We start from the raw sequence: 72,089 nt of genomic DNA on the forward strand, positions 1-72,089 counted from the left end.
CTGTTGGAAATATGCCCTAGAGGCAATAATAAATTAGTTATTATTATATTTCCTTGTTCATGATAATCGTTTATTATCCATGCTAGAATTGTATTGATAGGAAACTCAGATACATGTGTGGATACATAGACAACACCATGTCCCTAGTAAGCCTCTAGTTGACTAGCTCGTTGATCAATAGATGGTTACGGTTTCCTGACCATGGACATTGGATGTCGTTGATAACGGGATCACATCATTAGGAGAATGATGTGATGGACAAGACCCAATCCTAAGCCTAGCACAAAGATCGTGTAGTTTGCTCGCTAAAGCTTTTCTAATGTCAAGTATCATTTCGTTAGACCATGAGATTGTGCAACTCCCGTTTACTGTAGGAGTGCTTTGGGTGTGCCAAACGTCACAACGTAACTGGGTGACTATAAAGGTGCACTACGGGTATCTCCGACAGTGTCTGTTGGGTTGGCACGAATCGAGAATGGGATTTGTCACTCCGTGTGACGAAGAGGTATCTCTGGGCCCACTCGGTAGGACATCATCATAATGTGCACAATGTGATCAAGGAGTTGATCATGGGATGATGTGTTACGGAATGAGAAAAGAGACTTGCCGGTAACGAGATTGAACAAGGTATCGGGATACCGACGATCGAATCTCGGGCAAGCATCGTACCGCTAGACAAAGGGAATTGTATACTGGATTGATTAAGTCCTTGACATCATGGTTCATCCGATGAGATCATCGTGGAACATGTGGGAGCCAACATGGGTATCCAGATCCCGCTGTTGGTTATTGGCCGGAGAGTCGTCTCGGTCATGTCTACGTGTCTCCCGAACCCGTAGGGTCTACACACTTAAGGTTCGGTGATGCTAGGGTTATAGAGATATTAGTATGCGGTAACCCGAATGTTGTTCGGAGTCCCGGATGAGATCCTGGACGTCACGAGGAGTTCCGGAATGGTCCGGAGGTAAAGAATTATATATAGGAAGTGCTATTTCGGCCATCGGGACAAGTTTCGGGGTCACCAGTATTGTACCGGGACCACCGGAAGGGTCCCGGGGGTCCACCGGGTGGGGCCACCTGCCCCGAGGGGCCACATGGGCTGTAGGGGGTGCGCCTTGGCCTACATGGGCCAAGGGCACCAGCCCCTAGTGGCCCATGCGCGAAAGGGACAAGAGGAGGGGAGAGTCCTAAAAGGGGAAGGCACCTCCGAGGTGCCTTGGGGAGGATGGACTCCTCCCCCCCCCCTTGGCCGCACCCTTTCCTTGGAGGAAGGGGCAAGGCTGCGCCCTCCCCCTCTCCCTTGGCACTATATATAGTGGGGGGAAGGGAGGGCAAAGATAACCTAAGCCCTGGCGCCTCCCTCTCCCTCCCATGACACATCTCCCTCCTCCCGCAGCGCTTGGCGAAGCCCTGTTGGAATCCCGCTACTTCCACCACCACGCCGTCGTGCTGTTGGATCTCCATTAACCTCTCCTCCCCCATTGCTGGATCAAGAAGGAGGAGACGTCGCTGCTCCGTACGTGTGTTGAACGCGGAGGTGCCGTCCGTCCGGCGCTAGGATCATCGGTGATTTGGATCACGACGAGTACGACTCCATCAACCTCGTTCTCTTGAACGCTTCCGCGCGCGATCTACAAGGGTATGTAGATCCACTCCTCCCTCGTTGCTAGATGACTCCATAGAAAGATCTTGGTGACACGTAGGAAAATTTTGAATTTATGCTACGTTCCCCAACAGACCCGTTGACTAAAACCTCTCTCACAAGCAACATGATCAAACCCAGAACTCATTGAGTGTTAATCACATAGTGATGTGAACTAGATTATTGACTCTAGTAAACTCTTGAGTGTTGGTCACATGGCGATGTGACCAGTGAGTGTTAATCACATTGTGATGTGAACTAGATTATTGACTCTAGTGCAAGTGGGAGACTGTTGGAAATATGCCCTAGAGGCAATAATAAATAAGTTATTATTATATTTCCTTGTTCATGATAATCGTTTATTATCCATGCTATAATTGTATTGATAGGAAACTCAGATACATGTGTGGATACATAGACAACACCATGTCCCGAGTAAGCCTCTAGTTAACTAGCTCGTTGATCAATAGATGGTTACGGTTTCCTGACCATGGACATTGGATGTCATTGATAACGGGATCACATCATTAGGAGAATGATGTGATGGACAAGACCCAATCCTAAGCCTAGCACAAAGATCTTGTAGTTCATATGCTAAAGCTTTTCTAATGTCAAGTATCATTTCCTTAGACCATGGGATTGTGCAACTCCCGGATACCGTAGGAGTGCTTTGGGTGTGCCAAACGTCACAACGTAACTGGGTGACTATAAAGGTGCACTACGGGTATCTCCGAAAGTGTCTGTTGGGTTGGCGCGAATCGAGACTGGGATTTGTCACTCCGTGTAAACGGAGAGGTATCTCTGGGCCCACTCGGTAGGACATCATCATAATGTGCACAATGTGACCAAGGAGTTGATCACGGGATGATGTGTTACGGAACGAGTAAAGAGACTTGCCGGTAACGAGATTGAACAAGGTATCGGGATACCGACGACCGAATCTCGGGCAAGTATCGTACCGCTAGACAAAGGGAATTGTATACGGGATTGATTAAGTCCTTGACATCGTGGTTCATCCGATGAGATCATCATGGAACATGTGGGAGCCAACATGGGTATCCAGATCCCGCTGTTGGTTATTGATCGGAGAACGTCTCGGTCATGTCTGCATGGTTCCCGAACCCGTAGGGTCTACATACTTAAGGTTCGATGACGCTAGGGTTATAAAGGAAGTTTGTATGTGGTAACCCGAAAGTTGTTCGGAGTCCCGGATGAGATCCCGGACGTCACGAGGAGTTCCGGAATGGTCCGGAGGTAAAGAATTATATATAGGAAGTGCTGTTTCGGCCATCGGGACAAGTTTCGGGGTCACCGGTATTGTACCGGGACCACCGGAAGGGTCCCGGGGGTCCACCGGGTGGGGCCACCTGCCCCGGGGGGCCACATGGGCTGTAGGGGGTGCGCCTTGGCCTATATGGGCCAAGGGCACCAGCCCCAAGAGGCCCATGCGCCAAGAATCAAGGGAGAGGAAGAGTCCTAAAAGGGGAAGGCACCTCCGAGGTGCCTTGGGGAGGAGGGACTCCTCCCTGGCCGCACCCTTCCTTGGAGGAAGGGCCAAGGCTGCGCCTCCCCCCTCTCCCTTGGCCCTATATATAGTGGGGGGAAGGGAGGGCAGCCCAACCTGAGCCCTGGCGCCTCCCTCTCCCTCCCATGACACATCTGCCTCCTCCCGCAGCGCTTGGCGAAGCCCTGTTGGAATCCCGCTGCTTCCACCACCACGCCGTCGTGCTGCTAGATCTCCATCAACCTCTCCTTTCCCCTTGCTAGATCAAGAAGGAGGAGACGTCGCTGCTCCGTACGTGTGCTGAACGCGGAGGTGCCGTCCGTTCGGCGCTAGGATCATCGGTGATTTGGATCACGACGAGTACGACTTCATCAACCCCGTTCTCTTGAACGCTTCCGCGCGCGATCTACAAGGGTATGTAGATCCACTCCTCCCTCGTTGCTAGATGACTCCATAGATAGATCTTGGTGACACGTAGGAAAATTTTGAATTTATGCTACGTTCCCCAACAAGTATATTGTACGTTCAAAAACGAACGAACATTGAATACCCTTTATATATGATTTGCGGATGCTATGATCACCGGTTCAAAATTTTGAATCTGCCTTAGGTATCACACATGCCCCCACTCGTTCTCTCTTGATTTCATCTCAGGGTCCGGAGATCAATTGAAAGAGGACTAGAGTGGGTACAATACGTTCGTTTCGCTTATGAACATACAATATACTCCCTCTGATCCCCACAGACCTCCCCCCCCCCCCCCCCCGCGGGTCATTTCTATCATAGAAATAGACCAAACCTTTATCTCCTTGCACGACACGTAATTGATCTCTGAACATCAATCGATCTCGTCAACATGTGTCGGGGCATTGTGACAGCCTCGTTTTTGCCCTCTCTTATTTGATTGATCTCCATTTGAAAATTTTCGGAAACTTGGAGTTCTTGAGTCTTTTCAAATGGACTTAAACACTTGGGCATCCTTGGCTTTCACCCAAGTGCTCCACCTCCTCCTAAATCATCATTTCTCTTCTGATCCACCCCCAAAATAATCTTTGGAATATTTTTATTAAATGAAAAATGTTTATTTTCTCTCAAAAACCCTAGCCAGACCAGTTTGCTTCAAAGAAACCCTAATTTTTATGGCTCAGAAAAATCTGAGATAATTCACAAATATTTTGTGAACCCTAGGGCACCTCCCTGAGCAAAAATATTTCATCACTTTTTGGAGTATTTTTTCTACAGAAAATATTTTCTATTCTGGACAGAAATGGTGGTTTCTACAGCAACTACCATTTTACTTGCTCCTTTTGACCTGAACTTTCTTGTGCATCTTTACCTTAGTAACTCATGACTAGCCTCCAAAGCATAGCCTATAACTCCTAGCCGTTTGACCACAGTAACTATTCAAAGTTACTGATTAGAAACTTACCTGGCTTGTAAAAACCTCTCTACTGCACCTGGATCCAAACCAAATCGTGGTAACACTCAAAACTACCATGAACAACATGCCAGACATGAAGTTTATGCTTAGATTGGCCTGATGTCATAGTTCACGCGGTGACCACGTTCGTCCAGGGGTGTTGGCATGCGTGTCGACGCGCTCTGAGTGCTGCCGAGCGCTCTGTTCGCGCGTGCTCGCTTCCCTCGCCTGCCCGAGCGTGCCAAACCGCGCCACCATCTTCGTCTAAACGCCATTAACCTCCCTCTGGCGCTCGCCAACGCCGGAGCTCGCCGCAGCAAGCACGGGCAAGGTCCGGCCAGCCCAACAGTGCGGAGCGCACTGTGCTCGTTGCCTTCCCCTCGATCATGTGCTCGTCTCCGTCCGCCCACAGTTGTCGCGTGTCCTGCGTCGCCTTCTCCCCCTCTCACTGACGCCGCTCGTCGCCGGGAGTCGTGGACAGGTGTCCACCTGCAGAGCCCGAACCCCCCCCCCCCTCGCCGCTCGCCTATAAATGGAGCCACCCCCAGCCTCCTCGAGCACCATCCAGCACTCCCACACACTCCACAATCGCGTAGGAAGCCGGAGCCAGGCCAGGCAGGCCTTGGGCCGCCGGCCCTGAGCTCGAGCTTGCCGGTGACCCCCTCTGGTCGCCTCGATAGCTCCAGCCCCTCCCAGGCCTCGGGCCACCGTCCACGAGCTCGAGCTTGCCGGCGATCCCCTCTAGTCGCCCCGGTAGCTCCAGCCCCTCCTAGGCTTGGGCGACCACTCCAGGGCCTCCGCCTCTCTCCGGTGAGGTCGTCTCACCCGCTTGGAGCCCCTGGAGTGGCCTCTGTTCGCCGTCTTCCTCAACTCAGGCAACCACTGTGTTCTGCCTCCGCTTGCGAGCTTGATTCCGACACCGTCCGACCACCCCTAGCCACGCTACGGGTACGGGCAGGTGCGCCACCGTCCCCTCTCTAAATCCCTCCCTCTCGTTTTGGCCAAGAAGCCGTCGTCGCCGACGAGAGCTCCGGCGAAGCCGCGGCCTCCTCTGTTTCCTTCTCCCCCTTCCCCCACCTGACTAGCGGGGCCCGCTAGTCAGCCACTCTGTACGCGCGTGAAGCGGTACGAGTGGTGGCGCCCTAAGGTTTTACGCCTTCGACGTCACCCCCCACTCAGTTGTTTAATTAAATTCAAAATCATTTAAATTCCAGAGAGCTTCAAACAGTTATAACTCTTCAACCATAAGTCCAAATGAATTGATTCTTTTTGCATTCTGTTCTTTGAAAAGAAATCTAGCAGGTCACCAAAGATGAGATTTTTCTGAGCTGTTTAGAATTTCTGGTGATTTTCAGAAGTGTTCTTGATATTTTCTTTTTGTGTTTAAATTTATTTTCAGAGGGTGAGGCTCTTCTTGAGGCTCACCAGAAGGCTTGTGAACCTCATCTGCACTAAGGCAAGCCACAGCAACATTTTCATGGTGTCATTTCAATATTTGTGATTTTCTTACTTGAATTAAATGAGTAATCCATGCCTTTAAATAACTATGGTGTTATTTTTATTCCGTTAAATTTTTGTGAGTTATTATGCTTGATTTACAGAATATTGAAATTAGTTTAGGTTGGGAGAGCCAAGATAAGATTTATTTGGGGTGATGATAGTAATGATTTTGTTATGCATGTTAGTAATTATTTAAAGTTATTCTCTTGCCTTAAATAAAATGATAAAAATTTGCTAAGAAAATATTCTGTTAAGTACTTGTTTAGTCATTTTACTTGACTTGCTGAAGGTTTGAACCTAACTTGGATGGGAAAGAAATTATGAATTGTTTGTGGGAAAATCTTTATTATTCACGTGAGAAATTAATCGGAGTTACGTTCTTGCATGAGAAAATTTTAAAACTTGCTACAAAATATTATGGATAATATGTGAGTTATATTGATCAGCAAAGTAATATGAGTTGTTGATGTTTATGCTTAGTGTGTATACGGATGACAATCAGTATTTTTCAATATTAAGTGATGCATGTATAGTTTTGCATTTTATGGCATGCTATGTCACCGGTCATTTTCATCTTAAGTTGAACCTGATTATAACTCAACTTGAATATAATGTTGACTGGGTCATGATGACGTTGAATCGATTTTTTCCCAGTGCAACCACATTTGCCTTTTTGGGAAGGCCTTGATTCGGTCCATTGACATTGCCTCTGGTCGGTGCCTCCAACTAGGGAAGGTTGTGTCGTGCTCACCCTGGCCCGGTAAGCAGGCATAACCTTGTGTGCCCATTGTTGAGATTATGGTACCGGGTCCCCGAGTGGAATTGTTTTGGCCACGACGGTGGTCGGTGTGTCTTTGGTAGACACGGGGCCACCCAAGACTAGCCCGTTGTGGATTGGGTCGGAGTGGCCGGGAGAGTGTCATGGCAATGGAAGGGTTTTGTCAAAATGCCGTTGGTCCACCCAAATGGGAGTGAGAGGCCATGGGTTCCGTGGTGTGGGTACAGTGTGCTACCTCTGCATAGTGTATAATCTATCGATAGCCGAGTCCACGGTCACGGACACCTCGTAGTAGGTCCCACCATGAGTCAATGTTTAATAAAATTTGCACACTAAGCTATGAACTTTGCATTGTTGAGGATGGCAGAAAGGCCATTGGGATATTCGGGACCAGATATTGGTCATGGTTGTGATCGCTGTAAGGATCACGAGTTCCTCTTGTTAAGACCACGTTGGTGGTTTGTCTGTGATCCAGGAATGATCGTGGTTGGTAAGTTGTCCCGAGGGACGTTTGAGCATGACCACAGCATATTTGACATGTAGTGTTGCATTATTAATACTTGGTTAAGTATCATGATATTGTTTGCCATTATGATTATGCCTGTTGTGAGCTTGCAAGTACATTCAATGTACTGACATGCATGTCATGCCAGATTTCAAGAAAGTCTCGTTGGAGAGGAGCGCTACTCGAGTCTAGATCGTGTCCACATCGGTGTCCCTGTGATATGGAGCTTCCGCTACGACGTTATTCCGCTGCCACGTAGTTGTCCTGATCGAGGCCCCTTTATGTTCACTAAATAATGTACATATTGTTCAGCCGCACCAGGTGTGCCGTTTGGCCTCGACATCTATTGTAATATAAACTCTGTTCCGCTAGCATCAATAAAGCGGTTGTTTTGTGTACCAAGATGTGGTGTGTTGCTAGAAGACATGGTCTCTGGGCTGGCAATGCATGGTAAACCAGTCACTCTGAGCCGGGGTGCCACAATGCTTGGTATCAGAGCCGCGCTGACTGTAGGCCACGCTAGACTGCGATGTGTTAACTGGACGTTAGATACACGTTTAAGTTGAGTGTCAGTAGTAATTTGTGTTGATTGTTGTGTTGCATGCTGTGGTTTATATTTGTTTTATGCTAACTTGCTAATGGTTGTGGGTGTAGATGGCTCCGGTGCCGTATCCGTGCCAGTTGCAGTTGATATCGTACGCGTCACCGCACCTCCTTCGCAACGTGTGGCGTCGGCTGTACCCTCTTGGAGACGACCCAGTCTATCGTGTGTACCGGGAGCATCTAGCTGATTCCGTGTATGAGTATCACGTAGTGGTCACTCTGTGCACTAGTTCCGATTCCAGCTCTTACACTCGTACTTCTCGGAGCGGTTACGCCTCCACTGCTTCTCAGGCTGTCCAGTTTGCTAGATTCGAGGTCCTTGTCGAGCTTCGCTACAACGAGGTCCGAATGCAGAACCACCCAGGTTTCTATTACTACCCATCTCTGCACGACAACGGTCGTGTCTATTTCCCTCTCATTGATCCGGAGTCTGATAGTGTTGCTAGACACCTTGCTCATTATGTCACTGCTAGCTATCTCATGATCCACGAGTTGGCTCGAGAGCTGACTCTTGCCCGTACTGCTTTAGCCGCTACTTTAGTCACTTCTAGATCCTCCACTACTCCATCTTCTCTGGGATTTACCCCTTATATTCCCGTCAGCTCTAGCTCCCCTATTTCGCCGGTTACTCCTCCGAGTAGCACAGGCGTCTCGGCCGTGAACCCTCTCCGTACTCCTGCCGAGTGGGTCTCACTTCTCGCTACTCATGTAGCCCCGATGCTTCATCCTACCCCTGCCCCTGAGGGAGAGCCCTCGAGGAAGCATCGTCGTGTTACCTTTAACCCGGAGGTTTCCGTTAACCACGCCAGTTCAGGATCCGAGACCGCTTCAGGGGAGGACGCTGCAGCACCAACAGAGCAGTAGTATCTTTGAGTATTCACAGTTGTCTGGATGATGTACGGATGTAGTCATACGAGTCATGATGTTTCATTGCATGTATGAGAGTAGTTGAACCAGTCATGTTGTTTATCTTTCATGTATGAGTCTATGTATAATTATGTTGAGACTTTATTCGCCGTATTTTCTTCGCTCTTTTGTTTCTTCCGGGATTGGTCGCTGGCTTTTCCCCAATTTTATTCTTGGATGTTTCTCATCTCGATTGCGTTGTCTTGGGAAAATCCACAATAGGATGACGCGGGGAGGCAGCAGTAGCAACGTTCGTGAGGGAACCCCTGTTCGTCGTTCCGCAAGACAGGTAGGACATTCTCCCGAACCGTACGTTCCGCCACCACCTCCACCACCAAATCCGCCCTCCACCGAGCAAATTCTGCGTATGTTTGAGGAAAGAAGGAACAATGATCTGATTGAAATATTAAGAAGTGTGCAAGCTATGGTTGGACAGAATGGAAATTGGAACAGTCATCACTCAAAGCTGTCAGATTTTCAAAGGACCAAGCCACCCAGTTTCAGTCAGACTGTTGACCCATTGGATGCAGACGATTGGTTGCGCACCATTGAGAAAAAGCTTGAGATTGCTCGTACTGAAGAAAATGATAAAGTTCCATTTGCAACTCATTATCTTGAAGGCGCAGCTGCCATATGGTGGGAAAATACAAAAGCCATGTGGCCAGTTGATGAGGAAATCACTTGGGAAAGGTTTAAAGACCAGTTCCAAAAGTATCATATCCCTGCGGGAGTTATGAAGACCAAGCAACGTGAATTTCTCACACTCGTCCAAGGAAATCAGTCTGTGGCAGAATATTTGCAAAACTCAATCATCTGGCCCGCTACTCTCTTTATGACGTGGCCACCGAAGAAAGGAAGATTGACAGATTTCTTGGAGGCCTAAATCCGCAACTCCAGTGTACTCTCAGTATGCTTGATTTCCCAGATTTCCAAACTCTGGTGAACAAGGCTTTCATTGCTGAACGGGAGCACAAGCTTATAGCAAATAATAGGCCTGTTAACAACGACAACAAGCGTAAGTTTGAGCCAAAGAAGGATGGGCAACCCGCGCAAAAGGCTCGTACCTAGCAGCAGACTCAGGTGGAATATAAGCCAAATTGGCAGCAGAATGTTAACAAGACCACCACTCAAGTCAAGAATGTTGTGACCAAACCAACACATGAGGAGCGTCAGCGCAATAATTCTTGCTTCAATTGTGGGAAGAACGGACATTATGCCAGACAGTGCCCCAAGAACAACAAAATGAATGCCCTAAGCAGGCCACAAGTCAACTTTATGGAGTCCTGGCCAACCCAGCAAAACTTCACTAGGCACGTGCATCATATCTCCGCCGATGAAGCCCAAGAGAAGCCAGAAGTCGTCATTGGTATGTTTTCTGTTAATGACATACCTGCCATAATTTTATTTGACTCTGGGGCTTCCCATTCTTTTATTTCTAGGAGTTTTGCTGCCCAAAACAACTTTCCTTGCACGCTTTTGGGCAAAAACATGCTGGTACAAACCCTGGGATCTATAATCAAGAGCAATCTGGTCTGCCGTGATCTAGAAATCAATATCAACGGAGTCTACTTTCCAACCTCTCTGATCATCATTGTGTCTGAAAAGTTGGATATTATATTGGGTATGAATTGGCTGACCAACTATCAAGTTTGCATAAACTGTGCAACCCGAGAAGTCACTTTGACCAGTCTGAATGGGCAGTCTACCAAATTCTATGCTCGCAAGAATATACCCAAACAAGAATTGGTTTGCACGGTTGTGGCTGAATTGGAATTTATTCCTGTGGTCAGCGAGTACCCTGATGTATTTCCAGAAGAACTGCCAGGCATGCCACCAGATCGGGAATTGGAGTTTGCAATAGATCTTGTGCCCAGAACTGCACCGTTATACAAGATTACCGGATGCCCTCATCAGAATTAGTGGAGCTAAAGAAATAGCTTGATGAATTGCTCCAGAAAGGTTATATTCGTCCCAGCTCTTCACCATGGGGATCACCTGCTATTTTCATGGACAAAAAGGATGGTAGTCTCTGCATGTGCATAGATTACCGCCAGCTGAACGAGGTCACCATCAAAAATAAATATCCACTGCCAAGGATTGATGATCTGTTTGATCACCTCAGTGGGGCTAAGGTATTCTCTAAAATTGATTTACGGACCAGATATCATCAGCTCAAGATTAAAAAGGAGGATATTCCTAAGACCGCATTCACTACTCGGTACGGTCTTTATGAATATACCGTGATGTCCTTTGGTCTCACCAATGCCCCTACTTTCTTCATGCATATGATGAACAAAGTATTCATGGACTTCCTCGACAAATTCATGGTAGTCTTCATCGATGACATCCTCATTTACTCCAAGGGTGAAGAAGAGCACAAGGATCACCTCCGAGCAGTGCTACAACGACTCCGCGACCATCAGCTATACGCCAAATTCAGTAAATGCGAATTTTGGCTCAAGCAAGTTGGGATTTCTCGGACATGTACTATCCGCCAAAGCTATAGCCGTGGACCCGAGCAAAGTAAAGGATGTGCTCGATTGGGTGCCGCCCATGACTGTGACGCAGATCCGGAGTTTTCTCGGATTGGCGGGATATTACCGTCGTTTTATTGAAGGGTTTTCCAAGATTGCTAAACCCATGATGGAACTGCTCAAAAAGGACAAGAAGTTTGAATGGACGGAGGACTGTGAGAAAAGTTTTAATGAGTTAAAGATACGTCTGACAAACGCACCTGTATTGACTCTCCCAGACATTTACCGCAGTTTTGATGTGTATTGTGATGCCTCCAGGCAAGGCATTGGTTGCGTACTTATGCAAGAAAGCAAGGTTGTGGCATATGCATCGCGACAGCTACGACCCCCCGAGGGAAATTACCCTACTCATGATTTGGTATTGGCTGCGGTGGTTCATGCGTTAAAAATTTGGAGACACTATCTCATTGGAAAAAAGTGACAATTTTTTACCGACCACAAGAGTCTCAAATACATCTTTACTCAGCCAGACCTAAATCTTCGTCAATGAAGATGGCTAGAGTTGGTCAAGGATTAATTATGACCTTGGAATAAATTACCACCCGGGTAAGGCCAACGTGGTTGCAGATGCACTCAGTCGAAAGCCCGTCGGCTTAAATGTCATCTTGAGATCATTGCCTCCTGAAGTCCAAGAGGAGATCGCTCAGCTCAGCTTGATCATAGTGGATGCTGGCCTCGCTAATATTTTGGAAGTTACTCCCACACTTGAGATGGAGATCCGGAAGGCCCAGTCCACAGACGCCAAGCTACAAAGATGTGCCAAGAGTCAAATGGCAGATCTGGCCCCTGATTTCTCCAAGGACAAATTCGGTACCCTCTGATTCCGTGGACGAATTTGTGTGCCCAATCAACCGGACTTGAAGAAGAAAATCCTGTCAGAAGCACACGAATCCTCATATTCCATTCACCCGAGAGGTACGAAAATGTATGAGGATCTTAGAAAAATATTCTGGTGGGATGGAATGAAGAAAGACATTGCCTATTTCGTAGCCTGTTGCGACATATGCAACAAGGTGAAGGCAGAGCATTAGAAGCCAGCCGGACTCCTCCAACCGCTGCAGGTTTCACAGTGGAAATGGGATGATGTTTGTATGGATTTCATTACGGGATTTCCTAAGACTCAGCGAGGCAAGGATGCAATCTGGATTATAGTGGATACCCTAACCAAGGTCGCTCACTTCATTCCCATCAGCACCAGATATAGGGAAAATGAACTTGCACAGCTATATGTATCCAGAATAGTCAGTCTGCATGGAGTACCCCAAACTATCACTTCCGACTGAGGTTCCTTGTTTACCTCCGCTTTTTGGTCCCATCTCCATCAAGCCTTGGGGACAGCTCTGAAATATAGTACTGCTTATCACCCTCAGACAGATGGACGAACAGAGCGGGTAAATCAAATACTCGAAGATATGTTGCGAGCATGTGTGCTAGCCAAAGGGGCTAAATGGGAAGATTGCTTGCCATATGCCGAGTTTTCTTATAACAACAGTTTCCAGACTAGCCTAAATATGTCACCATATGAAGCTTTGTATGGCCGTAAGTGCTGCACTCCTTTAAATTGGTCTCAAACTGGAGATAGCCGTATCTTCGGAACGGATCTCATGATGGAAGCTGAGAAACAAGTTAGGGAAATCAGAGACAGATTGCAATTGGCCAAATCTCGACAGAAGAGTTATTATGATGCAAAGCATCCGCAGGTCAGTTTTGAACCCGGAGAACACGTATACCTCCGAGTCACTCCTATGAAAGGAGTCAAGAGATTTTAGACTCGTGGAAAGCTGGCACCCAGATTTATTGGTCCATTCCCGATTATGTCTCGAGTGGGTACTATTGCATATCAACTGGAACTACCCCCTGAATTGGCAGACGTGCACAACGTGTTCCATGTTTCGCAATTGAGACGATGCATATCCCTGCCTGAGAAAAGGACTGCTATGGCTGAGATAGAGTTGACAAAAGATTTAAGTTATGAAGAGAGGCCGTTTAAAATTTTGAATCAGATGGAAAGGGTCACTCGCAGTAAAGTCAGAAAATTTTACAAGGTTCAGTGGGAGCATCACACAGAATCAGAAGCGACTTGGGAGCGGGAAGAATTCCTTAGGGATCAGTATCCAGAGTGGTTTTCCCAAGCAACCGAATCTCGAGGACGAGATTCATTCTAAGTGGGGGAGGTTTGTGACAGCCTGGTTCTTGCCCTCTCTTATTTGATTAATCTCCATTTGAAAATTTTCGGAAACTTGGAGTTCTTGAATCTTTTCATATGGACTTAAACACTTGGGCATCCTTGGCTTTCACCCAAGTGCTCCACTTCCCTCCTAAATTATAATTTCTCTTCTGATCCACCCCCAAAATAATCTTTGGAATATTTTTATTAAATGAAAAATATTCATTTTCTCTCAAAAACCCTAGCCAGATCAGTTTGCTTCAAAGCAACCCTAATTTTTATGGCTCAGAAAAATCTGAGATAATTCACAAATATTCTGGCCTAGGGCACCTCGCTGAGCAAAAATATTTCATCACTTTTTGGAATATTTTTGCTACAGAAAATATTTTCTATTCTGGATAGAAATGGTGGTTTCTACAGCAACTACTATTTTACTTGCTCCTTTTGACCTGAACTTTCTTGTGCATCTTTACCTTAGTAACTCATGACTAGCCTCAAAAGCGTAGCCTCTAACTCCAAGCCGTTTGACCATCGTAACTGTTCAAAGTTACTGATCAGAAACTTACCTGGCTTGTAAAAACCTCTCTACTGCACCTGGATCCAAACCAAATCGTGGTAACACTCAAAACTACCAAGAACAGCATGCCAGACATGAATTTTATGCTTAGATCGGCATGATGTCATAGTTCACGCGGTAACCACGTTCGTCCAGGGGTGTTGGCATGCGTGTCGACGCGCTCTGAGTGCCCCCGAGCGCTCTGTTCGCGCGTGCTCGCTTCCCTCGCCTGCCCGAGCGTGCCAAACCATGCCACCATCTTCGTCTCAACGCCATTAACCTCCCTCTGGCGCTCGTCGACGCCGGAGCTCGCCGCAGCAAGCACAGGCAAGGTCCGGCCAGCCCAACAGTGCGGAGCGCATTGTGCTCGTCACCTTCCCCTCGATCATGTGCTCGTCTCCGTCCGCCCATAGTTGCCGCGTGACCTACGTTGCCTTCTCCCCCTCTCACTGACGCCGCTCGTCGCCGGGCGCCGTGGACAGGTGTCCACCGGCGGAGCTCGAAACCCCCCCTCGTCGCTCGCCTATAAATGGAGCCACCCCCAGCCTCCTCGAGCACCATCCAGCACTCCCACACACTCCACAATCGCGTAGGAAGCCGGAGCCCGGCCGGGCAGGCCTCGGGCTGCCGTCCCCGAGCTTGAGCTTGCCGGCGATCCCCTCTGGTCGCCTCGGTAGCTCCAGCCCCTCCCAGGCCTGGGCGACCCCTCGAGGGCCTCCGCCTCTCTCCGGTGAGGCCATCTCGCCCGCTTGGAGCCCCTGGAGTGGCCTCCGTTCGCCGTCTTCCTCAACACCGGCAACCACTGTGTTCTGCCTCCGCTTACGAGCTTGATTCCGACGCCGTCCGACCACCCCTAGCCATGCTACGGGTACGGGCAGGTGCGCCACCGTCCCCTCTCTAAATCCCTCCCTCTCATTTTGGCCAAGAAGCCCTCGTCGCCGGCGAGAGCTCCGGCAAAGCCACGGCCTCCTCTGTTTCCTTCTCCCCCTTCGCCCACCTGACTAGCGGGGCCCGCTAGTCAGCCACTCTGTACGCGCGCGAAGCGGTACGAGTGGTGGCGCCCTGAGGTTTTACGCCTTCGACGTCACCCCCCCCCCCCTCAGCTGTTTAATTAAATTCAAAATCATTTAAATTCCAGAGAGCTTCAAACAGTTATAACTCTTTAACCATAAGTCCAAATGAATTGATTCTTTTTGCATTGTGTTTTTTGAAAAGAAATCTAGCAGCTCACCAAAGATGAGATTTTTCTGAGCTGTTTAAAATTTCTGGTGATTTTCAAAAGTGTTCTTGATATTTTCTTTTTGTGTTTAAATTTATTTTCAGAGGGTGAGGCTTGTCTTGAGGATCACCAGAAGGCTTGTGAACCTCATCTGCACTAAGGCAAGCTACAACAACATTTTCATGGTGTCATTTCAATATTTGTGATTTTCTTACTTGAATTAAATGATTAATCCATGCATTTAAATAGCTACGGTGTTATTTTTATTCCATTAAATGTTTGTGAGTTATTATGCTTGATTTATAGAATGTTGAAATTAGTTTAAGTTGGGAGAGCCAAGATAAGGTTTATTTGGGGCGATGACAGTAATGATTTTGTTATGCATGTTAGTAATTATTTAAAGTTATTCTCTTGCCTTAAATAAAATGATAAAAAATTGCTAAAAAATATTCTATTAAGTACTTGTTTAGTCATTTTACTTGACTTGCAGAAGGTTTGAACCTAACTTGGATGGGAAAGAAATTAGGAATTGTTTGTGGGAAAATCTTTATTATTCACGTGAGAAATTAATCGGAGCTACGTTCTTGCATGAGAAAATTTTAAAACTTGCTACAAAATATTATGGATAATATGTGAGTTATATTGATCAGGAACGTAATATGAGTTGTTGATGTTTGTGCTTAGTGTGTATACGGATGACAATCGGTCTTTTTCAATATTAAGTGATGCATGTATAGTTTTGCATTTCATGGCATGCTATGACACCGGTCATTTTCATCTTAAGTTGAACCTGATTGTAACTCAACTTGAATATAATGTTGACTGGGTCATGGTGCCGCTGAATCGAGTTTTTCCCAGTGCAGCCACATTTGCCTTTTTGGGAAGGCCTTGATTGGTCCATTGACATTGCCTCTGGTCGGTGCCTCCCACTAGGGAAGGTTGTGTCGTGCTCACCCTGGCCCGGTAAGCAGGCATAACCTTGTGTGCCCATTGTTGAGATTATGGTACCGGGTCCCCGAGTGGGATTGTTTTGGCCACGACGGTGGTCGGTGTGTCTTTGGTAGACACGGGGCCACCCAAGACTAGCCCGTTGGGGATTGGGTCAGAGTGGCCGGGAGAGTATCATGGCAATGGAAGGGTTTTGTCAAAATGCCGTTGGTCCACCCGAATGGGAGTGCGAGGCCATGGGTTCCGTGGTGTGGGTACAGTGTGCTACCTCTGCAGAGTGTATAATCTATCGATAGCCGAGTCCACGGTCACGGACACCTCATAGTAGGTCCCACCATGAGTCAATGTTTAATAAAATTTGCACACTAAGCTATGAACTTTGCATTGTTGAGGATGGTAGAAAGGCCATCGGGATATTCGGGACCAGATATTAGTCGTGGTTGTGATCGCCGTAAGGATCACGAGTTACTCTTGTTAAGACCACGTTGGTGGTTTGTCTGTGATCCAGGAATGATCATGGTTGGTAAGTTGTCCCGAGGGACGTTCGAGCATGACCACAGCATGTTTGACATGTAGTGTTGCATTACTAATACTTGGTTAAGTATCATGATATTGTTTGCCATTATGATTATGCCTGTTGTGAGCTTGCAAGTACATTCAATGTACTGACATGCGTGTCATGCCAGATTTCAGGCAAGTCTCGTTGGAGAGGAGCGCTGCTCGAGTCTAGATCGTGTCCACATCGGTGTCCCTGTGATATGGAGCTTCCGCTACGACGTTATTCCGCTGCCACGTAGTTGTCCTGATCGAGGCCCCTTTATGTTCACTAAATAATGTACATATTGTTCAGCCGCACTGGGTGTGCCGCTTGGCCTCGACATCTGTTGTAATATAAACTCTGTTCCGCTAGCATCAATAAAGCGGTTTTTTTCTGTACCAAGATGTTGTGTGTTGCCAGAAGACATGGTCTCTGGGCTGGCAATGCATGGTAAACCGGTCACTCTTAGCCGGGGTGCCACAGGCATGAACCGAATGGGATGTCAAAACTAAGACGCAAAGCGACACGTAGTGGAGGCAAAGTGAAACTTCAAACAAACCGTTTGTTTGTATGCATGTCGGACAAATTACAAATAAACATTGGAAATTCAAGCATGGTCTAGGCCCACATGCGAATGATACTCGGTGGAATGTTCAAATGAGGCATGCAGGAGGATGGACTCGACCGGAGGGCGACATGATCAATGGAGAAGAGGGTTGGGGAGGAATGAGAAATAAGCAAACGCCATATGATTATACTTGAACGGCTCAAATAAACAATAAGTTGTCTCGCTTGGCCTACATATTGAAAGGCCTAATGCGCAACGCGGAGCACTGACGCTCAAATATGGCCGGGAAAACAGGGAAACCGGCATGTGGGGCACACCTGTCGGGACGATGTAGCGCAAACTAGTCCAATGGAGGAGCTGACCCACGACCTCCTCTCCACCGGCAACCATTCATGTGGGTCGTGGGGGCCAACAACGTGGCGCAGCTCCAGCACCGCCTCTGGACACGGTGACCATGGTGAGCGACATGCTCGTCATCGCTAGACATGGTCGATTTCAGTGTGCCGAGGGTGGCGTTAGTGTTGTGGCACAACCAACAGTATGTTTGGTTTGTGCCCAAGGTTGCCCCATCAAATCATTGGGTAGCCAAAATTTTGGTTGAGGTTTTGGTTTCCCATGATTTGGCCGACATCGGCAGGAAAAATGAACTAGAGTTGGCTAGAGTTCATTGGCATGCCAAAAAATGGCAACCATCCATTTTTGGGTCATGACCAAAACCTCAAAAAATGGCAACCATCCAAACAAAGACCAATCTTTGGGTCATGACCAAAATTTTGGTAAGGTGCACTTTGGCCACAATCCAAACACCAACACCCGGCTCGTCGAGGAAGCACGGGGCGCCGGGACGCATCCGCGGAGTGGTGTAGCGCGGCCAACTGCATCCTCAGGACCTGAGACCATGCCGGGTCGTCTTGCTTTTTCAATGACATGCGTCGATCGCATGTGAGCAAAGGGCATCTCCAATGTTGCCATGACTGCAGCTAACTACCCTGGCACACCAAAAACCCTCGTCCCTCACAACATCGTGCAGTCCGTTCCCAGCCAGCGCCAGCTGCCCGCATTCATGTCGTCCGTTCGTATGCCGTCGTTAAGAGGCTCGGTGCCCGAGGAACCAACTCCAGCGACTTAATGACGCACCAGGACGCTTGGCCTCACTGGAATGCGCTACTTAAAGCAGCAACGCACAGCTAACCTCCACACCATAGCGCATCGTCCTCCTACCTGGCACCACATCTGCCATGAACGCAAGCGCGAACGCTCTACGGGAGAGCTTGTCTTCGTGGATGGAGCTCGAGGTCGCCGCCATCGCTCAAGTCGCCACACAAGTGGTGGCCACGCTGGAGGCCGACGATGGGAGCACCATCAGCCACACGTCCTACTTGCCGTCGTCCAACGTCCGGCACCGCCGAGGTCGGGGACTCCTCCGAGGATGAGTAGGGCATGGGAGGCGGCAGGTCATGGTGTGCCAACTTGCCGGTCCGTCTCCCGTGTTCTACTTTTCCTCGCCGGAGACCGCACCTTCACTTCACGGGTATTGAACCTCGCCCCCGTACATGGAGATCGCAGATGGAGGACGTCAGTCGCCACCGTAGAATAGGTTTAGGGTCGGGTTTCTTTTATTTTTCTGTCCTATAGAAGTTTGAAATGTAATGAAAATCTGTCGTGTGTGCATTAATCTCGGCCGGTGTATATGAACTTTCACAATAATATAGTATATTGTAGGAGTACTAGCAAGATGCCCGTGCGTTGCACGGAAGATCAAGATCTTGTGGGAGAAAAGGATGAATGAGGGAAGGCCTTATCTGCAAATGCACATTCACGCATTTCACATTTTTCTACATCTAAGGGAACCTATGAAAGGGTTAACATAAATTGCCTCTCTCTCCGCCCCTGATTTTCATGGTGGTGGGCCCCTCCCTCCCCCCAATCTATAATCAACAGCTCACATGTTTCACATTATGTTAATTACGTAACTGGGACTAGTAGGTGTAGCATCACTCGTCCTAAAAAACCCAACTAAGCCAACCTCCCAGCATATCGTGCGGGAAAAGACCCGGACGCGCCGTTTTAGTCGGGATTACCGGATTACTAGTAGTAGTATCGATGGATCGCGCGAAGCAACAAGTTTTTTTAGGGGGCTAAGCAGCTAGTTTAAAATGAAAAAAGGTGGTACACTCACAGCACCCCTGTCGCGGTCACATTGCACCCCACACACGTTCGGTCCTGCACACGGCTCACGCAAACGGAACGCGCTTCGGCTTGCCTCTTCACTGACACGTGGGACTGCACTTGGAGAAACCGACCATGCGCCAAACTCCCCCTGCCCCACCATGCGAAAATCCTCCCCCACCCAAAAATTCCCCCCAAATCCTAGATTCAACCGCTCTTCAGCCAACTAGCCAATAATATTCCCCAAACCCCCCTCCCCCCGTCCCCCTCCACTCCATTCGCTCCGCTAAAGCCGCCCTCCCCGCCACGCCGATACGTCGGCGCCGCGGTTCGTCGAGGGGATGCACGGCGATCCTCTCGCTCCCACAGTACGCTCTCGTAGACTGCCGTCCTCTAGCCGCGCCGCCACCGCTGGCGACGTTCTTGTGGAGGCGCACGGCGGTCAGCATCGCCACCGCTAGCAACGTTCGTGTGGAGACGCATGGCGGTGAGCTTCTCCCACGGTACACGCATTCTAGAGTGAGGCCCCGTGCATGTCGGTGTAGCGCTGAATGTTAGCTGATAGACGCTGTTAATCTCACTGTTTGCCGAAGTAGTTTACAGTCAATATGCTCTGCTTAAGAAGCTTCCTTGCCCTGTTCTACACTCAATCTGCTTAGCTGAGATGGCATGCCAAGGCCGATTAGTTGCTAAAATATCCTGCCATATATTTATTGTGACGTAGATTGCCATGGTCTGGTAGCCAATCTGTTAGGTGAAATAGCTCTACACTGTTTTATACTCGATCTTTGTTGCTGCGATGGCCTTCGATAGTTCGATGGATGTGTGCTCAGCCTCATTGACTGCTGAAACAGCCTGCCATAATTTAGCACTCAAATTTGTTTGCTGAATTAGCTTTACATATATTTCATTACTTAGATCCGCTCGTCCAAATATCTTGCCATAGCTTTAGACATCGACCTAGGTATTTTCTTCTGGACTTCATAAAAAAGCATATATGTTTTTCCTGTAATATCTAGTAGAAGAACTAATTTGTATGTCTAACAGATGGACAGGACTTGGATAACTTCTGCTCGAAGATTCTCTGCTTCATATGTCGAGGGGGTTGAAAACTTCATGAACTTTATCAGAGCTAAGTACAGTGGTCCGAAATCAGATGTGCCCTGCCCGTGTAGCAGTTGTATGAATTCAGTTACAAGACCCCGGTCAACTGTGCAAAATCATCTACACTTGTATGGGATGTCAGTCACATATACTAGGTGGGTTCATCATGGTGAAGCTGTGAACGTCAATGTTATTGACTACGTGGAAGCAGCAGATCACCATCTTGATCTGCCTGATGCTCAGGTGGAAGAGGAGGAGGAGGAGGTGGTGGTCGAGCCAGTGAGTTTGACCAACATTGAAACAATGCTATGAAATGCTCGTGCATTCCGTGAATTTCACCTACAGAAGAAAAACGGTAGGCCTGCATGTTGGAACAATGCAACGTGGCTGTCACCCCAGGAAATAAGCTGTCAGTATTCTCAGCTATGGTCATCTTTCTTCAGGTGAAGACATCTGAGCGGATGACCAACAAATCATTTGATGCGATGTTGGCTGCTTTCCGCAAAGCTTTCCTAGATGCGTCTGAGCTGCCACACACCTACAGTAAAATGAAGAATTTCCTTCGTGCAGTTGGAATTGGATATGATATGATCCATGTTTGTAAGAATAATTGTGTTCTGTTCCGGAAGGATTATGCTAACTTAAGTGAATGCCCGAAATGCAAATCATCAAGATGGAAAGATGGCGATGCTGTGAAGAGAATTCTTCATAATGTTCTGAGAAATTTTCCAATTACACCAAGATTGCATAGGTTGTTTCATGATGCTGAAACAAGGGAGGATGTACTGTGGCATTCTAGGGACCAGGAGTACAGAGATCAGAATGTAATGAGCCATCCATCACATGGTGGTGAGTGGAAAAGATTCAATCAGAAGCACGAAAAGTTTGCTACTGACTCGAGAAACATTAGACTTGGCTTAGCTTCAGATGGATTTAACCCATTTGGCCACCAGAGCGCCACATATAGCATGTGGCCAGTGCTTGTTATCCCTTACAACATGCCTCCAAATGTCTGCACCAAAGAATCAAACTACATGATGGCTTTGCTCATCCCGGGTCCAAAAAGTCCTGGAAAGGATTTTGATTTGTTCATGGAGCCTCTTGTGGAGGAACTTCAACAGCTATGGAGGGGTGTTCTCACTCGAGACCTATATAGCAGCCCACCAGCTAATTTCTTTCTGTGTGCTGTTATAATTTGGTGCATCCATGATTATCCTGCTTTGGGCACTATGTCAGGGCGAACGACACATGGTTATAATGCATGTGTTTGCTGTGACAGGAATCCGCTATCATACGCAATACTTAGCAAGATCTCTTACATTGGACACTGTTGTTTCCTTGCCAGGGACAAGCCGCATCCTAGAAAATACCGAAGACATGTGTTCAATGCAAAGCATGAAAACCGTGATGCGCCAAAGAGGCTCACCGCCGATGAGTTGCAAGTAGAATTATAGAAGGTCGGGCATATTACACCAGGAAACCATCCTGATAATGGTAGCGGGAAAAGGAAGCATGGCAGGGCAGAAGAGAGATTATTGTTTACCCGCAAGTCCACTTTGTGGGACTTGGAGTATTGGAAAGATTTGGATCTGCGGCATAATCTTGATGTGATGCACATGGAGAAAAATATATGTGACAGCATTATCGGTACACTTCTTAATATTGAAGGCAAGACGAAAGATACCTTAAAATATAGGATTGATTTGACACAGCTGGGTATCAGATAGGATTTGCAGGTGCAAGATGAAGGTAAACCACGGGATATGGCACCAGTTGTGTACGTCTTGGACAAGGTAAAAAGAAAAGCATTCTGCAAGGTCCTGTCACGTGTGAGATTCCCACATGGATTTTCTTCCAACCCTGAAAGGAGAGTCAGTGCAGATGGAGACAAGGTACAAGGGTTGAAAACTCATGACTGCCACATCCTACTTCAAAGGGTTTTACCTGTTATCCTTAGAGGATTGGGCCACCCTGACTTATACAGAGCAGTTGCAGAGTTGGGACAATTCTTCAGGGAACTCTGCAGTAGAAATATTAGGATAGATGCTTTGGAGCGTCTTAGAGACAAGATACCAACTATCCTATGCGACCTTGAGAAGATATATCCTCCGGCCTTCTTTGATGTGATGGTGCATTTGGCTGCTCATCTACCTGATGAGGCACTACTTAGAGGTCCAATATAGTATGGCTGGATGTACCCTATTGAAAGGCGGCTAGTCACTTTCAAGGGCTATGTTAGGAACAGATCTAGACCCAAGGGTTCCATTGCAGAGGCCTACATTGCTACAGAAGCGTTGACATTCTGCTCAAAATACATTGAAACAGCTGATCAGCTTAGCAAAGACGTCGATGAAGACAATCCCGGGCTCAATGTTTTCGATTATTCTGTTTGAGTTACAGGGAAGAGTCGACAAGAGGACAAACCTAAAGATTTGGACAAAATGGTTTGGTATGTATTGAATAACTATCCTGAGATACTACCTTATATCAAGTAAGTGCTAAGTACTGCAGCTTATACATCATAATCTACTAAATTTGCAGCACATTGTTATATATTTAGATGTTTGACGCGATCACTATGTTGTGCAGCATCTACAAAAAGGAGTTACTGCCGCAAAATCCAAGAAACGTTGACAAAGTGGTTATGACAGGATTTGCAAAATGGTTCAAGAGCCATGTAAGCTTTTGAATTGCACTATCAGTTTTTTTAATATATTGAGTACATAACATGATCAGCTTTTCTATTTTCTAACCATAGGTTAAGAAGATGCGAGAGGATGGGCAGGCAGTTGATGATGCCCTTTACTCACTAGCAATGGGTCCTGATACTCGGGTAAGACATTATGAATCTTGCGTTGTTGGAGATGTGCGCTACAACACCCTTGCACGAGACCAAGGCAGGAAGACACAAAATAGTGCCATCATGAGCACGGATACGTATGACAAAGAGACAAATGAAATGTATGCTAACATAACAGACATTGTTCAGTTGCAGTATATCTCCAGTTTCGAGGATCATTGGTGTGTGGTTCTGTTGTGCTGTCATTGGTATAACCTGTTTTCTAGGATCGAAAACCCAGACCTGATGATTATTTCAAATCCATCAATGTCAAGGCGGCGTACCAGACCAACGAGCCTTTTATTTTGGCAAATCAAGCAACATAGATATTTTTCTTGGAAGACACATTTGCATGTAGCGATGACTGGAGAGTAGTGCAAAGGTTGGAGCAGAGGAATTCATTTAATGAAGTTGGACAACAAGATGATGCTTACACTGCTCCTAATGTACAAGATAACACAAATGTTCCTAATATCTTTGAGAACCATCACGTCAATGATGCCGGCGAAAAGATTGCCTGTCATGCTGTGGACATACAAGAGTTGATCAAGAAGAAGACAACATTCGAGGACATTGAGGACGAAGAAGAAGATGACACTGTGGGGAATTACGATTCAGACTGATACACATGACGAAGATGTTGACGCTGCTGATGTGGACGATGATTACATTGCTTTTGTCGTATTTGCCTGTCAGAAGACGTTCGTTTATCTACTATGTGAAATTGTGTTTGCTATGACAACTGAAACCTGATGAACATGTTTTTTAGTATTTTCCTGTGAGAACATCACTTGTTATGTATGCTGATTTGTGTTTGGTGATTGTATGATGACTAAAACATGATGACATTGTTGTTTAGTTGTGCTCATATTTGGCTGTGAAACTTGAATTTGATGACATAGTTTGCCGTTGGACTGCAATTTGCTCGACATCTTCGAATGAGAACAAAGCTGACCCGACAGGTCCTCTGCTAATTTATTTATTTATTACCAAAAGGGCCTCTGCTATTTATTTATTTATTTATTTATGAGCAGAAGGGGATACCCCCTGATTTCCGTTAATAGAAATCATTAGATGTTCACAACACTACGCCCAGCCTGCTACACAGGTTTCATTCATTACTAGTTTCAGCAAAGTGCTCATGTCATAGCCACTGAATACATCACGAGTGCTACATACACTGCAAATAAAGAGACAATCATCCTACAGATCACATCAATTTTGCCCATTATCTTCACAAGCTCTTTCATCTCCTCATTGCTGTCAAGGCCGTTTAGCAGCTGTTGCTTGGCCATGATCAGAGGAACTGCATCTTTAACCTTCTGCTCTGCATCTTCCTCTTTTGCCGTTCCTTCAGTTATTTGTCCAACACCCCAACCTGCTGGTATTGGGATTCCTCGGCTAACCAAATAATCAGCATAGTTGGAATCCCCCACATCAGCAACTTCCCAGAAATACAAATCACACAAATCTTCCCTTTTCTGCATGATTCAAATTGGAAGATCATCAACCAAACTATTAAAAAATCAGCAACCGAAAGCAGCAGAACAACACTTAAACATATTATTACCCCATTATTTGGGCATTTTTAGAAGACTCGGCCAGGGTTGAAGATTGTGGTTGAGACGTGACGGATGACTCTGCATGATTTGCAGTAGTGGCACCACACCAACTGCAGCGGGTTGCGATGAGCAACCGGCTGCTGTGTGCGTGCCAGTGGGGGTGTGATGAGACCCACAGGCGATGGTATGGGTGGCGACTTGGCGCATATTTGGTTGTTGCCTGCTGAAGAGCAGGTGGACGAGCAGCCAGCTGACATGGTTGCTGCGGCCAGAGCTTCTGATGCTAGGCAGAGTAAGTAGAGAAGAGGAGAAGCAAACGTTGGATATGTCAGTTTCATTACTTGCATAGTAGCATAGCACCATATATAGTCATAGTCTAGGTTTGTATTCGAACCAGCTACAGGAGCACGTCTCTCTTTTTTCTAAAACTCAGCAACGTCTCTTTACTGGTACACTAGCTTGTTCTGTATGCCTTTTCAAGTCTTTGATTCCTCCACCTGACATCTGGGACCCACCGGAAGGGCCTTGGTATTTTGCGAAAAAAACGTGCCCCCCACTGACAGGTCGGACCCACCAGCTATCTTCGCACGCAAGGAAGTGCCTCCATATTACGCACAAAAAAATGAATACTCCCCCTGCCAGCTGGAACCCAGCATCATGGGAGGCTGACTTGTGGGCCTACCAAGTTGACGGGGATGGAGGGCTTTGTCAACTTAGTCAATATGAACGATTCTAGCTCCAGTTACCATACGATGTTCATCCAATGGCAGTAGTGCTTCTTCAACCTCTGGTCATCTTGCTCCAGCCGCCCAAACCAGCGCCGGTCGTGCCGCGTGCTCCTGCCTCCCATGGCCGGCTGTGATGTCGCGGAGGCCTCACCGCCCCCTACTACTCTCACTATTGGCCAGGCCATCCCTCTACTCACCCACACCCCCCTGTTATTCTGCGGCGACGGCAGCCTCACACCGCAGCCAAACCAGTGAACCCTCGTACTCCTCTCCGCGTGGGCATCCACTGCCGCATCTTCCCCGGCTTCGCGTTGTCCCCTTCCTAGGCCTCGCCATCGTCCACCGCCTTGGTGCTCTCGGTGCGGCGTGGTCAATGTTGTCAATGACCGACTTCCATCAGAAGAGTACTGTACGTGGAGAGGCTGACAGCTGGGTCCACGGCCACAGTCCAGTTTTTTGTGATTTGCCAAGTAAGTCGCTTTGTCAGGCCTGTTGGGCTGCAAATCTTTCAAGACAAGGACAGCTTCATTCGGCTGGCCGAGAAAATGGCCTATCGGTAATGAGAAATGGGTTGTACATTTTTAAAACACATCAAACCGGCAATTAGTTTCAAATTTCTTTTTTTTCATTTCGAGATTTTAAATTGCATTGATTTTTATGCGTGGACAATTTTTTGGATTTTATATTGATATACATTTATTTTTAAAATCAGTTTGAATGTGACTCGAAATTTCAGGATTAAAAACAGTTCGGACCGCACCGAAATACGCAAAATTTCGTATAATTTTTTAACCATGGCCACAATATGGGCTGTAATGCTAACAAAAAGAATACAGGCTCCAAAAAACCTTAAGAATTAGCAAATGGGTTGTAAATTATTAGAAATAATGGCATATGGGTTGTATGATGTTTTCCACAGATTTGAGGCTTTCCTAAAAAAAGGTTGATGCACAAGCAGTGACTATTGGATGTCCATCCAACGGCCGTCGTGCTTCTTCAATCTCTACTCTTCCTGCTCCAGCTGCTCAAACAAGCGCCGGCGGGACTACCTCCTCTCTCCTCCCCGCGGCCGGCTGTGCTGCCGCGCAGACCTCACCGCCCCACCGTACTCCCATCGCTGACCTAGCCATCCCTCTACTCACCCACACCTGCTATTATTCTCCGGCGATGGCAGATGAACCAGTAAACCCTCGTACAGTCGTACTCCCCTCCGCGTGGGAAACAACTGTCGAGGCTTCCCTGCCTCCGTGTCGTTCCCTTCCTAGGCCTCGCCGTCGTCCACCGCCCTGGTGCTCTCGGCGCGGCCTGGTCAACATGGTCAACGACTGACATGCATCCGAAGTGGACTGTACGTGGAGAGGCTGATAGCTGGGTCCACGGCCGCACGCAAGGAAATGCCTCCTTATTAAACGCAAAACAATGATTCCTCCACCTGACATCTGGGACCCACCGAAAGGGCCTCTGTATTTTGCGAAAAAAATGTTACCGTCGCTGACAGCTTGGACCCACCAGCTATATCTTCGCACGCAAGGAAGTGCCTCCTTATTATGCACAAAAAATGAATACTCCCCCTACTAGCTGGGACCCAGTATAGTGGCAGGTTGACTTGTGGGCCTACTAAGTTGACGGGGACGAAGGGCTTTGTCAACTTAGTCAATATGCACGATTCTATCTCTAGTGACCGTACGATGTCCATCCAACGGCCGTAGTGCTTCTTCAACCTCTGGTCTTCTTGCTCCAGCCGCCCAAACCAGCGCCGGTCGTGCCTCATGCTCCTGCCTCCCGTGGCCGGCTGCGATGCGGCGGAGGCCTCACCGCCCCCTACTACTCCCACCGCTGGCCAGGCCATCCCTCTATTCACCCACACCCCCTGTTATTCTGCGGCGACGACAGCCTCACACCGCAGCGAACCAGTGAGCCCTCGTACTCCTCTTCGCGTGGGCATCCACTGCCGTGTCTTCCCCGGCTCCGCGTCGTCCCCTTCCTAGGCCTCGTCGTTGTCCACTGCCCTGGTGCTCTCGGCGTGGCGTGGTCAACATGGTCAAGGAACGACTTCCATCGAAAGAGTATTGTACGTGGAGAGGCTGATAGCTGGGTCCACGGCAGCCGCAAGTGCCTCCTTATTACGCGGAAAATAATTATTCCTCCACCTGACAGCAGGGACCCACCGAACGGGCCACCGTATTTGGCGAAAAAAATGTTTCCCCCCGACAGCTGAGACCACCGGACGGGCCAACGTATTTCCCGAAAAAAACATTCCCCCCGCTGTCAGCTCGGAACCACTAGAGGTGCCTCCTTATTACGCACAAAAAAAATGAATACTCCCCCTGCTAGTTGGGACCCACCTTGGTGGGAGGCTGACTTGTGGGCCTACTAAGTTGACGGGGACGAAGTGCTTTGTCAACTTAGTCAATATGAACGATTCTAGCTCTAGTGACCGTACGATGTCCATCTGACGGTCGTTGTGCTTCTTAAACCTCTGGTATTCTTGCTTCGGCCGCCCAAAGCAACGCCAGTTGTGCCACATGCTCCTACCTCTCGTGGCTGGTTGTGCTCCCGCGGAGGCCTCACTGCCCCTACTATTCCCACCGCTGGCCAGGCCCTGCGGCAATGGCAGCCTCACACCACATCTGAACCAGTGAGCCCTCGTACTCCTCTTCGCGCGAGCTTCCACTGTCGCGTCTTCCCCGACTCCGTGTCGTCCCCTTCCTAGGCCTCGCCGTCGTCCACTGCCCTGGTACTCTCGGCGCGGCGTAGTCAACGTGGTCAAGGAACGGCTCCCATCGGACATGGACTGTACATGGAGAGGCTGACAGCTAGGTCCACGGCCGCAGCAAGGAAGTGCCTCCTTATTACGCGCAAAATAATTATTCCTCCACCTGACAGCGGGGACCCACCGGACGGGCCACCGTATTTCGTGAAAAATATGTTTCCCCCTGACTGCTGGGACCCACCAGCTACATCTTCGTACGCAAGGAAGTGCGTCCGGGCAAAAAACGATTTGCCCCCTGACTGCTGGGACCCACCAGCTACATTTTCGCATGCAAGGAAGTGCCTAATAGTCGGGACCCACCTGGTCGAAGCGTACGTAGCGTTGTCATTCTGGTCGCGAACTTTTACGTACATATTGGTCGATGTAGAGGCGTGCACGTGTCGTAGTAGAGGCGCGCACGTAGCATGTACACGTACGTACAGCGGCCAGTGTGCAAGAAAGGAAATACGCCACATACATACATAAGGGCAGGGTCTCGAACGCGTACTCGCGCATACGTACGGCCAGGGATCGTGTACATGGCTGGGTCGGAACGGAGAAACAGCGTCTTCGTCGTGTTCATGGAGAGCCAACCGGCTGGGTCGGAATGGAATGCGTCGTCGTGTTCATCGGGAGGGCTTGGACGGAACAGCCGATGGAAACGAGGCCTGGCGTACCGCAGAACGGAGGAAACGGCCTTCTGTTCGACCGGCCACGTTCAAAACGGGATCATGTTCATCGGGAGGGGTCTGGCGTACCGCAAAACGGAGGAAACGGACCTCCTACGGTCGAAACGGGGGTCCTGTTGATCAGGAGGGGTGTGGCGTACCGCAAAAGAGAGGAAACGGACTTGTGTTGGAGTGCTACGGTCGAAACGGGGCTCCTGTTCATCGGGAGGGGTGTGGCGCACCGCAAAACGGGACTCCACGGGATACTGTTCGTCTCCACCGTCGACCCCGTCTAGCCCCCACGGGCTACTTTTCATCCACCGTCGACCTCCTACAGCCTCCACCTGCGACTGTTCATCCACGGGCTCCTGTTCATCCAGCCTCCACCGCGTGCTACTCCACCGGCTAATGTTCAACCAGCCCTCTCCACGGGCTCCTGTTCAACCACCCCTCCACGGGCTACTGTTCATCTTGCCCTCCACCGTCTACTGTTCATCCTGCCCTCCACGGGGTGGTCCTATTCATCCTGCCCTCCACGGGGTGGTCCTATTCATCCTGCCCTCCACGGGGTCCTGTTCATCCAACCCCAGCCGGCTCGATCGATCGCGGTACTGTTCATCAGAGGCAACACCACGGGATCATGTTCATCCACCCCCACCGGGAACTGTTCATCCAACCCCCTCCCCCCCCCCCCCCCCCCGCAACGCTCACTGTTCATCTAGAGGCAGCATCGATCGGCTTCAGTTAGCAGCAGTAGCGAAGGAATCGCTCGATCGGGTTCAGTTAACAGCCATCGATCGATCGCTCGGCTTCTGTAATGCGTAGCCTGCAGTGCAATCTCTCGGGTTCAGTTAGAGCCCAACGCCTCGCTCGGATTCAGTTACAGCCCAATGCCTCGCACACACGCGCATACGTATGAGAGAAACATGCATCGCTTGGCCCCCGACCACCCACCGTAACTGGGGACTCCCCGATATTTTCCGCGCCTTGGCTTCTACCACGGTTTTTTCCGTCATGGACGGCCCAAAGAATGTCATGCAGCTGCGTCTCCAGCCCGCCCAGGACAAAAATCCTATTTTATGTCATGATTTTTTGTCATGGAAGTAGGACCCCACCACATCTATGATGATACTGGGTTTTGTCACAGTTATCGTCATAGAGGTGTCATAAGTATAACAGGAAAAAAATTCGTTCGTCCCAAAATATCACGGATGTGTCTTTTTTTGTAGTGCTAGTTGATGTGAGACTATCTCCTTCTTTTTGTCTTCTCCACAACCACCTTCTATTCCACCTATAGTGCCATGTCCATGGCTCACACTCATGTATTGTGTGAAAGTTGAAAAAGTTTGAGAACATCAAAAGTATGAAACAATTGCTTGGCTTGTCATCGGGGTTGCGCATGAATTGAATATTTTGTGTGATGAAGATGGAGCATAGCCAGCCTATATGATTTTGTAGGGATAGCTTTCTTCGGCCATGTTATTTCGAGAAGACATGATTGCTTTATTAGTATGCTTGAAGTATTATTGTTTTTATGTCAAAATTAAACTTTTGTTTTGAATCTTATGGATCTGAACATTCATGCCACAACAAAGAAAATTACATGGATAAATATGTTAGGTAGCATTCCACATCGAAATTCTGTTTTTATCATTTACCTAATTGAGGACGAGCAGGAATTAAGCTTGGGGATGCTTGATACGTCTCCAACATATCTATAATTTTTTATTGTTCCATGCTATTATATTGTCTATCTTGGATGTTTTATATGCATTTTTATGCTATTTTATATGATTTTTGGGATTAACCTATTAACCTAGAGCCCAGTGCAAGTTTCTGTTTTTTCCTTGTTTTTGTGTTTCGCAGAAAAGGAATATCAAACGGAGTCCAATTGACCTGAAAATTTACGAAGAATATTTTTGGAAAATATAAAAAATACTGGAACAAAAAGATATCAGAGAAGAGTCCCGAGGCCACCACAAGGGTGGAGGGCACCCCCCCCCTAGGGCGCCCCCCCCATCCTTGTCGTCGCCTCGTGGGCCCCCCTGACTTGTTCCCGACGCCAACACCTCTTATAAATATCAAAAAACCCAGAACAGAACCTAGATCGGGAGTTCCACCACCGCTAGCCTCTGTAGCGACCAAAAACCAATCGGGACCCTGTCCTGGCGCACTGACGGAGGGGGAAACCATCATCGGTGGCCATCTTCATCATCCCGGTGCTCTCCATGACGAGGAGGGAGTAGTTCACCCTCGGGGCTGATGGTATGTACCAGTAGCCATGTGTTTGATCTCTCTCTCTCTCACTCGTGTTCTTGATATGGCACGATCTTGATGTACCATGAGCTTTGCTATTTTAGTTGGATCTTATGATGTTTCTCCCCCTCTACCTTCTTGTAATGGATTGGGTTTTCCCTTTGAAGTTATCTTATCAGATTGAGTCTTTAAGGATTTGAGAACACTTGATGTATGTCTTGCATGTGCTTATCTGTGGTGACAATGGGATATTCACGTGATCTACTTGATGTATGTTTTGGTGATCAACTTGTGGGTTATGTGACCTTGTGAACTTATGCATAGGGGTTGGCACACGTTTTCGTCTTGGCTCTCCGGTAGAAACTTTGGGGCACTCTTTGAAGTTATTTTTGTTGGTTTGAATAGATGAATCTGAGATTGTGTGATGCATATCGTATAATCAAATCCGCGGATACTTGTGGTGACATTGGAGTATCTAGGTGACATTAGGGTTTTGGTTGATGTGTGTCTTAAGGTGTTATTTTAGTACGAACTCTAGGGCTGTTTGTGACACTTATAGGAATAGCCCAATCGATCGATCAGAAAGAATAACTTTGAGGTGGTTTCGTACCCTACAATAGTCTCTTTGTTTATTCTCCGCTATTAGTGACTTTGGAGTGACTTTTCTCGCATGTTGAGGGATTGCCATATGATCTAATTATATTATCATTGTCGAGAGAACTTGCACTAGTGAACATATGAACCCTAGGCCTTGTTTCCAAGCATTGCAATACCATTTTCGCTCACTTTTACCACTTGCTACCTTGCTGTTTTTATATTTTCAGATTACTAAAAACCTATATCTACCATCCATATTGCACTTGTATAACCCTCTATTCGCCGAACTAGTGCACCTATACAATTTACCATTGTATTGGGTATGTTGGGGACACAAGAGACTCTTTATTATTTGGTTGCAGGGTTGTTTGATAGAGACCATCTTCATCCTACGCCTCCCACGTCTTGATAAACCTTAGGTCATCCACTTGAGAGAAAATTGCTAATGTCCTACAAAACTCTGTGCTTGGAGGCCCAACACGAGTCTACAAGAAGAAGGTTGCATAGTAGACATCAGTGACCAACGCCAGCGGGCTCCCTACTCGCCTGATTCCTTCCAGAACCCACCACCTCCCTCAATGCCTCTGTCACCGGCACAATTCACTAGTTGAGGAGCTCTATAGAGGCGCCATGGCATGTATTGATTGCTTTGTTTGATTAGTTGTTGGTGCTTGCTCGCCTTTTGGTTGATTACGAAGATTAGGTGCTCGTTGTTGTCGTTGTTGGTTGGCTCTATGTTAGGGTCCCTAACATAAAGGCCCCACTGGGCAGCGAACCAGCCACCACTCACGCTGCCCAGCAACCAGCAAGGCCAAGGAGACCCAACCACGAATTGCTGGGCCAGACTTGGTCCAGTGAGAGGCCCGGCTTGCGGCTCTACTTCTACCAGCCACTCACCACAGGAGGGAGTATCTAGAGGATCACGGCACGGCGGCGGCACCGGCTACTTTCCCTTTTCCTTTCTCTTAGAACCCTAGCCACCAACTTGTAATTCGTCCTGTAATTGCCATCTATACTCATGCATGAGAGAATTCACCACTTCTAATTGATTTCCCTAGTTCGTACTTATCATTTGGTATCACAGACCATACCACTACCCTTCCAATTTGTCTTGTCGCATCTAGTGGAGACGAGAGCGCTGCGTCAAGGCCGCGAGCTCCTGGAGGGGATGGATCCAAGCATCAAGGCCTTCCTTGATAGGTTCGAAGCCAAGTTCGAGAGTGCGTTCGACAACAACACCAAAGCCGAACAAGCTGCTACTACGAAGATCGATGATCTCCTCACCTGGTGCCACGATCTCAAGAGATGCGTTGCGGATCTCAGTGATGCAGTGGCGGCGCTGCAGTTGACGCAATCGCAACCCCTCAAGTATAGTGTAGAGGCTCAAGCCCCCCAGGCGCAACTTCACCAACCGCCAGTGACAGTCGGTGTCAATTTCGGACTCGCGATTGGCACGGTGACACAACCTCAAGGGCCCATTGGCCATGGCATCTTCAACTTACCACGGGGGCTGTCAGTGGCATTATCCTTCCAAACGCCACTGCCGCTCCCGGCAAGCAGTCAGTCTGATTCCCTTGTGTCTCCCTCCATACTGTCTCCCTTTGCCCATGCCAATCAAATGCTTGCTGGTCTGGGGAAAGCACACCCATCGATTTCCTTTCCACAATTCACGGGCGAGAACCCGAATGTGTGGAAGACACTATGTGAGCAGTATTTCACCATGTTTGGAATTCATGCCATTTTTGGGTCCCGATGGCCGCACTCAATTTTACTGGAGCTGCATCCATTTGGTTGCAAATGATCCAGAAAATGGCTATTGGAATTTGATCGGATTCTTTCACCTCCTTGTTGTGCACCCGTTTCAGTCGGGATCGCCATCAGATGTTGATACGCCAATTTTACATTGTCCATCAAACTACATCAGTAGCTGATTATATCGAGAAATTCGAGTTGATTATCGATCATTTGAGTTCCTACTCTGATTCCATCCATCCTTATTATTTTCTCACTCATTTTGTGGAGGGCTTGCGGAAGGATATTCGAGCAGTGGTGTTTGTTCAACGGTCGCCGGATTTGGATACAGCATGCGCACTCGCACTGCTCCAAGAGGAGGTGGCGGATGCCATGTTCTGCGTTCCACCGAAGTCACTAGAGGTCATGTTGCATGCTGCTACTCCTCTACCACTACCACCACCTCCTCCGCGGCTAGTGGCACTAATGGGCGCTATTGATCGTCGTGGCACGGATGCCGTGAGGGCGGACTCGGCGAAACTGAAGACACCACGAGACTACCGCCGTGCCCGCGGCCTCTGCTTCAACTGTGGCGAGAGGTGGGGACACGACCATGTGTGCCCCATGTTCGTCCAATTACATGTCGTCGAAGAACTACTCGACCTCTTCGGCCTCGACAACACCTTCGACCCACCAGTCCAACAAGTCCAAGATACGGTCATGGCCATCTCTCGTTCAGCAGTGTCCGAAGGGGTTTCAGCTCAAGCATTCCAGCTTCATGCATGGATACAAGGCAGAGAGGTGCTCATGCTAGTTGATTCCAGCAATACTACATCCTTCATCAACCAAGCCTTGGCGGAAAGAATTGTTGGCACCCAACCATTACCATGCCAATACCGTGTGCCCCAGCTATCATTGGTTCTCTCAATGCCATGAGTTCGTCACAGATTTGCGTGTGCTATCTTTGGGAGTGTATGACGCAATCCTTGGAATGGACTGGCTTGAAACCCACAGCACAATGACTGTTGATTGGCGTGCTAAATATCTCCAGTTTTTGGTCCCTCACGGCATTGTCTTGTTGCGAGGCCATGATGCAGAATCTACCCAGTGCCACCTTATCAACACTATTCAGTTATTTGGTATGTGCAGAAACAATGCGATTACCCACTGTTTGCAGTTCTATGTGGTTGCTGAGGACTGTAGGCAGAATCACAGCCCAACACCTGAGTGCTTGCAGGAAGTTTTAGCTGAATTTGCAGATGTCTTTGGCGAGCCAGTTGGTCTTCCACCATGGCGATCTTGCGATCACTGTATACCTCTGATTCCTGGGGCTCAACCATTCAGTATCAAACCTCACAGACACAAACCATACCGCAAAGATGAAATTGAGCGTCAGGTTCAAGAACTACTAAAGACAGGCATCATTCAGTTAAGCACGAGTCCCTCCTCCTCACATGTCATCTTGGTCAAGAAGAAAGATGGCACTTGGCGTCTTTGCATTGACTACCGCAACTTGAATGCTCTGACTTGTATCGTGAAGTTTCCTATCCCAGTCATAGAAGAACTTTTGGATGAGCTACAAGGCGCCCAATGGTTTTCTAAATTGGACCTACGCGTCGATTATCACCAGATTCGTTTGGCCGAAGGGAAGAATACAAGACAGTGTTCCAAACTCACTCTGGACACTATGAGTTTAAAGTGATACCCTTTGGAGCACCAGGAGGACCAGCTACCTTCAACGGAGCTATGCATACCACACTGAAACCTGTGAATTGTCACTGTGTCTTGCTCTTCTTTGATGATATACTTGTTTTCAGCAAGACCCTCTCTGACCATAAAGACCACCCACGACAAGTGCTAACATTGTTGTGTCAAGAACAATGGAAAGCGAAGCTGAGTAAGTGTCTTTTTGGCCAACAGCAAATCTCTTATCTTGGTCATGTGGTGAGCTCTTGTGGGGTAGCAACCGACCCGGAGAAGATCACAGCAGTGTCCACATGGCAAACACCAACAGATGTCAAGAGTGTTCGTAGTTTCCTGAGGCTTCCCGGGTATTACAGGCGCTTTGTGCGCAACTTCAGAGTGATTACGCGCCCACTCTTCAATCTGCTCAAGAAAGGTTCCCCTTTCCATTGGACAACAGTTACTGAAACAGCATTCCAGACACTGAAGGAACACCTCATCTCTGCAACAGTCTTGGCATTCCCGAACTTTGCTCAGCCATTTATCGTGGAGACTGACGTCAGTGACAAAGGGGTGGGGGCAGTGCTCCAATAGGGTGGTCACCTGATCGCATTCATGAGCAAGTCCTTATGTCCACGTTATCAAGGTCTCTCTACTTATGAGAAGGAGTATTTGGCCATCATTGTAGCGGTTGACCAATGGCGTCCTTATTTGTAGCACGCTGAATTCTTCATCTTCACAGACCAAAAAAGTTTGGTGCATCTGGAGCAGCAAAGATTGACAACTCCCTGACAACAAAAAGCCTTCGCCAAGCTCTTGGGTTTGCGCTACATCATCAGGTATAAGAAAGGGACAGAGAATTCTGCAGCCGACACCTTATCTCATCGCAAACCATTGGAGGTACTCTTAGCAATTACATCCTACCAGCCAGCTTGGCTCGAAGATGTATTAACCAGTTACAACAGTAACCCCCAAGCGCAACGTCTGCTGGAGCGGTTGGCTGTTCGAGAGGACCAGAAAAGTGATTCAGTCTCCATCAAGGTATCATCAGATTTCGCGATAGCATATGGTTAGGGGGCTCAACATCTCTACAACAGAAGATTATCTCGGCCTTCCATGATAGTCCGATGGGGGGTCACTCTAGATTCCCTGTTACATACAAACGCATCCGTCGGCTGTTTGCTTGGCCGAAGATGAAGATCCATATCAAGCAGTATGTGCAGTGCTGCCAAACATGCCAACAAGCCAAGCCAGATCATGTAGCAACTCCCAGGTTACGTGTTCCCTTACTAATTCCCAATCACCCTTGGGATCTCATCACAATGGATTTTATCGATGGGTTACCATAGTCAGGCACGTTCAACTGCTTATGGATTGTGGTGGACAAACGCACCCGCTTTGCTCACTTCATACCACTGGCCCACCCATATACGGCTGCCAAGGTAGCACAACTCTAGATGTCTCAGTTGTACAAGATTCATGGTTTGCCGGGAGCTATCATTTCTAATCGAGACCCGGTGTTTATGGCGTGAGATGTTCAAGCAAGTAGGGATTGAACTACGGTTGAGCACAGCTAATCATCCATAGACCGACAGCCAAACAGAGAGAGTCAACCAATGTTTGGAAACTTTTCTTAGATACTTCACACTGGCGTGTTGGAAGAAGTGGAGTTACTGGATACCGATGGCTCAATTCTGGTACAACTCATCTCACCATTTAGCGATTGGCATGTCACATTTCAAAGATCTTTTTGGTCACGAGCCTCGTCACTGGGGGATTGTTCCTGCAGCAACAACGACCACAGTACCATCACTCCAGGCTTGGCTTGAGGAATGACAAGTAACACAATAGCTCATCCAGCAACACTTGAACCGAGCTCACCAATGTATGAAATCCCAGGCAGAAAAAAATGGTCTTTCTGAGAGTTTCAAGTGGGACATCAAGTCTTTTTGAAGCTTCAGCCATACATACAAACATCAGTTGCCCCTCGAGCAAACCACAAGCTCTTGTTCAAGTATTTTGGACCTTTTCCTGTCATCCCTAAGATCAATGAGGTTGCATATGAGCTGCAATTGCCACCATCATCATCGGTGCATCTAGTGTTTCATGTGTCCCAATTACGCCAAGCCTTGTTGTCAGGTACATCTGTAGCTCCTGGTCTTCCAATATGCACTAATGAATTCGCTATTCCTATGGAGATCCTTCAGACAAGATGGCAAAAGAGGTGTGGTTCTGTCATCGAGCAAGTACAAGTGAGATGGTCTGATAGAGCGACTCCGGGCATCACCTGGGAAGACAAGGAACACCTTCGTGCCAGATTTCCCTTTGTAGCGGCTTGGGGGCAAGCCGCTTCACAAGGAGGGGGTGTCAGGGTCCCTAACATAAAGGCCCCACTGGGCAGCGACCCAGACATCACTCACGCTGCCCAGCGACCAGCAAGGCTACGGAGACCCAACCCATGAATTGCTGGGCCGGATTGGGTCCAGTGAGAGGCCCGGCTTGCTGCTCTACTTCTACCAGCCACTCACCATAGGAGGGAGTATCCAGAGGATCACAGCACGGTGGCGGCACCTACTAGTTTCCCCTCTCCTTTCTCTTAGAACCCTAGCCACCAACTTGTAATTCGGCCTGTAATTGCCATCTATACTCATGCCTGAGAGAATTCGCCACTTCTAATTGATTTCCCTAGTTCGTACTTATCACTCTGTCATTTTGTCCGCTTGTGGACTGGCCGGATTAGGTGCAAGATTAGTTTCTGGGCTGACCAAGCTATCCCCGCTCTCGCTTGTGCGAGCGGACGATAAGCGGCGGGCGCCGGCGGCGTCGGTGGTGCTGAAGGTGCAGGACAAATCGGTGGCTGAGGCGTACGAGCAGCACCTATGGGCTGTGGCCGCCGGAGTGTATGAGCAGTACCTACGGCTGGAGGCGCTAAAGATCACCTTCCATTTCATTTTCATCGCGCTCTCTGGCCAGGCGGGCCACGCCAGCCATCGCGAGCTCACGTGGCCGATCGAGTCGCTCGCGGTATGGGAGGTGGAGGTGGTGGCCGCGCTCTACAACGGGGACCTCGGTGCGCTACTGGCTGAGCAAGCGAGGTAGATGGTGGCGCGTCACCGAATACGATGGTGGCCCGGCGTCGAGTCCGACGGCAATGGGCGAATTAGTTGTTGGCGTTGTCACCACCATCCATCATAGTTGCATGTGGCGCTGGTGGCAGCACCGCCCACTGCCTGGTAGAAGGTGTCGAGGGAGGAGCGTGTTTGACGATGGTCGCGGCGAACTAGTCCAACGGCGCGTGGCGAACTAGTCCTGGTAACTATGTGTTACGTGTAGATGTTAACTCTTAATTATATCCCATGTAAACAACCAAACACCATGTAGTTTCATCTGCTGAGCCAACGCAAGGCAACAAACATCATGCCAAAATTGATCTCCCAATGCAGGCAGCCTCGATGCGGACAACTAAACTAGGTGCAGATGTTGGTTTTTTGCATGTTTTTGCTCAGCCAGGCTGAAGTGGGACAAGTATGCAATGCAGACACTTTCAGAGATTTCAACCAAACGCGTCCTTAGTTTACGTCGCATGACATGGTATGTATTTAAGAATTTGTTAATGAGGTATCCAGTTGTGGACGCTGACATTTGAGAGATATTTGACAACGTATGTATTTGAGAATTTGCTAATGAGGTACCCATTTATGAACTGGACATTTGGGAGATGACCAGTCTGTCCTCGGACATCCTAGGGCGGATTTGTTAGGCTTTCTCCAACGCGCGACCCCAAATGGTCCGGCCGCGTCCGTTTGGGGGTAAATGGACGGAATAGGCCGCCCACGCACGGGAGCAAACGGACCGTTGTCTGTTTTTGGTCCGCTTTTGACCCATTCCCGGCCCAAAGTTGGGCCGCGTTTGATGCCGAACGGACACGTGCGGATGGGTGGGATGTGTGCCCTAGTCCTCCTGGCCTGCCCGTCGAGGAGACAACCACTTTTCTCTTCCCCTTCTCTTCCCTCCGGCCTCCGGCCTCCGCCCCCACCATCGCCATCGTGACCCCCATTCCCGGCCGCGTCGCCTCCCATCAAGGTCGTCCACCCCACAACCACGCCATGTCATAGCCGCCCCATGCCCGTGTTTCAGTAGAGCTTTTTTGCTAGCGTTCGTGGTTCCTTGTTGCCGGTGGGGGAGAAGCTACGGCCGTCGGCGCCGACCGTCGACCCCAACAACTTCTGGCAGTGGCTACATCTACGACAATATGTGTCTCCTCCCTCCTCTCCTCTCCTCTCCACCTGCATCCACCTCTAGCTATGGACCTCTCTAGGATTTTCAACCATGGATGGACTTCTCCATTGGGATTTCAACCCTGGCATTGCATTTGCCGATCAAGTACAATGAAGGTATGGATCCACGGTGCATTTCTCCCCCTCTCGAGACACTTTGGAGTTCTATTTGGTGGCGTCATTCTCTTCGGCTTCTTTCTCCCTTGCTGAAGAATCAGTTGCTTTGGCTCTACAATGCTGTCTTGGGGGTCATCCGAAAGGATTTCGTGTTCTTAAGCTCAACAATCGATCGTTCCGTTTCTCCGTGGCCAATAATAAAGTGGGTCACTTTATTCATGCTCTCAAGGATAGAGTCTGGCCAAATTTCATTTGCCATTTTCATCTTTACAATGGTCATTTTGCTAAGCTCATCAAGTAAGAATCGGGTTGGCATGCTGATAAGGAGTTACAAGAAATCTCTGCCCGCTCGCCATTGGCCGTCAAATGTAATTTGGGTTTTCTTAAGGAAAACAGGTTCACGGATCCCCATGCTGCAAAAGAGTTGAGCAAATTCTCTATTGTCCCAATCAAAACCATGGATTTCAAGAACACTCATGCGGCTGAAGCTTCTTCCTCAAAGGCTCAAAATTCAAACCAGATGCAACCAATGCCTGATTCGCCCCGTGATTATTGTCAGCCGTCATTACAGGAATCTATCAAGGTGAACGGAATCAACGATCAGGGGATTATGGGCATTAATGACAAGGACTTTAATGAGGAAGGTATTACGGTTGGTTCTTTCCATTTTCCGATCAAAGCCTGGTATCCGTCACCTCCTCTTCGTTTCCTGACTTCTGCGCTAAGGTATGCTCCCCCAGCTACAACATGGCCCCCAATTCTTTCTCACATTCATCAATAGGATCTTCAACATGCGGGATATGCTTTGGATGAAATTATTACCTTGGCGAAATTTTGGGGTGCCCTGTGCGCAAAATGTCTTCAGTGGGGTCATAATAAGCTTACTTGCCAGAACAATATAATCTGCCTTAAATGTTCTCACCCTGGTCACAAATGGGAAGCTTGTGTCAACACTTTGGGTAAGAATAATGAGACGGGGGCATGTAAGGATCTCTTACCATCCAACAATCAATCAGATCCCTTGACTGCTGTTAACTGCCAACGAAGACGGAAACGGCACAGGCCAAAGACCACCGTCAGATGCAGCTCTTGTGGGCATTATGGACACGTGGATGCATCCTGCCTTCGGCAAAAGTGGGCCCGCAAATGGCAATGGGTGCCTAAGGGCATTACTATCCCTTCCGCTTCGCATTCGCGCGCTCCACTTCCCAAAGCAGGGACAGATACCTCCTCTGCTCCGCCCATAGCCGCTCCGCCACGCGATGCCTCGCTCATCGTCCCTAACCCCACCGCTGCGCCGCCCACCAGCGCCATGGCCAACTTTCCGGTGAACCCCCTCCTTGTCCTCCCCGGTGGCTGGTCGATCATGTTGGAAATATGCCCTAGAGGCAATAATAAAATGGTTATTATTATATTTCCTTGTTCATGATAATTGTCTATTGTTCATGCTATAATTGTGTTATCCGGAAATTGAAATACATGTGTGAATACATAGACCACGACATGTCCCAAGTGAGCCTCTAGTTGACTAGCTCGTTGATCAATAGATGGTTACGGTTTCCTGACCATGGACATTGGATGTCATTGATAACGGGATCACATCATTAGGAGAATGATGTGATGGACAAGACACAATCCTAATCATAGCGCAAGATCGTGTAGTTCGTCTGCTAAAGCTTTTCTAATGTCAAGTATCTTTTCCTTAGACCATGAGATTGTGCAACTCCCGGATACTGTAGGAATACTTTGGGTGTGCCAAACGTCACAACGTAACTGGGTGACTATAAAGGTGCACTACGGGTATCTCCGAAAGTGTCTGTTGGGTTGGCATGAATCGAGACTGGGATTTGTCACTCCGTATGACGGAGAGGTATCTCTGGGCCCACTAGGTAAGACATCATCATAATGAGCTCAATGTGACTAAGGGTTGGTCACGGGATGATGTGTTACGGAATGAGTAAAGTGACTTGCCGGTACCGAGAATGAACGAGGTATTGGGATACCGACGATCGAATCTCAGGCAAGTAACGTACCGATCGACAAAGGGAATTGTACACGAGATTGCTTGAATCCTCGACATCGTGGTTCATCCAATGAGATCATGGTCGAACATGTGGGAGCCAACATGGGTATCCAGATCCCATTGTTGGTTATTGCCCGGAGAGTTGTCTCGGTCATGTCTGCATGGTTCCCGAACCCGTAGGATCTACACACTTCAGGTTCGATGACGCTAGGGTTATTAGGAAGACTTGTATGTGATTACCGAATGTTGTTCGGAGTCCCGGATGAGATCCCGGACGTCACGAGGAGTTCCGGAATGGTCCGGAGGTGAAGATTTATATGTGGGAAGTTGTCATACGGTCATCGGAAAAGTTTGGGGGCATATCGGTATTATACCGGGGCCACCAGAGGGGTTCCGGGGGTCCACCGGGAGGGGCCACCTCTCTCGGAGGGCCTCATGGGCCGTAGAGGAAAGGGAACCAGCCCTTGGAGGGCTGGGCGCATCCCCCCTTGGGCCCATGCGCCTAGGGTTGGGGGGGAAACCCTAGAGGGGGCGTCCCCCTTGCTTGGGGGGCAAGCCCCTCCCCTTGGCCCCCCCCCTCTAGATCTCATCTAGAGGGGGTCGGGCCCCTTCCCCTTTCCCCTATAAATAGAGGGGCAAGGGGAGGGCTGCACACCACATCAAAGGCGCAGCCCCTCCCCTCCCCAACACCTCTCCTCCTCCGTTAAGAGCTTGGCGAAGCCCTGCCGGAGTACTGCTGCTCCACCACCACCACGCCATCGTGCTGCTGTTGGAGCTCTCTTCCTCAAACTCTCCCTCCTCCTTGCTGGATCAAGGCGCGGGAGACATCTCCGCTCCGTACGTGTGTTGAACGTGGAGGTGCCATCCGTTCGGCGCTAGGATCATCGGTGATTTGGATCACGACGAGTACGACTCCATCAACCCTGTTCTCTTGAACGCTTCCGCTCGCGATCTACAAGGGTATGTAGATGTACTCCTCTCCCTGTCGTTGCTAGATGTCTCCATAGATTGATCTTGGTGATGCGTAGAAAATTTTAAATTTCTGCTATGATCCCCAACAGTGGCATCATGAGCTAGGTCTATGCGTAGTTTCTATGCACGAGTAGAACACAAGTTGTTGTGGGAGTCGATTTTGTCAATTTACTTGCCGTTACTAGTCTTATCTTGATTCAGCGGCATCGTGGGATGAAGCGGCCCGGACCGACCTTACACGTACGCTTACGTGAGACTGGTTCCACCGACTGACATGCACTAGTTGCATAAGGTGGCTAGCGGGTGTCTGTCTCTCCCACTTTAGTCGGATCGGATTCGATGAAAAGGGTCCTTATGAAGGGTAAATAGAAATTGGCATATCACGTTGTGGTTTTGGCGTAGGTAAGAAACGTTCTTGCTAGAAACCTATAGCAGCCACGTAAAAACTTGCAACAACAATTAGAGAACGTCTAACTTGTTTTTCAGCATATGTCATGTGATGTGATATGGCAAAAAGGATGTGATGAATGATATATGTGATGTATGAGATTGATCATGTTCTTGTAATAGGAATCACGACTTGCATGTGGATGAGTATGACAACGGGCAAGAGCCATAGGAGTTGTCTTAATTTATTTATGACCTGCGTGTCAACATAAATGTCATGTAATTACTTTACTTTATCGCTAACCGTTAGCCATAGTAGTAGAAGTAATAGTTGGCGAGACAACTTCATGAAGACACGATGATGGAGGTCATGGTGTCATGCCGGTGACGATGATGATCATGGCGCCCCGAAGATGGAGATCAAAAGGAGCAAAATGATATTGGCCATATCATGTCACTATTTGATTGCATGTGATGTTTATCATGTTTTACATCCTATTTGCTTAGAACGATGGTAGCATAAATAAGATGATCCCTCGCAATAATTTCAAGAAAGTGTTCCCCCTAACTGTGCACCGTTGCTAAGGTCCGTTGTTCCGAAGCACCGCGTGATGATCGGGTGTGATAGGTTCTAACGTTCGCATACAACAGGTGTAAGCCAGATTTACACACGCAATACACTTAGGTTGACTTGATGAGCCTAGCATGTACAGACATGGTCTCGGAACACGGAAGACCGAAAGGTCGAACATGAGTCGTATAGAAGATATGATCAACATGAAAATGTTCACCGATGATGACCAGTCCGTCTCACGTGATGATCGGACACGGCCTAGTTGACTCGGATCATGTATCACTTAGATGACTAGAGGGATGTCTATCTGAGTGGGAGTTCATTAATTCATTTGATTAGATGAACTTAATTATCATGAACATAGTCTAAAAATCTTTGCAATATGTCTTGTAGATCAAATGGCCCATGCTAATGTTGCCCTCAACTTCAACATGTTCCTAGATAAAACCAAGCTGAAAGACGATGGCAGCAACTACATGGACTGGGTCCGTAACCTAAGGATTATCCTCATAGCTGCCAGGAAAGCATATGTCCTTGATGCACCGCTAGGTGAAGCACCTGTTTTCCCAGCAGAACAAGACGTTATGAATGCTTGGCAGACGTGTAGTGATGATTACTCCCTGGTTCAGTGCGGCATGCTTTACAGCTTAGAACCGGGGCTCCAAAAGCGTTTTGAGCAACACGGAGCATATGAGATGTTCCAAGAGCTGAAAATGGTTTTCCAAGATCATGCCTGGGTCGAGAGATATGAAGTCTCCGACAATTTCTACAGTTGTAAGATGGAGGAGAATAGTTCCGTCAGCGAGCACATACTCAAAATGTCTGGGTTGCACAACCGCTTGTCTCAGCTGGGAGTTAATCTCCCGGATGATGCGGTCGTTGACAGAATCCTTCAGTCGCTCCCACCTAGCTACAAGAGCTTTGTGATGAACTTCAATATGTAGGGGATGGAAAAGACCATTTCTGAGGTATATTCAATGCTGAAATCAGTGGAGGTGGAAATCAAAAAGGAACATCAAGTGTTGATGTTGAATAAAACCACTAAGTTCAAGAAAGGCAAGGGTAAAAAGAACTTTAAGAAGGACGGCAAGGGAGTTGCCGCGCCCGGTAAGCAAGTTACCGGGAAGAAGCCAAAGAATGGACCCAAGCCTGAGACTGAGTGCTTTTATTGCAAGGGAAACGGTCACTCGAAGCGGAACTGCCCCAAGTACTTAGCGGATAAGAAGGCCGGCAATGCCAAAGGTATATGTGATATACATGTTATTGATGTGTACCTAACCAGCGCTCGTAGTAGCTCCTGGGTATTTGATACCGGTGCAGTTGCTCATATTTGTAACTCAAAACAGGAACTGCGGAATAAACGGAGACTGGCGAAGGACGAGGTGACGATGCGCGTCGGGAATGGTTCCAAGGTCGATGTGATCGCCGTCGGCATGCTACCTCTACATTTACCTACGGGATTAGTTTTAAACCTCAATAATTGTTATTTAGTACCAGCTTTGAGCATGAACATTGTATCTGGATCTTGTTTAATGCGAGATGGCTACTCATTTAAATCTGAGAATAATGGTTGTTCTATTTATATGAGAGACATGTTTTATGGTCATGCCCCGCTGGTCAATGGTTTATTCTTATTTAATCTCGAACATGATGTTACACATATTCATAGTGTGAATACCAAAAGATGTAAGGTTGATAATGATAGTCCCACATACTTGTGGCACTGCCGCCTTGGTCACATTGGTGTCAAACGCATGAAGAAACTCCATGCAGATGGACTTTTGGAGTCTCTTGATTATGAATCATTTGACACGTGCGAACCATGCCTCATGGGCAAAATGACCAAGACTCCGTTCTCCGGAACAATGGAGCGAGCAACCAACTTATTGGAAGTGCGGTCCAATGAGTGTTGAGGCTCGCGGTGGCTATCATTATGTTCTCACCCTCACTGATGACTTGAGTAGATACGGGTATGTCTACTTAATGAAACACAAGTTTGAGACCTTTGAAAAGTTCAAGGAATTTCAGAGTGAGGTTGAGAATCAATGTGACAGGAAAATCAAGTTCTTACGATCAGATCGTGGGGGAGAATATTTGAGTCACGAATTTGGCACACACTTAAGGAAATGTGGAATAGTTTCACAACTCACGCCGCCTGGAACACCTCAGCGTAATGGTGTGTCCGAACGTCGTAATCGCACCCTATTGGATATGGTGCGATCTATGATGTCTCTTACCGGTCTACCGCTATCATTTTGGGGTTATGCTATAGAGACTGCCACATTCACTTTAAATAGGGCTCCGTCGAAATCCGTTGAGACGACACCATATGAATTGTGGTTTGGTAAGAAACCTAAGCTGTCGTTTCTGAAAGTTTGGGGATGCGATGCTTATGTCAAGAAACTTCAACCTCAAAAGCTCGAACCCAAATCAGAAAGATGCGTCTTCATAGGATACCCTTAAGAAACTATTGGGTATACCTTCTACCTCAGATCCGAAGGCAAGATCTTTGTTGCCAAGAATGGATCCTTTCTAGAGAAAGAGTTTCTCTCGAAAGAAGTAAGTGGGAGGAATGTAGAACTTGATGAAGTATTGCCTCTTGAACCGGAGAGTGGCGCAGCTCAAGAAAATGTTTCTGAGGTGCCTGCACCAACTAGAGAGGAAGTTAATGATGATGATCATGAAACTTCAGATCAAGTTGCTACTGAACTTCATAGGTCCACAAGGACATGTTTCGCACCAGAGTGGTACGGCAACCCTGTCCTGGAAATCATGTTGTTAGACAATGGTGAACCTTCGAACTATGAAGAAGCAATGGCGGGCCCAGATTCCAACAAATGGCTGGAAGCCATGAAATCCGAGATAGGATCCATGTATGAAAATGAAGTATGGACTTTGACTGACTTGCCCGATGATCGGGAGCCATAGAAAATAAATGGATCTTTAAGAAGAAGACAGACGCGGATGGTAATGTGACCATCTATAAGGCTCGGCTTGTCGCTAAGGGTTATCGACAAGTTCAAGGGGTTGACTACGATGAGACTTTCTCACCCGTAGCGAAGCTGAAGTCCGTCCGAATCATGTTAGCAATTTCCGCATTCTATGATTATGAGATATGTCAAATGGACGTCAAAACAGCATTCCTTAATGGTTTCCTTAAGGAAGAATTGTATATGATGCAGACGGAAGGTTTTGTCGATCCTAAGAATGCTGACAAGGTGTGCAAGCTCCAACGCTCAATCTATGGGCTAGTACAAGCATCTCGTAGTTGGAACATTCGATTTGATGAGATGATCAAAGCGTTTGGGTTTACGCAGACTTATGGAGAAGCCTGTGTTTACAAGAAAGTGAGTGGGAGCTCTGTATTATATGTGGATGACATACTATTGATGGGAAATGATATAGAATTCTTGGAAAGCATAAAGGCCTACTTGAACAAGTGTTTTTCAATGAAGGACCTTGGATAATCTGCTTATATATTAGGCATCAAGATCTATAGAGATAGATCGAGATGCCTCATTGGTCTTTCACAAAGTATGTACCTTGACAAGATATTGAAGAAGTTCAATATGGATCAGTCCAAGAAGGGGTTCTTGCCTGTATTGCAAGGTATGAGATTGAGCACAGCTCAATGCCCGACCACGGCAGAAGATAGAGAAAAGATGAGTGTCGTCCCCTATGCCTCGGCCATAGGGTCTATTATGTATGACATGTTGTGTACCAGACCTGATGTAAACCTTGCCGTAAGTTTGGTAGGAAGGTACCAAAGTAATCCTGGCATGGAACACTGGACAGCGGTCAAGAATATCCTAAAGTACCTAAAGAGGACTAAGGATATGTTTCTCGTTTATGGAGGTACGAAGAGCTCGTCGTAAAGGGTTACGTCGATGCTAGCTTCGACACAGATATGGATGACTCTAAGTCACAAACCAGATACGTGTATATTTTGAATGGTGGGGCAGTTAGCTGGTGCAGTTTCAAGCAAAGCGTCGTGGCAGGATCTACATGTGAAGCGGAGTACATGGCAGCCTCGGAGGCAGCACAAGAAGCAATCTGGATAAAGGAGTTAATTACCGACCTAGAAGTTATTCCCAATGCGTCGGGCCCGATGACTCTCTTCTGTGACAACACTGGAGCTATTGCCCTTGCCAAGGAGCCCAGGTTTCACACGAAGACCAGGCATATCAAGCGTCCCTTCAACTCCATTCGTGAAAATGTTCAAAATGGAGACATAGATATTTGTAAAGTGCATATGGACCTGAATGTCGCAGATCCGTTGACTAAACCTCTTCCTCGAGCAAAACATGATCAACACCAGAACTCTATGGGTGCTCGATTCATCACAATGTAACTAGATTATTGACTCTAGTGCAAGTGGGAGACTGTTGGAAATATGCCCTAGAGGCAATAATAAAATGGTTATTATTATATTTCCTTGTTCATGATAATTGTCTATTGTTCATGCTATAATTGTGTTATCCGGAAATCGTAATACATGTGTGAATACATAGACCACGACATGTACCTAGTGAGCCTCTAGTTGACTAGCTCGTTGATCAATAGATGGTTACGGTTTCCTGACCATGGACATTGGATGTCATTGATAACGGGATCACATCATTAGGAGAATGATGTGATGGACAAGACCCAATCCTAAGCATAGCGCAAGATCGTGTAGTTCGTCTGCTAAAGCTTTTCTAATGTCAAGTATCTTTTCCTTAGACCATGAGATTGTGCAACTCCCGGATACTGTAGGAATACTTCGGGTGTGCCAAACGTCACAACGTAACTGGGTGACTATAAAGGTGCACTACGGGTATCTCCGAAAGTGTCTGTTGGGTTGGCACGAATCGAGACTGGGATTTGTCACTCCGTATGACGGAGAGGTATCTCTGGGCCCACTCGGTAAGACATCATCGTAATGAGCTCAATGTGACTAAGGGTTGGTCACGGGATGATGTGTTACGGAACGAGTAAAGTGACTTGCCGGTAACGAGATTGAACGAGGTATTGGGATACCGATGATCGAATCTCGGGCAAGTAACGTACCGATTGACAAAGGGAATTGTATACGGGATTGCTTGAATCCTTGACATCGTGGTTCATCCGATGAGATCATCGTGGAACATGTGGGAGCCAACATGGGTATCCAGATCCCGCTATTGGTTATTGGCCGGAGAGTTGTCTCAGTCATGTCTGCATGGTTCCCGAACCCGTAGGGTCTACACACTTAAGGTTCGATGATGCTAGGGTCATTAGGAAGACTTGTATGTGATTACCGAATGTTGTTCGGAGTCCCAGATGAGATCCTGGACGTCACGAGGAGTTCCGGAATGGTCCGGAGGTGAAGATTTATATGTGGGAAGTTGTCATACAGTCACCGGAAAAGTTCGGGGGCATATCGGTATTATATCGGGGCCACCAGAGGGGTTCCGGGGGTCCACCGGAAGGGGCCACCTCTCTCAGAGAGCCTCATGGACCGTAGAGGAAAGGGAAACAGCCCTTGGAGGGCTGGGCGCATCCCCCCCTTGGGCCCATGCGCCTAGGGTTGGGGGGAAAACCCTAGAGGGGGCGCCCCCCTTGCTTGGGGGGCAAGCCCCTCCCCTTGCCCCCCCCCTCTAGATCTCATCTAGAGGGGGCCAGCCCCCTTCCCCCTTCCCCTGTAAATAGAGGGGCAAGGGGAGGGCTGCACACCACATCAAAGGCGCAGCCCCTCCCCTCCCCAACACCTCTCCTCCTCCATTAAGAGCTTGGTGAAGCCCTGCCAGAGTACTGCCGCTCTACCACCACCACGCCATCGTGCTGTTGTTGGAGCTCTCTTCCTCAACCTATCCCTCCTCCTTGCTGATCAAGACGTGGGAGACGTCTCCGCTCCGTAGGTGTGTTGAACGCGGAGGTGCCGTCCGTTCGGCGCTAGGATCATCGGTGATTTGGATCACGACGAGTACAACTCCATCAACCCCGTTCTCTTGGACGCTTCCGCTCGCGATCTACAAGGGTATGTAGATGTACTCCTCTCCCTCTCGTTGCTAGATGACTCCATAGATTGATCTTGGTGATGCGTAGAAAATTTTAAATTTCTGCTACGATCCCCAACAGATCGAGCCTGGCCCGCCGGATCGCAAGGTGCGGGGGGATATGACAGTCAATCCCATCCCGCCGCTCACCAACAACCATCTCGCCATCGCCGAAACCAGCAGGTACATCCCCATCCAGCTCCGGGAGGATATGAGGAACCAGATCACTGGTCTACTGCATGAGGCGGAGTTGCCACCTATTGAGGTTTCAGACCATCCTTTGGGTATCGGTATGTTTGCTTTTGCGGATTCTTTCATCAGAGATACTGTAGTCAATACCACCTTTGAGCTTGATGATGAAGAAGTTGTGATCTCATTTGTCCGCCACAATGCTGCACTTAACATGCGTAGAACTTCTTATGGTCCACAAGTTTGGCTTATGTACATTGGCTTTCCTGAAGATTATCAAACTGATTTGTATCTGCAACGCTCGGTTGATGGATTTGGACGTTTGGTCACTTGGAATAATCGTCGCATGGATCATAGATTTGTTCTTATTAAAGTTCAGATCATTCATATGCGCCTGATCCCAAAGAGCATGGTCATGAGGCAGCTTGGCGGGGATAGGGATTGCTGGACCTACTCTGTTCATATCCTGAGAGGACAGGACTGGAACGCTCATATTCCAGATGTTCCGCCTACTGATGAGGAGCCTCCACCTGAGAATGGTAATCCACACCCCATGTTTGGAGATGGATTGAATGCCGAGCAGATATATCAACAGCAGCTTGAAAACTGGTTTGCGCAGAATGGCGCAGGAAATGCTCCAGCTCAGCACAATGGGCAGAATCATGATCACCAACCTACGCAATGGATGCCCTGTCCAGTCCCTCTAGCACCTCCGGCGCCCCCGGCCCTGGTTAACTATCAGGCCTGGCTCGCCAATGAGGGTCTTCAGGTTCAGTTTGGTGTGGCTCCGGATGACAACTTATCTGACAGCTTGGCGACAGTCTAGGCTGATTCTGGCTCTCAACATAATAGCTCTGGGTCCTCTGCTCCTTTGTCTGAACCTGGTACCTTATAGCTTGTTCCACCTGGTGAGGTCGAGTCTACGCCCAGCCCGAGTACCTTGCATGTCTTTGTTGATATCTCCAATGACAACCTGTAGATTTCCCTCTCGTTGCATGGCAATGCGGTCTCTACTGTTGATTTGGCCACTCCTTTATACAGGAGCATTATTCTTCAAGGCCTCTCTCAGTCTATCAGGCAAGCTGTCAACAGTTATGGACCTTGGAGGAATGCCTACGGTTTTCACAGTGATGCTACCATGACTATCAATTACGCTCCTATGGCCGTGTCTGTGGATGATGCTAATCTTATTATTCAGACAACAACTAACACCACTGCAACACCATCCTCTGTGGTCATAACTGAGATTGGTGAGACTAACGGCTCTGAATCTATCCTGCCTTCGGGGGCTGATGTGGATACTGGGAGTTTTATAGATGATAGCTACAGTGATGGGATCGTCGAAGATGGAACGAACCTTACTGCAAATACCAACCTGCCGGCTGACTCACATGCTGCTGCTGGCATCTTAGTGGCCCTGCAAGATGACCATAACTTGGCTGATGTTGCACCTAGTCAGTCATCCCCACCTAGCCAAGCTCATGTGCTCACTCATGGACGTCGAAATAAGCAACTGGTCCCCATCACAACGACTGAAGTCAGGCGCAGTTCTCGAATCAACAAATATAATGGGTTTAAGGCCTCTCAGATCTCTGACACCAAGGCAACTACTTCCAAAGTGCTCCCACGAGTGACTCCTGCTGCTGCTCCCTTACAGTTACGCACCTCTGCAGATCCAGCTCACGCAGACAATGTTCCACCTCCTACTCCACTCGCTGTCATGCAGGCAATTGGAACCCAACGTTGTGCGGTACCGACGGAAGAATTGACTGAAGAAGCTCTTTTGGCGGCCTCCGTCGACAACATCTGCAGCAACACTGCTACTCGTCAAGATGAAGTGGGCATGGATGATGTTTCATCCTCTGCATAATTTGCTGCTTTAGCTTTTATGTCTCTTTTGCGTAGTTGGAATTTCCTTTGCTGGAACATTCGGGGTTTAAATTCGGATGTGAAACAATTAGCGCTCTCCAACGCTATTGCTACTAGTAGTTGTGCTATCGTCTATTTGCAAGAAACTAAAATGCCTAGCATTGATCTTACTTTTATTAAGTCATGTTGTCCAAGACGCTTTGATAAATTTGCTTACAGCCCCTCTCCTGGTGCCTCGGGTGGTATTCTCACGATTTGGAACTCAGCTTTATTTACTGGCACGGTTGTATCTACCGAAGAATTTGCACTCACAATTAAATTTCAGTCCACTCAATCAGCACAGTACTGGACTTTAATCAATATTTATGGGCCTTGTTCGGGGGATGAACGAAATAATTACACTGATTGGCTCTATAATGTTCATATTCCTACTGATGAAGATTGGTTACTTCTTGGGGACTTCAATTACATTAGGGCTCCAGATAATAGAAATAAACCAGGAGGTGACATTAATGATATGGCAACTTTCAATGACATCATTCGTAAACAGAATCTTATTGAAATTCCCATCAAAGGACGCTCCTACACTTGGAGCAATATGCAGAAGGAGCCGTTATTGGAACAACTTGACTAGTTTCTTACCTCCATCCATTGGACATCTGCCTACCCTAATACCCTGGTAAAACCACAAGGAAAACCAACATCTGACCATACACCTTGTGTTGCTACCATTGAAACCAAAATACCCAGGTCCAAACTGTTCTGCTTTGAAGCATATTGGGTTTTACACCCGGGTTTCATGGAAATCTTTCAAAAAGCATGGGCAAAGCCAGTAAAGTCCTCCAATGCAGCAACAACTCTATGTAGAAAATTTAAACACTTGCGGCATGAGCTCAAGATCTGGAGTAAGAATATTTTTAAATTGTTCGTTGCCATTGCAAACTCAAACAAGACACTTAAGGAACTTGATGATATTGAAGACTAAAGGAACCTCACCTTGCCGGAGACAAACTTCAGGACTATTATTAAGAAGCATCTTCTTCGACTTCTTGATTACCAACGACAGTATTGGAAGAAACGTTGCACCATTAGATGGCTCAAATTCGGTGAAGAAAACTCGAAGTTTTTCCAATCTCTTGCCACAGAAAGATTCAGAAAGAACAATGTTTCCTCACTGTTGGCACCTGATGGTACATGTGTTGAAGATCACAATGGCAAAGAATCTCTACTTTTTAACGCTTATAAGGAGAGACTAGGAACTGCTGCACCACCACAGATGAGGTTTGATCTTCCCACTCTCATTGAATCCACCCCTGGCCTTGATTCACTTACGGTGCCATTTACCCCTGAAGAAGTTGACGCAGTGATCAAAGACATGCCAATTGATCGTGCGCCCGGCCCGGATAGTTTTTGCAGTATTTTCCTCAAGACTTGTTGGCACATAATCAAACATGATATGTATGAGCCATGCAATCAGTTTTATGAAGGCACCCTCAACCTGGAAAGTATCAATGAAGGCCTCATTACCCTAATTCCAAAAATCAACTCGCCTTCAACAGTGTACGATTACCGTCCGATCACATTACTTAACTGTTGTCTTAAAATGATCACCAAGCTTCTCGCAAATCGTCTTCAGAAAATAGTGTTACAAGTGGTTCACCGCAACCAATATGGCTTCATGAAGGGTCGCTCTATACAGGACTGTCTCGCTTGGGCATTCCAATATATACATCTTTGTCAAAAATCAAAGCGTGAGATCGTGCTGCTAAAGCTCGACTTTGCTAAGGCCTTCGACACCATTGAGCACACGGCCATGCTTGACATTATGAAGTACATGGGATTCAACGACCGTTGGCTTTCCTGGATTAGATGTCTGTTCTCCTCGGGCAAATCTTCCATATTACTCATTGGGGTACCAGGACGTACATTTCATTGTAAGAAGGGGGTGCGCCAGGGCGACCCACTTTCACCACTCATTTTTGTCCTGGTTGTGGATCTACTTCAGGCGGCAATCAACAAAGCATTTTGGCAAGGCCTTCTCCGTCTGCCTTTCCCGTGCCCCGGACAGACGGACTATCCAGTGATACAATACGCCGATGACACGATTGTTCTCCTCCCTGCTTGTGCCATGCAAGCACAAACACTCAAGTCCATCCTGAATGATTATGCAAGCTCCATTGGACTCACAATCAACTTTCACAAATCAACCTTGATCCCCATCAACATGAGCTTGGAGCAAAGTAAAGTCATCGTTGATATTTTTGGCTGCTTAATTGGGACAATGCCATTTACGTACTTGGGATTACCGCTTGGTACCACTAAACCCACCATACATGATCTCATGCCACTTGTTTGTCGTGTTGAAAGAAGTCTCACCTCCACAATGTCCATGATGTCTTATGGTGGGAAGTTATCTTTGCTCAACTCTACGGTCACCTCTCTACTTATCTATGCAATGTGCACTCTCAAGTTTACACCCAAGCTTATAGAGATGCTGGATCGAATCCGTAGAAGATGCCTTTGGAGGAAACAAACTGATGAGGGCGAACGTTCAAACTCTCTTGCCGCATGGAGCATGGTTTGCATGCCTAAGCAAAGTGGTGGTCTAGGTGTTCTGGACCTCAAGACACAGAATGAATCCCTGTTACTCAAGTTTCTCCACAAATTCTATAATAAGAAGGATATACCTTGGGTTCAACTCACTTGGGACACGCTCTATGATAAAAAAAATACCACATGCTTCCAACTCTGAAGGATCGTTCTAGGGGCGTGACATACTTAAACTCACACCGATCTTCAGAGGGATCACCAAAGTTAATGTGGTTTGTGGCACGACTACTCTGTTCTGGAAAGACTTGTGGCTGGATGATTTACTGATCCATACATACCCAAGAGCTTTTTCCTTCGCCACCTGTGAAGACATCTCGGTTCGAAATTTCTTGACCTGCAATAGCCTACAAGAAACGTTCCACCTACCGCTGTCACCCCAAGCTTTCGAAGAAATCAAGGCATTACAACTTCACACCACACACATGCAACCCATGTCCACTGTTCATGATGTCTGGCATTATCTTTGGGGAGACCTAGAATACACTTCCAAGCAGTTTTACAACTTTGTCTTCCGTGAGACTCGAGCGCACAAGGCTTTTACTTGGCTCTGGAAATCGAAGAATACCATGAAGATAAAAGTGTTCGGCTGGCTTTTGATGCATGACAGACTAAACACCCGTAATATGCTCAAGAGGAGACATTACAACGTGGGATATGATGATCATGATTGTCCACTATGTGACTCACATGTTGAGGAAACCATTAATCACATGATCTTTGATTGCTCCTCTAGCGCTCAATGTTGGAATATCTTGTCTATTTCATGGACGTTGGACAACTGCCGACTCCACAAGATTGAAATTGCAAAACGGACATGGGATGGACCAATGTTCATGGAGGTATTTCTAGTTGCTGCATGGAGCATTTGTAAGGAGAGGAACAACAAGGTTTTCAGACGTATTGCACCGACTATCTCCTCATGGAAGAATAGATTTACTACTGATTTCTCTCTCCTCATCCATAGAGTGAGGGATAGCCACAAGGAGTTCATTATCTCCTTCCTTGACAATCTGTAATTTTCTTTTGGACTTATCCCTAGGTTCACCCTCTTGGAGCTTTAGCTTTGTAACATGCTTGTACAGTTGAAACACTGATTCTTTAATTTATTCACACAGTAGGAGCCTCTCCTACTGTTTTCAAGGTTCAAAAAAACTTCTGGCAGCCGCTGCATTCCGCAGGCTGCCCAACCCACCAACATTGTGTTGGGAATGGTTGCATGGAAAACAAAAAAAATTCTACGCACATGCAATGATCTATCCATGAAGATGCCTACCTATGAGAGGGGAGAGCATCTTCGTACCCTTGAAGATCGCTAAGCGAAAGAGATTATAACGCGGTTGATGTAGTTGTACACCTTCACGATCCGTCCCGATCAAGTACCAAATGCACGGCACCTCCGCAACTCGATGACGTCCTTGCCTTCTTGATCCAGCAAGAGGGGCGGAGTGGTAGATGAGTTCTGGCAGCACGACGGTATGGTGACAGTTGGTGATGCAGAGCAATCTCCGCAGGGCTTCGCCAAGCACTACAGAAACTAGGCGGAGGATAAACTAGAGGGGACGGGGTTGCCGGCACATGGCTTGGTGAATCTTGATGTGTCTTGGGTGCTAGCCCTGCCCCTCCATTTATACGTTGAGTCTTGGGGTCGAAACTTGGAGTAAAAGCCTCCTCAAAGTCGGTTTTGCCCACAAGGAAGAGTCCTTCTCGGACTTCCAGGACCAAATGCCACAATCCTTGGCGTCTGGCCTAGACGTCATGGGCCTCGGCGTCTGGCCCAGGGCCAGATGCCAGGGTCTCCAGCGTTTGGCCCCCTGGCCTCCGCAAAACTCCTTTTGCACCGACCTAAATCCCCGTGGGCTTTACCCCTTGACCGAACCATGTCATCCTATATATAAATATTTACCTCCGGAGCTCCTCGTCATGTCCATGATCTCATCGGGGACTCCGAACAACATTCGGTCACCAACATACATAACTCATATAGTATTATATCGTCAACGAACGTTAAGCATGCGGACCCTACGGGTTCGAGAACTATGTAGACATGACCGACACACCTCTCTGGTCAATAACCAATAGCGGAACCTGGATGCCCATATTGGCTCCTACATATTCTATGAAAATATTTATCGGTCGAACCTTATGACAACATACGTAATTCCCTTTATCTATCGGTATGTTACTTGCCCGAGATTCGATCGTCGGTATCTTCATACCTAGTTCAATCTCGTTACCGGCAAGTCTCTTTACTCATTCCGTAATACATCACCTCATGACTAACTCCTTAGTCGTTTGCTTGCAAGCTTATGATGTGTATTACCGAGAGGGCCCAGAGATATCTCTCCGATACTCGGAGTGACAAATCCTAATCTCGATCTATGCCAACCCAACAAACACCTTCGGAGATACCTGTAGAGCATCTTTATAATCACTCAGTTACGTTGTGACGTTTGATAGCACACAAGGCATTCCTCCGGTATCCGGGAGTTGCATAATCTCATAGTCAAAGGAATGTGTATTTGACATGAAGAAAGCAATAGCAACAAAACTGAATGATCATTATGCTAAGATAACGGATGGGTCCTGTCCATCACATCATTCTCCTAATGATGTGATCCCATTATCAAATGACAACTCATGTCCATGGTTAGGAAACCTTGACCATCTTTGATCAACGAGCTAGTCAAGTAGAGGCTCACTTGGGACATGGTGTTTGTTTATGTATTCACACATGTATTTAGGTTTCTGATCAATACAATTCTAGCATGAATAATAAACCTTTATCATGAATAAGGAAATATAAAATAACAAATTTATTATTGCCTCTAGGGCATATTTCCTTCACACTGACCTTGCTTCGCTTCATCGACTTGCTCTGTCCGACCGCGTCTCCACCACGACCGCAAGGTGTTCAACACGCTGCTCACAAGGTATCATGGATAGCGGGGATGAGTTTTTCTTTCACGACTTCATTTGTTCATTGGATGATTCGTCCTCACATGATGAAGAGCTTGTGGCGGTTGCATTGGTCGTCCACGACCACATTAATAGAAGCGGCCTCGGTTCAGGGGATCAATCCCAGGCCATGTTCCGGCCTTGAACCGCAATAGGGAGAAAGGCCACACCCTTCTCTATGCCAACTACTTTGAGAATAGTGCACTCTTCAAATCACACAGATTTCGCCGCCACTTCCGTATGGCGAGACATGTGTTCAATCGTATTCAGGAGGGAGTGGTAGCATATGACCCATACTTTGAGTGCAAAGAGGATGCCCTTGGCAAGCTTGGGTTCTCTTCTTACCGAAAATGCACTGCGGCTATCCGCATGCTTGCGTATGGAATTCCTGGTGATCTTGTGGATGAGTATGTTCGTATGAGTGAGTCCACATGTCTCCTCTCAATCTATAGTTTCTGCAAGGCCATGGTGGCAGTGTTCGGCCGAGAGAGAGCAAACTGCCGCTGATACAGAGAGGTTATTGGCGATCAATGCTGAGAAGGGCTTTCCAGATATGCTTGGAAGTATTGATTATATGCACTGGAAACGGAAGAATGGCTCATCTGCGTCTGGTGAATAGTAAATAAAAAATTGGGAAGCTTCTAGTTCGAAATGCCGCGGATGAGGTCTCTGGGAGGCGTGAGCTCCATCGCCGGCTGCTAGTCTGGCACCAGCGACCACCATCACCGCTGCTACCCGCGTGGGGGCGGCGTCCACTCGCCTACCGTGTGCCACTCTGGGCACGGTATCCACCTCCATTGGAGCTCCACCGTGCATTTAGAGGTTCTTCCACGGCCATCGAGGCTTTCATCGGTCCACCACGCCGTGTCGCCGCTGCTCGTCTCAGGTTGGTCTCTTTCTTGGTGCGAGTCGAGTCACAACCCGTTGATGCATTCCTGCGGTTTAGCCCTTGATGCATTAAACCCCTTCCTTGCATGCCGCCGCCGCCTCCATTTCACCTTCTGCAGTAGGCTGTCTGGCTCTCCGGCTGCGTGGCTCCATGGCCACGGCCGGCTCTGGTCTCATAGATGGCTGTCGTTTTGAGAATGCTATGTTGGCCAAGTACGGGTGCGGTTCCGTTGTTGCCGTAGCTGGTCATAGCCACCCTGCGGGCGTTCTCGTCCTCGTTCTCAACAACGGCATCCTGCTTTCCCCTAGGGCCTTCGCTTCCCTGCTGGTCAGCTGGTTCGGTGGCCTTGCCAACGGTTACCATGTCAGACCTTGCCAGCCTGGCGTTTTCCTTTTTCAGGTAGCTCATGAGTGCATTGCTAAGGAGATCGTGCTCCGCGATCCCTGGAGATTCGATGTCATACGGGTCAGTATGTCGCTTTCCAGCTTATCCGCATCTGCATGTCCTGACGTGTTAAGTTTACCTCGCGCGTTGCGATCTGATGTACGTCGTAGTACATGGTTGGATAACTCTCTCAAGCCGTCGCTCCTTGGCCCTGGTCCGCGCTCTCCTGTTCTGACCCCTGATAACGGCCACTCGATTGCCCCTCCGCATGCCCAGGTTTCCGGGGGTGCTGGTGTCGGTTTGCTTGCAGGGTGCACCGCCGCACCCGAGGGCAATCAAGTACCTGCTAGCTTTCCCCCCTTAAACGCTCTCGCTCTGCATGCGCCGCCACCTCCTGGCCAATCGCGGGCCGTTCTAAGCCCCATCAACGTTGGGGCTGCTAGCAACGCTTTGGCTGACCCCATCCCTGCCTCCTTATCTGTGCATGGATATGCCCCCTACAAGGATGCGTTGCTCTCTAACATAGATACGCGGCCCCCTTTTCCTGCCTCGCGTGCTGCGCCAAATCCACTTTTTAGATACGGGAAGCCTAAAGATTTGCATAAATGTTGCTTCCGTTGCCTTTCCTATAGTCACCGCCGACGGGATTGCCGGGAACCGGCTGTTTGCTGGCTGTGTCATTTGGTTGGTCACCTTTGCTTCCAATGCCCCTTGTGGTACGTGCGTCCTCCCTCCAAGTGCTGCCCCGTGGCCTTAAATACACCTGCCCGCTCGGGCCTCGCTCTATCACTCACCTCTGCCTCCCTCGCCTGTCTCAGTGTGCCCGCCCCTCCCTCCAGCTCCCTTCCCTCACTGTTCGCTGCCATGGAGACGGTTGTGCACGGCCGCCCCACCTCCCTAGACGTCCACTACCCCATGGTTGAGGACCCAAACTCGCTCGTCTGCCTCGTCAACATCACCCCCTAGACCTGCTTTCCTGCCATGGCTCAAGCGCGTCCTTTGTCACTACATGGGCATCACGGCTGTCTGGTTCGCTGGCAGTGCGGTGGGCACCATTTTTGTGGTGTTCCAGCGGGAATCCGAGCAAGTAGCTGCTATGAGGGCTAGCCCTATTTGCTTGGACAACCACTCGATCTGGATCCTTCCGCACAATGCGGGGGACAATGCCTTCTCCTTCTCCTGTCGCCATGTGGTGAGCCTTTCCTTAGAGAAGATGCTGCTGGAGCTGTGGAACGGGCGGGGAGTGGCGGCCAGCGTGGCCGGCTTCGCCAATCTGTTTAGGCTTGAGCACGCCTGCCTCCATGCCAGCGAGTTCTTATGCATCTTCGTGCTCGTCAAAGTCGAAGCGCTGCACCACATCCCACACCGCCTCACTTTCCACCGCATCGACGACAATGGCATCTACGCCGATGTCATCATCAATGAGATTTGGGACGTCGCCCGCTCGCTTGGTGCTCCCACTGCTCCCCACATCCGGCCGGCCAGGTCGGGAGGAGGGTGCCAGCGGGTCTCGCCATCTTATGATGCCGCGGCATGGCCATGCTCATCCGCGCTCCTCTCTGGATTTTGTGGAAGGAGGGAAGGGCATGGCGGACCGGGCGTTTCGGGCTTTCCTCCACCCGCACATGGCATCTGTGGGTGACAGCCTTGCCATGCTCAAGCTCGCCGTCAAGCCCAAGCTCATCAAGCACGCCACCTTCGTCATCCCAACCATGGCGCAGCTCGAGCATGAGGATGAGGTGCGCCTTTTCCTTCATTCCTCGCTGCTGGCGGCTGATGTGCGCACTCCGTGCGCCATGGTCTCCTTCGACACTGAAGAGCTGCACTTCTCCTTCATGCTCGAGCTCAACAACCGTCGGGTGGTCCGCGGCTCCATTCCGGTGCGGCCAGTGGTGGTGGATGATGGTTATTTTCCCTGCTTCAACTACCTCTCTGAGTAGTTGGCGTGAGAAAGTTGCAGGTCGCTTCTTTTCAAATTCCTGCCTAAACTTTTCGATGGCAGCTTGTGTTCCCGCACGCTACCTCTGCTCCCTTCTGTGGAGTGCAAATATCCACCTAAGCCCAATGTGCCTTTCGGCCTGCTGCCTACGATTGGCCCACTGCTCTCCTCCAGGGACGAGCTCTTTCTCCCAGTCACAGCCCACTTCCCTGCCCAAGCCCATCTGAAAGCCCACCAGATCCTCACCAGAAGGCCCATTTTCTCTCAGCCTGCCAACCGCATCCCACGACCAGATCCTGGCATCCTTCCCTGTGGGCAAACCTCCCCAGTGGCAGTGACCGACCTCAAGCACGGTGCATGTGCCGCCCTCCCTCCACATGTCGCCACGGTCTTTTGCAGCTGCCGTGACCCGCCGCTCGCGCCCCTGCCGGTGACCTTTGCGCCTCTCCACCCACTCTGTAGCTGCTTGCCGCCCCTCGGGCCGCTATCCCACCCGCCTGCGCTGCGACTAGGGGATTCCCGATTTGAATCTGATGCTGGCCACCCTGGCGGAGTCGGGAGGAGAGCATGGGGGCTCGGATCCTGTGGAGCACGATCTGGCTGACCCAGCCTTGCTACGATCTGCTCAGCAGGAGGATGCCCCAACCCCTCGCCGCAGTCCGCGCGTAGGACGGCGTCTGTATGGGCTCTGTCGAGCGTGCATCCAAGCGGAAGGCAGCGGCGTCTGACTCTGGTTCTGGCTCGGGTAGTGGCGCCGCCCGCTGCTCCAGTCCTTCTGTTGCGCGCCGCAAGAAGGCGAAGGCAGTGGTTGGGCTCCTAGAGCTGCCGCTGGCGGCGACTCCGGCGCCGCTAACTAGGAGAAAGCTGAAGCAGATCGCTGAGCAATGCGATCTCAATGCAACTGCCATCTTCGACCAGGTCGAGGCCTGAGCTGCATCTTCTGAGGTGGCGGCCTCCTCTGCTACCTCCAGCTCCTCTGCATCGTCAGTGCATGTCCTCAACAATCCCTATGAGTAGTTTCGCTGCTGCTGCAAGTCGCCTTTGGGCATGTCCTTTTAGATGTCTCTCTAGCTTGTGTAAGATGTTGCTAAGCAGCTATGTCAGTCAGTCAGTTATTTCTTTGCATTTAGTCCACTGCTTTGTACCGGGTTGTGCCAGTTTTAGTGTTCTAGAGTTTGTTTCGAGTCTGTATCGTGTCTGTACCCAGACCTATCAATCACCTTCTATGTCAAGCCTGCTATGCTTTATGATAATCATGCATGTGTGTCTTTCTTTCTCCTACATGGGTTGTGCTCTCGTCTTTCCCCCATGAAGATTCTAAACTGGAATGTGCGCGGTCTTGGTGACGATGACAAGTGTTTGTTGGTTCGTGATTCTATAACCTCTTGCTGCCCCAGTGTTGTCTGTCTACAGGAAACGAAGCTATCAACTCTCCCCCTCTTCAAGTTGCGGTCCTTTCTGCCTGCAACTTTCAGAGAATACACTTTCACATCATCAGATGGAACTGCTGGGGGTATCTTGGTCGCTTGGGACACTAATTGTTTTCATGGGCAAGTTGTTGCAACACATCAATACCATGTGACTGTCAAGCTGTCTTCTACATCTTCAGCTACCTCTTTTCTGCTTACAATTGTTTATGCACCGTGTGCGTGCAATGAGAGGGCTCAGTTTTTTGAGGCTGTTACCAGCATTGCAGCAGAGGCAGACACTCTGTGGATTGTTCTGGGTGATTTCAATATGTATCGCTTCGCGCATGAAAAATCATGTGGCCGCATCAACTGGAACCTCATGGAGATGTTCAATGCTTATATTAGGGAGCAAGGGCTTGACAACGTTCAGGTCGACAATAGGATGTTCACCTGGTCCAACCAGAGATATTCCCCCACCCTGGTTAAGTTGGATCGCGTGTTGGTTAATGCGGCCTGGGGTTTGTGTTTTCTGCAGACTTCTGATTCTGCTGTGCCTGCCACTACCTCAGACCACACCCCCATCCTGGTCCAGTTCCAAGCTGATGCGATCAAGAGTCGCTTGTTCAGAATGGAAAACCATTGGCTTCATATGGAGGAGACCAAGAACATCATACATAACTGCTGGTCTAGGGGCTGTCGAGCTCTCCCTTCTTCTGCATCGCTCATTAACTTCAAAATGAGACGGGTTCGGGCTGCTCTGCGGCAATGGTGTAGGCGTCGGCCTAACCTTAAGATTCTCATCGATAACAACAAGCATGGCGTCAGCTTCTTTAATGCGGTTGAGGAAAGACGATCTTTGTGAGTGATGGAAGTAGTTCTCAGGGAGTTTGCCACTGCCAAGGCCGAGCAGCTGATCTTGTGGCAGACTGCTATGTGGAGATGTAGAGCCAAGCTAAGATGGTGTGTGTCCGGCGATGAAAATTGCAAGTTCTTCCATGTGGTGGCCAATTGCCAGGCAAGTCGTAACAAAGTTAAAGTTCTTGTTGATAATGGTGTGCAATATTACCAAACTTGCCACAAACTTAACCTGGCAGCTGCATACTTCGCCAATATCTTGGGACAGCCTGCTCCATCTTTGCCAATAGTGCAACTCTCTGCTTTGTACAACCCTGTGGATCTGTCTGAGCTGGTAGATGCTTTCTCATGGGCTGAGCTAGTTCGGGCTATTGATATGTCGCCAAACAATAGAAGCCCGGGGCCGGATGGGTTCACAAATGAGTTCTACAAAGTCTTCAAGCACTTGATCAAGGATGATTTGCTCAAGTTCTTTGGGGATTTCAACCAGGTTGCTCTGGATGGCATCAACATTGCTTATATCACTTTGCTGCCCAAGATTGACACACCTATGGAGCTGAGGGATTTCAGGTCAATTTCTTTGGTGCATAGTGCTCCTAAGCTAGTGTCCAAGGTTCTGACATGTAGATTGCAACGGCGTATCCCGAACTTAGTGCACCCCTTGCAGTCTGGGTTCTTGAGAGGGCGCTCCATTGTGGAAAACTTTGCTTTGGCTGCTGAGATGATACAGGCCGCGCACAAAAGGAGTTTACCTGTGATTGCCTTGAAGCTGGACTTTCATAAAGCTTTTGATTCTGTTAGTTGGGATTGCCTCACTCGGGTTTTAGAAGCCAGGGGCTTCCCCTCGTGGTGGACACAGTGGATACATGCACTCCTCTCCACTGGACGCTCCAGGGTGCTCATTAATGGAGAACCAGGCGATCCCATTTTGGCAAAGAGAGGGTTTTGGCAGGGCGACTCCTTGTCATCATATCTTTTCATCCTTGTTGTCGGTGTGCTTCAACGTTTATGCTGCTGGCACTTTCAGAATGGTATCTTGGTGCACCCCCTTGGCTCAAATGGTTTTTTCCCAGTACTGCAGTACGCGGATGACACTCTGATTATTTTCCGGGGCGAGGTGGAGCAAGCTAGAGCTATCAAGAGCATCCTCGCTGCTTTCTCTGAGTTCTCGGGGCTGACTATTAATTTCCAAAAAAGCACCTTGGTGCCTGTTTGTGTGCAGCAAGAGGTGGTCATGGAAATCGCCCGCATGCTTGGTTGTCCGGTCTCCTCTTTTCCGTGTAAATATTTGGGGCTACCCCTCTCCTTACACAAGATCAAGCATGGTATGTTGCTTCCGGTCATTCATAAGGTTGATCGTCGCCTCTCTGGTTGGTTGGCCACGTTCCTCTCTTGGGGTGGCAGGCTAACTCTTATAAATTCTGTCCTGGTTGGCATACCAAGCTACTTCATGACTTGTTTTCCATGGCCCAAGGAGACCCTCGGTAAACTGGATGCTCTTCTCAGGGCCTTCTTCTGGCAGGGCAAGAATAAAACTAAAGGAGGTCATTGCCTCATGGCTTGGGATATGGTTACCCTGCCTCGTGCTAATGGTGGTTTGGGAGTAAGAGATCTAGAGGCTCACAATCAGGCTATGCTCTGTAAGTTTGTGGCCAAAATCCTTCAATCCTCTGATATCCCTTGTTTCAGTTGGTTTGCTTCCCAATATTGCAAGGATTCTTTGCCTCTCAAGGGACACCACAAGGATACTGCTATGTGGAAGGGTTTCAAGAGTTGCATCCCTATGGTCCTATCTTCCTCGCGTTGTTCTGTTGGTAGTGGCAGGCATGTTTCCTTCTGACATGATCGATGGCTGGTTGTTGGTAGCTTGAGGCAAGTCTGCCCGGTTCTGTTCTCCTTCGCTCGCAATCAGGATTGCTCTGTTCAATCTCAGTTTATAGACGGGAGATGGCGCGTGCAGTTACACCCCAACCTCTCACAGACAACCACCCAAGAGTTGGATCTGCTTAATCAGCTTGTTGTTAATGTCAATCCAGATAGTACTCGCATGGATGCACGGGTCCCCGCGCTTGGAGGAAACATTTTAAGCACGCGCTACTTCTACTAATTGCTTAGCTTCCGGGGAATTCTTTGGAGTCCTGCGCCCTGGATTTGGGACTCCATTATTCCTATCAAGTACAGAATCTTCTTGTGGCTGGCTTTCTGGGGACGCTTAAACACTAAGGCTAACATGGTCCGAAAAGGTTGGTCGGCAGTTGCTCCGACTGCCGGTTGCGACGTTTGTTCGGCTATGAAGACGGCTGGCCATCTCATTCTTCGTTGTCGCCCTGTTAATGCCCTCTGGAATAGGCTCTCGCTGGCACCGTTGGCATGTGAGTCACCCAACATTCAGCACTTTGTTTCTCAGGCGACGAACCATCTTTCTTTCAAGGCCAAATGGAATGTTGCTTTTGCGGCCTGTGCCATCACACCTTGGCAGGCTAGAAATGATCGGGTTTTCAATGCTAAATGTTGGTCAGAGTCATATGTCAGGTTTCATACTGCTAATCTGATTCGTTTATGGACCAACAGAGCCACCAAGCAACGGGACAAGGATGATCTACAGACATGGATCACACTGCTTAATGGCTAGGCTCTGACTATTCTTTTTTCTGCTCTTTCTTCCTTTTCTTCTCTTCTTCCTTCCTGGCTGCTTGTGGCCTTGCACCTGGGTGCACTTCACAAGCCATGTAACTGAACTTCGTCTGGCTTATGCCTCTTTTGAAATATAAGGCCGGCCACGAGCCACCGTCTTATTTTCAAAAAAAAATAAAAGAACTGTCAATTTGCTTGGCAGAGGCAGTACAAGGGGCACGTGAAAGGTGCTACTGTCATACTTGAAACGGTGGCTTCACAGATCTGTGGATATGACATTCTTTTTTCGGCATGGCCGGTTCTCATAATGATAGCAGTGTTCTTCAGCGTTCTCCAGTGATTGGATTGTAAAGACTATTTGATGTTGTTTTTATTTTGATTGGATTATAAAACTATTTTGGATGTGAAACTATTTGCTATGTTTGATTTAAACTATTTAAAACCATGCTTCATGTATGCTGATTAATTTTGAACGGATGAGATGTGACCGCGTGTTGAACGCATGGCCACCGCATCCACAAATACGGGCTCGAACGCGCGTGTTGGACGCACTGCCGCCTCATCCACAAATACGGGCCAACACGACCTCATTGCCATCCCATAACAGACGAAACGAACGTCCATTTGGAGCCGTGGGTTGGAGTTGGCATTAGATCCGGGTGTAGATGCACTGAGGACGCAACAGTGATAAGAGGCGAGTAGCACACGATGGGCGCAGTGCTAACAAAGAGGTGGTCCTGACTCCTGTGTGAGAAGGGCAGGTCCATCGGATTTGTTGTCCAAGTCTGAATTTAGGCTTGCATCCGACTGACTGATAACTCGCGGGCGCTTGAATGAGCTTTAGCCGGATTTGCAGGCCTAACGTTAGTGGTAGGGCACCCACCAACCATTCCTTTGGTTCGTCGTCTACCGGACCAGCTAACCATGAGTGGGCAGCGCCAGTTTAGCGCAATCGCAATGTCTAATGCACAGGTTAAACCTAAGCCATAAGAGAGCGAAATCTACTCGTAACAGGTCCACATTCTGATGCACCAGCCAGAGAAAGCCTTGTCAGATAATTAAGCTAAAGATACTGGAAGCTGCCTCCAATCCAACTCTTATTTTTATTCTTGTCACGGATCAGCGATCCACATGCATTTCTGTATCCCTTATGTTCAAAAGATAGGGCAGTTCAAGTCTATATCACAAAAGTCGTTTCTCTAGAATTCCAGCATTCGGCCCCTCAGGATGGCCTCCGCCTTTCTGACTTCCTTCACTGGTCCAATGATGAACACCTACATTAAGCAGGCATGAACGAGAGGATTATTAAAGCTGAGAAAATCAAGGATATCATGTTTTGACTTAAAACTTTAGCCTTATTGACAGAGGAGAATCGAAGACTATTTTATGTTTCTGCGGGTACTTAAAACCACTTTCTCACCAGATGTTGGATTGCATATCCATACTACTGGAAATGACTTGCATATATATAGTATGATAACACCACAGATAAGTTGTATGCATACACATCAAGCCCTAGCACCCTACTGCAATCACCTCAGCAAGAAGCTAGATATATCTGTCCGTGATCAGCTCAAGATAAGTACGACTAGATTGTTCTAGGCCGTGGAGAATATAAATGATGAAACAATAAGGGCAAACCAGAACAGCCATATTTTGCACGATAACTATAAATTGTTTACAACTAAATTTGTGGAGGACCATGCATGTGTGTGAAGCCCAAATGTCTTCTGATATTACAAACAGCTAGAAATGGATTAGCAACATGATGTGCCAAGCTTAATGCTTGAGAACAATAATTTCCCAGTAAATAAACCTTGTTGCTAAGTCAACAAACCCCATGACTACAAACTGCAGTAGTGGCTATCAATCAATCTAATCAAGGCAGGAAGATGCATCGACACAGTAGAGCAGTTTTGGTACTACAAGCCATGTTGCTACAAAACTATAGCTATTGCTGTTAACCAATTCAAACATGGACTGGATAAATTCAGTGGACCACAACTGCACAGTAATAAATATGTCAGCTATGGCAAACCTACCCTATCTGGAGGTCCCTTTGCACCACCGATATGGATTTCAACACTGCAAATAGGAGTGAAAGCAAACCAGGGAAGACCAAATTAAATTTTGCAGCATAAATATCATGCGATATCTGAAGAATCAAGCTTAAGATGATTACTTGCAAGATTCTTTCACAGCCATTATTGATGATCCTTTTCTGCCAATAACACGACCCATTTTTCCAGGAGGCACATCTAAGAGCGAAAGGATATCCACTTCAGGAACACGAGCTTCAGCTTCAATGTCATCTGTCAACAATGTTTAATCAATTTTGTTCTATAAGTTGAATATATCAAAACTTCATAAATAACATGAATCAAGGAATGCAAAGCAAATACATCCATTGTCATTCCATATTAGTAATTAGTATATGACGATCTGCACCTACAAGGCTACAGTGCTGAACCATAAAGCAAACCCCAATCTTTAGGTTACAAATTTATGATTTATATCTGAAGAACCAAAAGTAAAACTGATTTGTCCATACAGTAACTTTTCTTGATTTGAACGGGAAGGGAGTAAACACACTGACCAGGGACAGTTGGAAGAGGCGGCCAATCTGCCTGCTGGTTGTCATTTATGCAAAAGCACCTACAGTATAGCTCACTTCGTACTGCCAGACGCCATGAAGATACTTTGCTTAACTTCTCCATCATTTTCTCATGTATATTGAGAAGGAAGCGCACATCATCTGTCGCTGCTCGAATCATCATTTCAGACAAGGGCCTATTTTTCCAGAAATTTGGGTCCTAAAAATCCATCAAATTACAATAAATTGTTAGTTTCAAGAAAATATAGCGGCACAATGGAAAATCGTGTGCCAGGCCATTATCTAGGAAGTCCACAAGACTTCAGGCCTGGAGAAAATAATATTCTAAATAGGAGTTCTATAATTTTCTTCACAATGCTAACCTGCCTTAGAAGGGTACGGACTTCTTCCTTTTCAGGATATGGCATTCCTACATAAAGAAGTACAACAGTATCACACCACACAATCAATCAAATGCAAAAGAAATTGAGGTTCAATCTTTCATAGATTTAGTAAACATCGGCATGGTGTTTAGAGCATAAAAACTATTTGGCATGATGTTTTACAGAAGCAACACACTGTTAGCAAGAGTAACGAAACCACAATACATTACTTCCATATTTACTGGATTTGATACAGAGCACCACGAATCTTGTATACCAAGCAATGTACGCAAACCCATTATGTGAGCTGGGTTCCAGGTTCCCGGCAATTTGGAGGAAAATGCAGCCTACTGAGAACCCAAACACCTTAAGTTACAGTCAAGTCAGATGAACACCTTAAGTTAACTAGTTAAGGCAAGTCAGATGATCCACGAACCCAAACACCTCAGAGTTTAAGACAATAAGATAGCCAGGTGTCTGTAAGCATCAAGTGTGGATTATGAAGAGCTCAACCAAGATGCAACACCACTACTAAATTGAAACAAGGGTATAAAAAACAATTTTACACCCAATTTACAGCACCTCAAGCACTAGTCCTACTAATAATAACATACATTCTTAACCACGGTACTCAAGGCAGATAATCATGGGATCACAAGCACAATCTACTCGAGTTATTCCAGGTTCTCAACATGTGTACAAACCATTTTGTACAACACAGAAGTGGCCAATTGAAGAAGGCATGCATTAGACAAAAAATTGTGTCAAAGCATTAGTTTTAATCACAGGCAAATGAACATATGCAACTTCATCATATTGTTAGACTGCGACATATGATGAGACATGATGTCCACCCAGCAATAAAGATTATAGACTACCTAACAACCATAACATGTTGAGCTTACAGTAAAATGAACACAAAAAAGAACTTGGATTGCATAACATATACGTCAAGGTTAAAGCACTAGCTGCAGCGCAAGGTCTGTTAAATTGTATTAAAAAGCGACCCCATCTTTCTTAAGGACAAGATTTACGATATGAATTGGACTCCACCAAGATAAATATAGCGTGGCAATACATTAGAAGATATGCTAAATGTTTGATGTTAACATGTGTAGATTAAATTAAAGCACTTGGAAGACAGCACAAGCGAATTACCAATAAGAGGATTAGCAGAACCTATATAAGTTATGCCCAATTAGAAGAAAAAGGACAATAAAACATGAACAAGTGTCATATGTTATGAGAAAACAAAGCAAGGCTAAAACCATGTACACATAGGTTCTCTCCCAATCATGTAAAACTCAACAATTCAATTCAGTGAAGTGTAGAAAGTACCACAATAACGAGGATCGGCAAGAAGGCTCACGAAGGATATGTAAACATCATATGCTCTCTTTTTACCTTCCTGCTCTTCAATCAGGGAATAGGCTATCTGCAAATGAAAGTGATGATCGGAAGCTCCCTTTACAAATAAAATTATCTTACATGTAGCTGCTATAATAATTAACATATAGTATATCTCTGGGAAGGTAGAGGATCATGTAATGCTTTCAACCCTGTACAGGGTTACTGGTCCAAAGCTCATGATAATGGTTAAATTTGAAAGAATTAACTGAGAAAGCAGCAGACACGGATTCATTCATATATTAGAAGGAAATTATGAGTGTTTTGCTTACAAAGTTATGCCACTATATCATAGTACATATGTACGGTGATTACCTGTGTATCCATCACATTATGTAATTTAATGCCAAACTGGAAATACAATGCCTGCAGCAGAATAAATTGTAAGTTTACCACTAGTCAGATACACAATTTTTGCAACGCTTATTTCAATACACCAAAAGAATATCACATCTCACAGTTAGGCACCTCACTGTCCCTTTTACAGTCATGGATAACTTTGGTGACATGATTGGACTCAAGTGCTGGTTTGCAAGCTTCAACTAGTTCTTTTCCACCCTCAATAGCATCGACCAAGTAAACAGCATCAGGAAATGCAATCTGAAAAATCAAACGAACCAACAAAAAACAGTCAGCCTTAACATCATTACAACAATGGTGACCGATCAGGCCAATGTTTTTTATCTATATCAGCAGAAATAGATGCATGTGCAACCAGTTCCAATAAAATAAGAGGGGTTAGGTACACTAAGTCTAGGTTCATCAAAAGGACTTGCGTGGGTAGATCATGGCACTATAAGGTAATGAAGCAGCATTTCAAGTAAGACCATTGTAATGTGGGGTCAAGTGAGGGCATAATAATTGTCCGATGTAGGACAAGGTTGTCTCATGACTGTTTATGATAGCCACAATTCATCCATGATGAAACAAAAGATTGCAGGAGTATAAAAATATTCCATGCCACGTGGGATTCAGTTCAGCTCACCTGCATGATACAGAGAGCACCATGGCGGCAAAGGTCAACACCTTCACAGTCAAATCCAATCACCAATTTCTTGGCAGCAGAGGGCTCAAGAAACTCGACTGGGAGTTGACTAGGTTTAGTGACAACATGAAAGGGCAGGGATGGCAATTCCGCGTTATTCCCTGCAAAAGAACACATCGAATTACAAGTAGAAACAAAATAGTTCCAGTTCATAGGTGCTTGCACACAAGCAAACACAATAAGTTCTGAATTTCTAACCAAGGTAACATAGTATTGGTTTAGCTAGATGCAGCCTAGTTTCCTCACCAATCAGGAAAAGAAACATTTTAAAACCACTGTGTTCAGCACAATCGCCTTAGTTCAGTATCTCATATACAAGAATATTGTTGGAATAAAAGCAAGGTCTAGCCTGATAGATCAATACAGGTATTGAACTCTAAAGGACGACTAGCGCACGAACCAAAGCAGAATCAAACAGAAAAGAAAAAACCACCGACCATGAATCCTTCCACATGCTACTATTGCCCAACTCTTTATTGAAACCATTGATCAATAGAGGCAAAATCCAGGCCTGCAAATCAACCTACAGGGAACGGAAGCTGCACGAGTAGCAGCTACAAGTCCCAACATTACCTGCCCTAAAACCCTAGCTAGGACTAAATCATGACGCGAAAACACGAACTAAAAGGGCGGGGTAAAGCAGAGATATAGCAAAGCGTAGCGATTAAACGTGAACTCCAAGAAACCCTAAGTTCGGGCGACGCGCACGCGCACGCACCGAGCGGAAGCAGCGCTACGCTCCGAGAGAGAGAGAGAGAGAGAGAGAGAGAGAGAGAGAGAGAGAGAGAACCTGCGGGGTCCTCGCCGTCGGCGGAGTTGGGGGGATGGGAGGCCATCCCTCGCCCCTCCCGATCGCTGACCGGGAGAGACAGGACGCGGACGCACCGGCAACGGAAGAGGGAATGAAGAAAGGGGACGGGGAATCGTCTGGCCCGGCGGCGTCAAGACTATACTAGTACTACTGGTAACTGCCCGTTGCTCCGTCCGACTGTTTCAGTACTGTGCAGGTTGGACTCTTTTTCTGGGCCTGAAGCCCTCAGCCAAATCTTGCCAAATGGGCTGGCCCGGCCTGTGTTATACGGGC

At 47.8% G+C, this 72,089-nt stretch overlaps 1 protein-coding gene and 1 pseudogene across 1 annotated transcript; one reads left to right on the top strand and one right to left on the bottom strand.

Annotated features, from left to right (window-relative positions):
- Positions 1–11,198: 11,198 nt before the first annotated feature.
- On the top strand, positions 11,199–38,576 carry LOC147979700 (uncharacterized; annotated as a pseudogene).
- Positions 38,577–66,635: 28,059 nt separating this feature from the next.
- On the bottom strand, positions 66,636–71,980 carry LOC125543857 (3'-5' exonuclease domain-containing protein / K homology domain-containing protein / KH domain-containing protein). Its single transcript, XM_048707349.2, has 10 exons — positions 71,796–71,980; positions 70,946–71,106; positions 70,429–70,560; positions 70,276–70,326; positions 69,892–69,988; positions 68,554–68,600; positions 68,174–68,390; positions 67,760–67,889; positions 67,620–67,662; positions 66,636–66,851 (listed from the first exon to the last, which is right to left on the bottom strand). The coding sequence occupies exons 1-10, from the start codon at positions 71,839–71,841 to the stop codon at positions 66,777–66,779; spliced, it is 999 nt and encodes a 332-aa protein (XP_048563306.1). The 5' UTR covers positions 71,842–71,980; the 3' UTR covers positions 66,636–66,776.
- Positions 71,981–72,089: the final 109 nt, after the last annotated feature.

Source organism: Triticum urartu, chromosome 3A, assembly GCF_056163025.1.
Source record: "Triticum urartu cultivar PI428250 chromosome 3A, HENAU_Tu73, whole genome shotgun sequence".
Lineage (NCBI taxonomy): Eukaryota > Viridiplantae > Streptophyta > Magnoliopsida > Poales > Poaceae > Triticum > Triticum urartu.

What these genes read in the sequence shown, in the direction of transcription:
- LOC125543857 (XM_048707349.2), bottom strand. Translation starts at nt 71,841, where the DNA reads ATGGCCTCCCATCCCCCCAACTCCGCCGACGGCGAGGACCCCGCAG. An exon ending in CGACGGCGAGGACCCCGCAG is followed by an intron (nt 71,107 to 71,795) that starts GTTCTCTCTCTC and finishes GTTCTTTTGCAG; the next exon opens with GGAATAACGCGGAATTGCCA. An exon ending in ATAATGTGATGGATACACAG is followed by an intron (nt 69,989 to 70,275) that starts GTAATCACCGTA and finishes TTTCATTTGCAG; the next exon opens with ATAGCCTATTCCCTGATTGA.